We start from the raw sequence: 71585 nt of genomic DNA on the forward strand, positions 1-71585 counted from the left end.
AATTTTGTTTTTATTAACAGACCATCTCTGAAGAAGACCCTAAGTGGTTGAAACGCGTTAGAACTATATTTCTACTGTTATTACTTCATACAGTGTATTTATAGCTAAGTCTGTTCAGTGTATGTCCATTGATAATATTGTATTCTGTATATAAGAGCTTGTTTTTAAGTGTTCAGGTGGAGCTCATGTTTTTATCCAATATTAAACATTTTTTCATATTAATTTGACATGCATCTATCTTTGTTTTTTGCTGCCTAAAAACCCCGCTGGTGGGGGAACTTGTTCCATTTTTCAAGGGTATAAAGGATTTGCTATGATGGTCACCCCTTCAGCTCATTCCATGAAGGATGAGGACCTCCCGCATAGAAGATCCAATTGATTCCATCCATCACGCTACCATTGTGTGCTATTATATACCACCTAGCAAATGGTTGCTGCTGGTCTGATCGGGGGGAGGGGGGGGGGGGCAATAGAGGAAATAATGTGACATTGAAGTGTACATGGGGGATAAGAAAAAGTGTGTGACTCTGAATAATTGTATTCTCATTTACCCTCAAGTCAATCATTTGTAGATCACTTATTGACTTTTTTTTTTTTTTTTTTCTTTCTTGCAGGTTTACTTCCAGTTTGAGCAAGACATGATCACCATACATCTACCTACCGGAAATCCTCTCTCATTTCCAGTCCGCTTTCCCATAGAGGTGATCTCCTACTTGTCTTTGGTGGACCTCCAGCTCAAATCCATCACATTCAAATGAAGAATCCCACAGAGGAACCGCCTGTCCCCCACATGTCCCTATCCAGGATCTGTGATATGTCCATAGTGGCCAAAGATTCTTATCTTGTAACTCTGTTCCTGCTGCTCATGTAGCCATACATTGTGCTTTACCCAGTACTAGAAATGGATTTCATACACCTTTCAAATAAAATCAAACAAGCTCCATTGTGTGTGTTTTTTTTTTTTTTCATTTTTGGGGGGGTGGCGGGGGTAGAAACATTTGTGCAGCTGTCTTTCAAATGCAGTGTGACATAAAATATTGCAACAACCACTTATTTGTTTTGGGGGTTCTATGTAATTTTCGATCTCTTGTCAAGATCCCAACGGTGAAAAAAAAATGTGATAACTCTTGCTGTTTTTAATTGTGCAGCTCTAACAAGATCTATGGCATCTCTTCAGCTTTGAAGCCTGGCTAATAGAACTGGTCAGGATTCCACCCCCTTGGTTTTCAAAGCCCCCAGCTGTCGGCACAAAACATGTCCCAGTTTGAGGACCTGCCATCTTTACAGCTAAAGTGCCAACAGTTGCTCAGCAATGTCTTGCTAACTCAGTGAAGTTGGTCTTTTGACTGCAAAATTAGGCCCTCTCTCATTTGTTCCCAGCGTTTGGGAGTTCCCGTCTTATAACCACAATCTGTCCTCTTGCCCTGGCCAGAGCAGGGTTTTGCATTTTGGCTGTGCCAAAAACCTACCTTAATTAGGGAGGTTGGGACTAGAGGATCTCCTCCAGTATAACCTATAAAGTGGAAGTCTTCCCACCCCCGCAGAGGGCAGCTCAGATTTAGGAGCCATCTACCTGGCGCTGCCAACCTTCTCACTTTGGGCTTGGGAGGCATGACTGAGGGACCTGCCGAAGCGGTTCTCTATATTCTTTCCCCCCCCCCCCCTACCAAATTAACCAGATAAACTCCTTTCATCTGGAGTTGAAAGGCCATAGCAGCCTTTTATTACAAAACAATTAAATACCCAGCACCCCGTTCAAAGACCCAATAGACCCCTGTCTGCTACTATGACAAGAAAATAACAGCCTCAAATTGAATGGCTGTCTAAAACCTAAATCCTGAAAAACCTGCTACATATACCCCCAGCACCTGAAGAAAATAGGAAGCACCCTCAGACCAACACAAACAAGGGAGGGTGGGGGAAACATCTCTGACGAACTCAGAAAAAAAAATCCTCCTCCCTCAAAATACCCCTCAGCTCTGCAACCCACCAATCTGGTAAGCGGAATACTACCTTCAAAATCGCACCACTAAATACCCCACCTCCTCTGCATGCCCCAGTCACGCTGCCCCCTCCTAGTTTCACTCACCTCCAGGCCACATACTGACAATTCATCATAGTTGCATAGGTCAGTGATGGTGAACTTTGGCACCCCAGATGTTTTGGAACTACATTTCCCAAGATGCTCAACTACACTGCAGAGTGCAAGAGCATCATGGGAAATGTAGTTCCAAAACATCTGGGGTGCCAAGGTTCGTCATCATTTGGGAGGGTCTGTTATACACATGACTAGGGCACCACCAATGTCCACAACACCATGGTAATCACTACCTATCCCCAAATTAAACACTTGTACCCAAATAATGAGGCCACGTTGGAGAAAATGTGAATGCATTGGCCATTTATTAACAAATAACCAAAAAATTAACATTCCTTAAAACAAACAATAATATTCATAATCAAATAACAATAAGATAAAGGTTGCTGGCCTTAGGAGTGTAAGGAGTATGAAAACTTTGTTGAACCCCTAACATTGCCATCACATTTTGCATTATTTCTCCCGTGAAATGTGTCCCCCTATCTGATTCTATTGTTTCTGGGAGACCAAACCTAGGTATCAGCTCAGTAATCAGTTTCTTGGCGGTGGCTTTTGCCGTAGCTGATTTCACAGGATAACTTTCGGCCAGCCTGAAAAATAGGCAGATGCACACGAGAACAAATTCAAAGGGGCCGCTCTTAGGCATTTGTATGTAGTCAATCTGCAGTCTCTGAAAGGGATATAGGGAAGCCCGGAAACGCAGGCTAGACGTAGGTGCAGGGCTGGCATGACAAATGCTAGGTAGCCCCTTATAGGGTTAAACTGAAGAATAAAAAGAGGGAGGGGTGGAGCGGCAGGAGAGAGAGAGGAGAGGGCGGAGCGCCATATAAGGAGGGGGAGGAGCTGCAACAGGAAGCGTGGGTCACAAGTGTGGAAGTTGCCTGGCTGGCAGGACGCACAGGTACAGCGCGGGCTACACGGCGGCATTGCGGGCGGGACGGGTGGTATTTTTGGCTGCCAGGGACTTCGGGAGGACATTGCCTACGATGGGGGACATGGAGGAGCTTTTTGAGCGGCTCCGTGCGGCGGCGGGAGCGCGAGGGACGGACTGGCTGCAGGAGCAGGTGGCGGCCATTACACGTGCGGCGGCGGGGGGGCCTGTAGAGGGGGGGGATGCCACACCACGCGCTCGGCGGTCCAGGCCACCGGAGCGCTTCTCTCCTGGCCCCTCCACCAGAGTCCAGCGCCCTACCAGGAGCCCGATAGCGGACCCGCCGGCCCCCCCCGCGAAACGGTCATCTGCGGGGGCTAGGGGGGGGTCCGGGCGGAATCCTTTTCATGGGCGGGGCTCGGGGAGTGGGGGTTTGGAGCCTGCGGTCACCCCCTCCCCACCGGCGCGGTCAGTTGACGGAAGGAGCACGGTTCCCCTTGCGGCCGCGGTGCTGCCGCCGCACGGGGAGACACGGCGGAGGAGTTCCAGAGCCACACCTGCGCGTAAGCTACCAGACGCGGCGGGCAGGTCGGAGAGGAGTGGAAGCGGAGCCCTGAGGGTGGACGGGAACAGGCCTACGGGGCCCGCACGGGTGCGCAGTGCGGGTGCCTTGCTCGGCAGGATGGTTGGTCGGGCCTATTGCAACGACGGAGCGTCTACCAGCAACGCTGCTACACCCCCGGGCTGCCCAGCGGCCGGAGGGTCTGCGACGCCTATGCCATCCGCGGCAGATGTGCGTTCCGAGGGGGAGCTGTCGGGTTCCGAAGAGGAGGTCCTTGGTCGAGTGGAGACGGCTGGAGGTTCCGGAGGGTCGGCTGACGGGAGGGGACCCACGCAGCCAGGTAAGGGGCTTCACTTTCATGCTAATGTTTTGCCTGATGATGTGGGGTGTCTGTCAGGGGGAGTGGTTGGGAGCGGGGCGTGGGGCCGCGCGGGGGTGGTGCCGCGGGAGGCGGGCGGGTTGCCTGCCTCCGGCGGGACCCAGGAATCGTTGCAGGCGTTGTTGGGGGGTTTGAAGGATCTGCTGCAGAGGTTTGCTGACGGGGCTTCTGGGGGCCCCCCGCAGGTGGCGCCTTGGGTGGGTGGTCTGGGGTCTGGGTCCAGTTCGGGTTCACTTCTGGGGGGTGGGGTGCCCCAGGGAGGGGGTGCCTTACTAGGGCCAGGGGATGGGGCATTCGGGTCGCTGGCTTTGGGCTCGCCCTCAGGGTTGCAGGCGCCGGTGGCCGGGATTGTGGAGGTAAGTTCGCAACAGGAAACGCCGGTGGCGGGAGCATCCTCGGTAAGTATGGGGGAGGAGGTGGCAGCGAAAGAGGCCGCGGCTCGGGTTGATTTGGTTCGGCTTGCCGACGCGGCTAAGTGTGAGGTTTATGTCTGTTATGAGGGGCCGTTGGGGGCGCATCTCAAGCAGGAGGTAAGGGACAAGATCAAGAAGGGTGAGTATGTGGAGATCTTTTCGTTGCTTCCCCTGGAGAAGTTCAATTTGGACAGGGTCAAGCCTGATAGCTCTAAGAAGGACGATGAGGAGAAGAGGCGGTATCGGCTGATACCGCGGACCTTCCCTAATTGGCTGCAGGCGTTTGCCATTTTGGCCAGCGTGATTGGCGAGACAGCGCCGGAGCACTGCTCGGCTCTGTTTTGTTACATGGACGCTATCGGGGAAGCGCATAGGGTGTATGGGGGTACGGCTTGGCTGCGGTACGACGAGCAGTTTCGGCAGCGGCGGGCGGTGCGGCCTGATATTCGGTGGGACCACAAGGATATCAGCCTTTGGATGCGGTTGATGGCGTCGGCGCGGACGCCGTCGCAGTTTTTTCAGGGGGGGGCCGGGGGTACCCCCGCCTCTGGACTTCCGGCCGGTAAAAAGATGGGCGTGTGCTGGCAATTTAACGAAGGGGCCTGCAAGTTCGGGGGGTCCTGTCGATTTAAACATGAGTGTTCCGGTTGCGGAGGCACTCACTCCCTCTCCCGTTGCTTTAAGAGGGGCAAGCGTACTGGGGACCCTGCGTTCAAGGGGAGCAACCCCGGTGAGGGTGGAAAGGATGCGTCCTTTTCTAAATAGGTATCCGGACAAGGGGGCTGCGCGGGTGCTGGGGGAGGGGTTTGCGGTGGGTTTTCGGATTCCGTGTTCGCTGGAAGTGGCTCCCCCGGTGGCTAGGAACTTGAGGTCCGCCTTGCGGCATCCGGGGGTGGTCAGCGACAAATTGGCTAAGGAGGTTTCCTTGGGGAGGATGTGTGGACCGTTCGTGGAGCAGCATTTGCCGGTCTTGGTGGTGTCGCCGTTGGGGGTGGTGCCTAAGAAGGAACCCAACAAGTTCCGGCTTATCCATCATCTGTCCTTCCCAAAAGGGGGGTCGGTGAACGATGCTATCGATCCCGAGGCCTGCACGGTTTCTTACACGTCGTTCGATGCGGCGGTAGGCTGGGTGCGGCGGTACGGTAAGGGGGCCCTTATGGCAAAGTCTGACATTGAGGCGGCGTTTCGGCTGTTGCCCGTGCACCCGGAGAGCTTTTGGCTCTTGGGGTGTTATTGGCAGGAACGGTTTTACGTGGACAAGTGCTTGCCCATGGGCTGTTCCGTGTCCTGTGCCTTGTTTGAACTGTTTAGTTCATTCTTGGAATGGGTGGTACGCGATGTGTCGGGCTGGGCGTCGGTGATTCATTACCTCGATGACTTTCTTGTCGTGGGCCCCCCGTCCTCCAATGTGTGTGCGATCCTTTTGGCCACGTTGCAACACATTGCGGATCGCTTTGGGGTGCCGTTGGCGGCCGATAAAACGGAGGGGCCGGCCACGGTCTTGAGTTTTTTGGGCATTGAAATAGACACGGAGGTTATGGAGTGCCGCTTGCCGGACGACAAAGTCGAGGGACTGAGGCAGGAGCTGCGGGAGTTGGTCGGCGTGCGGAAAGTGCAACTGCGGAAATTGCAGTCGGTCCTGGGTAAGTTAAATTTTGCCTGCCGGATCATTCCGATGGGGCGGATATTTTGCCGCCGGCTGTCGGGGGCTACGGCGGGTGTCCTGGTTCCAACCCACTTCATTCGGTTGACACGGGATCTTAGGGAGGACTTGCGGATTTGGCAGACTTTTTTGGAAGACTTCAATGGACGGTCGGTGTGGATGAAAGGGCCGGTGAGTAATTTTGACGTGGAGTTGGTGACGGATGCGGCGGGGTCCGCGGGCTATGGGGCCTTTTTTCGGGGACAGTGGAGCGCAGAGGCGTGGCCCAGGTCGTGGGTGGAGGCGGGGTATGCGAAGAACCTGGTGCTGCTGGAATTGTTTCCGGTGGTGCTGGCGATGGAGCTTTGGGGGGGGTCGTGCAGGGATCTGAAGATCAGGTTGCACTGTGACAACATGGGAGTGGTGCAGGTGATCAATCGGATGTCGGCTTCCTCGCAGCCGGTGATCCGGCTGCTGCGCCACCTGGTGCTGCGGTGTTTGCAGGCTAACATATTTTTGTATGCCGTTCATGTGCCTGGGGTGGACAATAACGTGGCTGATGCCTTATCTCGATTCCAGTGGGAGAGGTTTCGGGCGTTGGCTCCGGAGGCGGCGAGAGATGGGATCCCCTGCCCGGGGTGGCTCTGGGAGGTTGCGTTGGACTCGCCACGGACTGGATCAGGAGGTCGGTGAGCAAGGCGACCTGGGCGGCGTACTGTAAAGTATGGAAGGAATGGCTGGATTTTACACGGCTAGCGGACGCTGAGCTGGGTGGGAGTGGTGAGCAGGGGCTTTTGGTGTTGTGCTTTGTGGCTAGGGTGATGGAACGCGCGGGGTCGGTGTCCTTGATTGAGCGCAAGCTTACGGCACTGGCGTTTTGGTTTAAGTTGCGGGGGGAAGTTGATCACACGAAGGATTTTTGGGTCAAGCAGGCGGTTAAGGGGTACAAAAAGGGCAATCCGCGGAGGGATATGCGGAGGCCGGTGACCTTCCAGGTTCTACAGGTTGTCTGCGGGCGCTTGGGGGAACAGTGCACTTCGGGTTACGAGGTGCGGTTGTTCCGAGCGGCTTTTTCGTTGGCCTTCTTTGGGGCTTTTCGGGTTGGGGAATTGGTCAGTCCTGCTAAGACGGTTGGGGGGGGTTTGTTGGGTCAGGATGTGACCTTGGGGGCTGATAGGGTGCGTTTGCGCCTGCGTAGGTCCAAGACAGATCAGACTGGGATTGGGGTGGATGTATGGTTGTTTGAGCTGCCGGGGTCGGGGTTATGCCCAGTGAGGGTGGTTTCGGAGTTCCTGAGGGTTCGGCCGCAAGGGGCGGGCCCGTTGCTGGTGCATCAAGACGGCACCTTTTTATCCCGTTTTCAATTTGTGGCGGTGTTTCGGAGGTGTCTGCGGGCTGGGGGTTTGGATTGCACTCAGTTCGCCTCCCACTCCTTCCGCATCGGGGCAGCCACTGAGGCGGCCAGGTGCGGGTTGGACGAGGCGGTGGTCAAGAGGATTGGGCGCTGGGAATCTCGGCGTTTTCGGTCGTACGTGCGACCACATCTGACGTAAGGGGTGTTCAGGGTTTGGGTTCATGTTTTGTAGCAGGCGGGGGGGGGTGGATGTTTTGGTGGGGTCGTGGTTGGGATTGGTATAGTTGCTCTAGTGTTTTTGTTTTTCCTTTCAGATGGAGGTCGCGAACGCCTCGTCTGGATATTGGGGCACTCCTATGTTTTTTGGGGTGCCAGGAGAGCAGATGTCAGGCCGGAGGGAAGGCAGCTGGGGATTTCCCGGGGGGAGGCGAGTGTACGTTGGTTGGGGATTCCTGGGCTTAAATGGAACAGGGTGGTGCCGGAATTTCTTCGGTACGCCAGGCTAGATAGCCCCCCGGATGTGTTGGTGCTGCATGTGGGGGGTAACGATTTGGGGGCCCGGTCTACCAGGGACATTGTGTCCGATGTAAAACGGGATTTTCTCATGCTTCGGAGAGATTTTCCGAGCATGGTGGTGATCTGGTCGGACATCGTTGCACGGACCGCGTGGCGTATGGCTCGCTCTGTGGTTCGAATTAATAAGGCTAGAATTAAGGTTAATAAGGCCCTGGGGAGGTTTGTGTCCCGGAATGGGGGGTTGGTGATACGGCACACGGAGTTGGAGGAAAATGTGGGCATGTACCTCAGGGGGGATGGTGTGCATCTCACGGCGGTGGGTACTGACCTGTGGACTCTGGGAGTGCAGGAGGGGATTGAGCGGGCTCTTCGGGTGTGGAGGGGCCCTTAAGGCTAAGGGGTCATCCTTGCGGGCTGTGGCGGTGTCTTTGGTCTTTGACGGGGTAAAACAAATTAGGTGATGGAACGGTGTGGGGGGCTCATAGGTCGTATGTGCCCCTTTTGGTGTATCCCAGCGGAAGGGTAGGCTGGGATACGGGTTTGGTTACACTGCGGGAAGGTGGGGTTGTCTCCGGGCTGTTAAACGACCGGAGGCCTTGTATGGTACAAATTTGGTCCCGCAGTGGGTTTTTGGTTTTGGAAAATAGTAACGTTAAATGGAACCGAGGTACCGTCAAAGACCAAACGACTGGGAGTTGTAATTGCTGTTGCAATATGTATATAAGTATGTTTCTATTATAACATTAAAGTTATTTATTTTATTTTGGTTAAAGTTCTGGTTAAATAAAAGGCTGCTATGGCCAATTTATACTCCAAACTCCGGTGTGGTCTATTTATTGGGAATGGGAAAAGGTAAAAGGGTATTGATACAGGTATGGGTAAGAAAACTTACGGAAGGGGTAATTACCGAATGCATAGGTCAAGGGAAGCCCGGAAACGCAGGCTAGACGTAGGTGCAGGGCTGGCATGACAAATGCTAGGTAGCCCCTTATAGGGTTAAACTGAAGAATAAAAAGAGGGAGGGGTGGAGCGGCAGGAGAGAGAGAGGAGAGGGCGGAGCGCCATATAAGGAGGGGGAGGAGCTGCAACAGGAAGCGTGGGTCACAAGTGTGGAAGTTGCCCACCCACCCGCCCCTTTATTTTGAGTTATTGTACTGTTGTTTTCCGATTGCTGTCGGGTTTCTCATTTTTCTTGCAGGTTCGGTGGTGGAGGTCGTCATAGCAGTGGAAGGCGGTGTCTTTGGTCTTTGACGGGGTAAAACAAATTAGGTGATGGAACGGTGTGGGGGGCTCATAGGTCGTATGTGCCCCTTTTGGTGTATCCCAGCGGAAGGGTAGGCTGGGATACGGGTTTGGTTACACTGCGGGAAGGTGGGGTTGTCTCCGGGCTGTTAAACGACCGGAGGCCTTGTATGGTACAAATTTGGTCCCGCAGTGGGTTTTTGGTTTTGGAAAATAGTAACGTTAAATGGAACCGAGGTACCGTCAAAGACCAAACGACTGGGAGTTGTAATTGCTGTTGCAATATGTATATAAGTATGTTTCTATTATAACATTAAAGTTATTTATTTTATTTTGGTTAAAGTTCTGGTTAAATAAAAGGCTGCTATGGCCAATTTATACTCCAAACTCCGGTGTGGTCTATTTATTGGGAATGGGAAAAGGTAAAAGGGTATTGATACAGGTATGGGTAAGAAAACTTACGGAAGGGGTAATTACCGAATGCATAGGTCATGGGCCCGGACCTGATGTTTACGTGGGGTTTTCACTCTCTGTCCTGGGTTATTAATCAGACAGATTTGGCATGCAGCACAGTAGTTCCTTGCAGTACTACTGAATCCAGGGGCTAGCCACCCTTGGCTTACAATCCTATACATAGAATTGGAGCTGACATGAGTGGGTAAGTGGACAGCCGCTGCCATTGCGGGGTATAGAGAAGCGGGTAGACATATTTTGTCTCCTTCTCTCCATACATTGTCAAGGCCTGGTGCAGCTCCCTCCTTAACCCAACGGTCCTTCTCAATAGCCCCTGCTTGTTCCTGTAGTTCGATTAGCTGCTGCCATGTGGTTTCGGGCATACTCACCTGTACCGTGGCTAAGGTCTCAGGGCTTACTTCCCCTAGAGCTGCCTTCTTTGCAGTTAAATCTGCAAATGCGTTTCCTTTTGCCTCAGTTGTTTTTGCGCTCGTGTGTGCCGCTATCTTCATGATGGCTACTCTTTTAACCTTTTGAAGATTGTTCAGGACTCTTTTGATTCCTTCACCATGTTTAACAGGTGTGCCTGCTGCTGTAAGGTAACCTCTAGCTTTCCATATGTGGCCATAATCATGTGCCACACCGTAGGCGTATGCGGAATCAGTGTAAATGTTCCCTTCTTGTCCCTCCAAGTGTTCTAGGGCTTTCTCTAGAGCGGTTAGTTCCGCTTCTTGTGCCGACATGTGTGCTGGTAGTGACTTTGCCTCAATTACCTGTGTGTCCGTTACCACAGCATAACCTGTGTGATATTTACCTTTGTCATCGGCAAATCTACTACCATCTATGTACAGTGTGTGTTCTGCATTTGCAATGGGTATGTCTGTGACATGTGGGAACCCCGTGGTTTCTTGTTCCATAAGTTGAAAACAATCGTGTTCATCAGATGTTATGTCCTGAAACGAAAGTGTGTCAGAATCCTGAGTATCTTGTGCTGTGTCTACACCATTATCATCATTACTCCCCCCTGTCAAATCTGTCTGTAATGGTAAAAGCTGTGCTAAGTTAAAAGAAGTGCATCGCTGAAAGGTAACATTGGGGGGTAGGAGCAAGGTGCATTGTAGACGCAGCTGCCTTGCCATTGATATGTGTTTTGGCTGGACCTGTGACAAGATGGCGTGTATGTCATGTGTGGTATGTACCACTACAGGATTGTCTAAGACAATTTCTGAGGATTTGTCAATGATAATTGACACTGCTGCAACTGCTCGTACACAGGACGGTGATCCTCTAGAGACAGGATCGAGAGCCGCCGAGAAGTATGCTACCGGCCTTTGTTTGATGTGTTGTTGTGTCAACACCCCTGTTGCGTGTCCTGTGATTTCAGCAATGTACAAATGAAATGTTTTGGTATAATCAGGGATCCCGATCGCAGGTGCCGAAATTAGTAACCTTTTTAAGGTGCTAAAAGATTCATGACCTGCTTCTGTGAGTACATAGGGTACTATTTTCAAGCAATCATATAATGGCTGCATCAGAGAACTGGCATGTGGTATCCATTGTCTACAATATGACACCATTCCCAGAAACATACGAAGTTGCTTAAAGTTGCGTGGGACATTCATTTGTCTTATGGCCTGGACTCGGTCTTCAGTGAGGTGTCGAGTACCCTGGGATATACAGTGGCCCAAAAAGACAACCTTTTTCTGACATACCTGTAACTTAGTTCTATTCACCTTGCACCCTTTTTCAGCCAGGAATTGTAACAATGAGAGAGTGGCTTTTAAACAAGTATCGTTATCCGGACAACATAACAATAGGTCATCTACATATTGCAACAATACACAAGTGTCAGGTGGTTGCCATTCCCCCTATTTTTACTTTTTAAGGTTTAGTCAGTGGGGCATCGGACAAAAGACCGTCATAACCACTTATGGGTATGGTGTCACGGGACGTCATGTGTGGAGGGACTACTGAATCAGACAACAGACTGCGTGACGCTCCTGTGTCAACCAAACAAGGAATATGTTTACCTTCCACCTTCATCAATATGTGGAGCATTTTATTCTCTGATTCAGCTAGGACTGGGGCAAGTCATGCGGTCGGATCGTCCCTATCATTGGTACGCCTCTGTCTGTAGTCCCTCGTGTCTCTGTCCGTGTTTCCTTCCTGTTCGTCTTTTATCCTTTTCCTACAGTCTCTTTTTATATGTCCCACCTTGTTGCAGTAATAACAGGTAAGAGGTTTACGGGAGGAATTCCCTCCTTCATTGACCCGGGCAACAGTGTTAACTCCTGGTGTCCTTCTGGGTTTAGTTTCTGCTAAATCAGCCTCTATGCCTTGTGCTTTCTGCAACAATGTTCCTCTGTCCCGTATGGCTCTCCATTCGGGAGTACATGCCTTCAGTTTGTCACCTATTTGGGGTACTAGTCCTTCCATAAACTGTCGATTGAAAGCCCTAATGGTGACGGGTAAGGCTAAATCTAGACCTTCGTCAGCCATCATGCTTTCCATGTTGAGGTAAAATTCTGTAACAGTCTGACCTGGGGCCTGTTTTATGGGCGCTGTCGAACCCCTTTCCTGCTGTTTCCCTTGGCAAAATTCTCGTAACTGAGCAATAAACAGGGGTCTAGAGTCTATATGACGGGGATGTATTCCTGGTGGATCTGCCGCTGGATCCCCTTGTGGTCTATGTGGAGCAATTTCATTCATAAATTGATTAAACATCGTTAGTGTCATTTTATGTCTACACAAATCTTCCCCATCTTGCCAAGTTGCTTCATGTGTGTCTAGTAATTGTGTCACGAATCTACAGAATGCGGCAGGTTTTGCTACGGGATCAGGAGCATTCTGTATTAATGCCATAAGAGTGTCAGCCGACCAAGGTGTCCATGTCCTCAGAACGACTTGTCGGGTCACTGTAGGTGGCTGTCCTGCTTGACCCGCATTTGGATTATTTACTTGTATTACCCTAGTCCGACTATGGACTGGAGCTACGGGCTCTGGTCTTTGAGCTCCGCAATGCACACATTCCTGTGCCCAGTCTGGGTTCTGGGTACCGCATACTCGGCATACCCATCCTCTTCCTCTTAAGGAAGGATAAAGTTTTGGTCTTTCATTACCTGGTGTGGTGGTGTTATAAGGAGGTGGAGTATCTCCCGTATTTACCCTATCGCCGGGAGCAGAAGGAAGACTTTTGTGTCGGACCTTCATATCCCATCCACCCTTTTCCTGACAATACTCCCATCCCTCCTCTTCAGCCCTGTTGGAAACCTTAATTAAACATTGTATTTGTGATACCCATCTGTTCTGCAGGACCTCCCTGTCTGTCTTTCTTTATTTCTTCCCAACCTTCTACACTTAATCCATTTTCTCCATCCATCCCCAATTTCTTGAGAACCCTATTCGTGCCCTGTGCCTTATCCTTCCCATACAACATTGTAATTATGTCTTTAACAGCATAACATTTCTGAGATTCCTCCTGGGGTTTACCATGTGTCTGGCCCATTTTGACAGTCCTGCCTAGGTGGCGTTTGGATCACTTACTAAGTGTCTCGTTGCCTTCTCCTCCTAGGGTGCCAAAATACTAAAAAACCTCTCCTAGATGAGATTTCTGAAATCGAATTACCTTATATGCTAGCCAACTGACAAATATTATGACCAGACTGACGGCTACAACATATACAAGCATTCCCTTTTGGTGGCCAAACACATATGACTAGGTCTCCGGGACTTTGTGGAGACCTTTATTCCCTTCCCATTACCATGGAATCTCTCAGCATTCGTTTCTTATTCCTGCTTTATTGAGGCAGTCAGGACTTATACTTTCAACCCGTTTTTAGGCTCATGAATCAAAAAGCGTATATCAAACTTAAGTGTCGGACCCCCAAAGTACTCTTACGAGTTAAGGGCGCATTCCGTTACCCATTGGGATGATATATGTTTCAATTCACACCATACAAACAGGGCTTATCTCAGTCACAACAGACAGATGACAAGTAGACAGACAAGAAACAACGGTAACATAAGCCAAAATATTAAGTTCAAGACCCGCTTACTACAGAGGTTGGTGTTTACCTGAAGAACAATTCAGACAGATCAGGTGGGCACAAATCTAAGAAGCACAGAGTTTATAAGAAAATAAAGCTTTTCTTACCTGCGCAGGATTTGTCTGTGGTTCTTGATGTGCCCGACCATTTCGTTCCGTCCTTATGTTCGTTCGCCTCTTGTAGTTTCTTTCTGCAGGTCCCTGTTCGCGGCGCCAGAAATGTTAGGTGTGACCTCAACAAGTCACCTATTTGTCAGGTTATGTTACCGTTTCCCAATTGTTAGTTAGAGTTCTTATCTAAGCAAAGAGACACGGAGGTATTCAGTATTTCTGCTCAGAAGTCCGTGTTTAACTCTGACTCTCTCTGACTCTGAGGCTTCTTTATTACATCTTTTATAGACAGAAAAGGGCAGACATCAGCAATGTAAAAAAAAACAACATTTTGCAAAGAAAAGACAATTCTCCGGGTGTTATCAGCTGATAAGACAATCTTCTGGGCGTAGACTGCTTTTTAGGGCTGATGCGGCCTCTTATGCGTACGTGACTAAAGATGACGAGTCCTTATTTTACAGAGAAGGATAGAGAAAGACAAGTATTTAGTAAGACATATTGTCAACCATTTTGTTTAGACATACCTTAATCCTTACAGGAGTCACAATGAACCAACATCAAGTTTGGATCTAGTGGACTAAAATTCCCAGCCGCACCACACCGGCTCAGTGACCACTCACCCCTCTGCAGATACCTCCAAGTTACAACTTCCCAACTAACACACCATTATCTGAGATACAACACAGGACTCCATACATTAGATGGTCCCTACTAAAAACTATTCAAGGAAATCTGAATGTCTCTAAAGACCTCAATCACCATAACCTTATGACTAACGAGATTAAATGCAGGCTGGGTGTTCTGTTCTAATCTACTCCCTTTTTTTTTTTTTTATTATATCGAGTACAGAACCAAGGATCATTTTGTGCTACTAAATTGTATGGAATTTGATAGACCCCACCACAGCAACAATAGATCCCCCAACACATGACAGACCTCCCCCCAGCAACAATAGACCCCCACAAAAAAAATTGATTCCCAGTGACAATAGATCCCCACAGCAGTCAGCTTCAATATTCATTCAACATTCAGTGCTGGAGGTTCCGGAGCTGCTGAAAAAAAAGCCCTGGTTACCTTCATCAAAACAAAAAAAATATCTCTGCCCTCCTCTACAGCTCCCCTTTTAGAGAAAGCCATCCTCTAGAGATGGGGCATGGGAGCGAGATGCCCCAGAGCTACTAAGACGTAGGGATGAGCTCAGGCGTGTTCGCATGTCCATGTGCAGAGCCCGCCAGGAAGTCGGCGCAGCGCTGCGCTATTCACAGGCAGTGAGACATTGCCCGATCTCTGCAGCCGCTGTTGGGGCGCCTTGAGGATTGGAGTTGAGAAACATTGCTATGGAAGGTGTCCTCATCCCCCTCAGCTGCAGGTCCTGTGATGAGGTGATGCACACTAACGGTGAGGACTTAGTATACATGGAGAAGTGCTTAGAGTTGCCACCTCATCCCTTTAAACCTGAACACATATGAATTACACGGGTTGTGAGGCTGATTTCATGTAGATAAGGCACAGAGAATAATTTGTCCCACACCTCTCATAGCCAGGTGCATAGAAATTCCATGCCATCCATAGCCAGGTGCACAGATGTCAAACACCTCTCATAGCCAGTTGTACAGGCATCATACAACACTCATAGCTATATGCAAAGATGTCCCAAGCCACCCATAGCCAGGTGCACAAATATCCCAAGCCACCCATAGCCAGGTGCACAAATATCCCTAGCCAGGTGCACATACATTGCAAGCCACCCATAGCCTGGTGCACAGACATTGCAAGCCACCCATAGCCTGGTGCACATACATTGCAAGCCACCCATAGCCAGGTGCACAGACATTGCAAGCCACCCATAGCCAGGTGCACAGACATTGCAAGCCACCCATAGCCAGGTGCACAGACATTGCAAGCCACCCGTACCCAAGTGTACAATTGCCCCACCCTGCCCATTCCCAGGTGCAGAGATGTCCCACACCACTCATAGCCAGACATTGAAAGCCACCCATACCCTGGTGCACAGACATTGCAAGCCACCCATAGCCTGGTGCACAGACATTGCAAGCCACCCATAGCCAGGTGCACATACATTGCAAGCCACCCATAGCCTGGTGCACATACATTGCAATCCACCCATAGCCTGGTGCACAGACATTGCAAGCCACCCATAGCCTGGTGCACAGACATTGCAAGCCACCCATAGCCAGGTGCACAGACATTGCAAGCCACCCATAGCCAGGTGCACAGACATTGCAAGCCACCTGTACCCAAGTGTACAATTGCCCCACCATGCCCATTCCCAGGTGCAGAGATGTCCCACACCACTCATAGCCATGTACACAGACATCACATACTGCCCATAGCCTGCGAGGTGGGGGGCAGGAAATGGAAATTGTTACTTTGGGGTCGGTTTATTAAAACTGGAGAGAAGAGAATCCGGTGCAGTTCTGCATAGAAACCAATCAGTTTCAGGATTTTTTTTTTTTGGCAAAGCTTAATTGATGAAGCTGAAGTGAGAAGCTGATTGGCTCCCATGCACAGCTGCACCAGGTTTTGCACTCTCCAGTCTTAGTAAATCTCCCCCCTTTGTGTTGTAGAAATGACTTTGAGGACGGTCATCTTTTGCCCCCTTGTTGTTTGTGGTGAGTGGTGACACCCCAGCAGAGTGACGATGGGCGCCCCATGCTCAGTCACACCCCATCCACATTTCATTCATTCTCTGTAATGAATTCTCAGTCCAGGGAGCGCTGGGCGGGGTGACTCCTCCCTCCTGACTGGCTCCGCCCCCAGCAGACCTCCTATATATGAAGAGGTAGAAGTGCAGCTGATCACAAGTTTGTCTGATAAGAAAGCAGCATGGCAGATAATGTGAGTACCGATGGAAGCTGCAAAAGCTGAGAAAATGGGTTGTGTGGGCTGAAGGCAGTGGTGGGTATAGTGCTGTATGGTGTGGGGAGGGTTGGGTTGGGTTGCTGAGTATGGATGGTATAGGGTTGATGGGTGAGGACATGGGGTGATGTAGGGCTGTTGGTAGGGTTGCCACATTGTCCCTTTAATCCAGTACACACATGAATTACACTCACTTGGTACCTTTATCTGCATTAAATCAGCCTCCGAACCCGTGTAATTCATGTGTCCTGGGTTAAAGGGATGATGTGGCAACCCTAGTTGTTGGGTGTGGGTATGGTGCAGTTGGTGTTTGGGCTGTCATGCAAATAGTGCTGTTGGGGATGGTAAGTGGAAGGAATAGGGTTTGAGAATGAAGGGTGGTAGGTATAGATTGGTATAGGGTTGCTGGGTCTGGGCAATGGTATGGTGCTGCTTCATGTGGTTAGTATGGTGTTGCTGGGTGTATAAATGATGACCTGCCTTTTAATATAAAGGGTGTAGTAAACATCCTCCCCTTTCCCCCCCCCCCCCCTCCAGTATACAGGGTGTAATCCCCCCCTCCAGTATACAGGGTGTAATCCCCCCCCCTCTAGTATACAGGGTGTAATCCCCCCCCCCTCTAGTATACAGGGTGTAATCCCCCCCCCCCTCTAGTATACAGGGTGTAATCCCCCCCCCCCCTCTAGTATACAGGGTGTAATCCCCCCCCTCTAGTATACAGGGTGTAATCCCCCCCCCTCTAGTATACAGGGTGTAATCCCCCCCCCTCTAGTATACAGGGTGTAATCCCCCCCCCTCTAGTATACAGGGTGTAATCCCCCCCCCCCTCTAGTATACAGGGTGTAATCCCCCCCCCCCTCTAGTATACAGGGTGTAATCCCCCCCCCCCTCTAGTATACAGGGTGTAATCCCCCCCCCCCTCTAGTATACAGGGTGTAATCCCCCCCCCCTCTAGTATACAGGGTGTAATCCCCCCCCCCTCTAGTATACAGGGTGTAATCCCCCCCCCCCCTCTAGTATACAGGGTGTAATCCCCCCCCCCCCTCTAGTATACAGGGTGTAATCCCCCCCCCCCCTCTAGTATACAGGGTGTAATCCCCCCCCCCCCTCTAGTATACAGGGTGTAATCCCCCCCCCCCCTCTAGTATACAGGGTGTAATCCCCCCCCCCTCTAGTATATAGGGTGTAATCCCCCCCCCCTCTAGTATATAGGGTGTAATCCCCCCCCCCTAGTATATAGGGTGTAATCCCCCCCCCCCCCTAGTATATAGGGTGTAATCCCCCCCCCCCCTAGTATATAGGGTGTAATCCCCCCCCCTAGTATATAGGGTGTAATAATCCCCCCCCCCTAGTATATAGGGTGTAATAATCCCCCCCCCCTAGTATATAGGGTGTAATAATCCCCCCCCCCCCTAGTATACAGGGTGTAATAATCCCCCCCCCCCCTAGTATACAGGGTGTAATAATCCCCCCCCCCCCTAGTATACAGGGTGTAATAATCCCCCCCCCCTAGTATACAGGGTGTAATAATCCCCCCCCCCTAGTATACAGGGTGTAATAATCCCCCCCCCCCTAGTATACAGGGTGTAATAATCCCCCCCCCCCTAGTATACAGGGTGTAATAATCCCCCCCCCCTAGTATACAGGGTGTAATAATCCCCCCCCCCCCTAGTATACAGGGTGTAATAATCCCCCCCCCCCCTAGTATACAGGGTGTAATAATCCCCCCCCCCCTAGTATACAGGGTGTAATAATCCCCCCCCCCCCTAGTATACAGGGTGTAATAATCCCCCCCCCCCCTAGTATACAGGGTGTAATAATCCCCCCCCCTAGTATACAGGGTGTAATAATCCCCCCCCCTAGTATACAGGGTGTAATAATCCCCCCCCCTAGTATACAGGGTGTAATAATCCCCCCCCCTCCCTCAATCCAGTATACATGATGTAATAATCCTCCCTCCCTCAATCCAGTATACAGGGTGTAATAATCATCCCCCTGTACAGGGCCATCTTCAAGGCATCATGGGCCCATGGGCAGAGTAATTCTCTGGGGCCCCTACAAGCCTGTCCCAATTTTTATTTTATTTTGTGCACTCAAGAATAAAAGTATAAAGCCTCACTGTGCCCAACACTGCAGCCTCGCCATGGCGGAGGAAGAGAGATGGTGGACCAGATCATGACTGGAGGAAGAGGAGATCCAGAGATGAGTGTGAATAGCAGGCTGTTACAGCTTATATGAAATTGCCTCCGTTCTGCTCGCCGTCACACACAGCCCCGCCCCCTCCTGACCCCACGCCTGTGATAGACAGAATGCAGGTCCAATGCTGGGATGTTCTGCCTATCACAGGCATGGGGTCAGGAGGGGGCGTGGCTGTGTGACGCAGAGCAGAGGCAATTTCATGTAAGCTGTAAGAGCCTGCTATTCGCACTCTCATCTCCGGATCTCCTCTTCCTCCCTCTGATCTCTTCCACCGGGGTGATCACCGGGAGACCAGCTCGCAATCAAGCATTTGAGGGCTGCAGTATACAATTCCACCCTGCAGTGCCGATATCGTCACTCTAGATATGACTGGCCCTGATTGGGGAGGGGGCCCCTCCATGTGTATCTGGGGCCCCTGGGCTGATCTCGGTAAGACAGCCCTGCCCCTCTAGTATACGGGTTTTGTAGTAAATTTTCTCCTTTCTCCCATACAGACGGTTGTCTTGTATAACTTCAGCCTCAAACCCGGTCACTCCGTGGAGGTGGGGGGCTTCATTCCAGAGGGATGTAAAAGGTAGGTGAAGATTTTATCCTCGGCTACTTATTGTATAATATTTACGTCTGATCTCTGTAATACTAGAATTTGCCAAATGTACAACTTACAGAAGTAGAAGTGTGCTCTGTGTACAATCCATCCTACTGACCCCTCACTGGGGATTTGGTCCCTCAAATAATACCAGACATCAAATTGATTTGATTGGAGCTAATTTAGCTTCAACATTTGTTGTCAAAATGTCATCCTGGATAAAACTTGTCTGACTTGTCAGCCATCATCTGAAATATAACTGACAATCCTGTGACTCCCATCTACGCTCTGTCTACCAGTCCTCCATCCCTTCACTGGTCTGACTGGCAGACCTCTTCCCTGCCATGGTACATACACCTCATGGGGGTTGGCTGAATTTCCAGGACTAATGGCCCTTCAGAGGATGGTGGCACCTTATGGATAGGGATGAGCTTCGTGTTGAACATACATTTGACTCGAACATCGGCTGTTCGGCAAATACCGAACGTTATGGGCCATTCGCTCCAAATTCGTGTGGTGCTCACGGCCCACAGTGCACTGCACCATCGCAGTGCATTGCTGGCTCATGATTGGCCAAGCATGCACTGTGACCCCGCATGCTTGGCCAATCACAGCGCTGGCAGCGAGGAGAGCCATGATTGGCCACAGGCATCCTGCCTGTGGCCAATCATAGCTCAGGCTGTGTAGTACACGCCCCACACTATATAAGGCTGCCAGCGTGGTGGCCTTGTGTAGTGTGTTGGCGTCTGTAGGAGTTAGTGGGTGTTCTGTGTACCTTCAGCACAGTATACACCATTCGTTATTGGACGATTTTGCGTTCTTGCTCTTCTGTAGTGGTTGTCTGCATGCCCTGACCACAGTATACACCGTTATATCACCTACATAGCTCTTCTCTAATTGAGCCGTGTGTGTGTCACAATATACACTACCCAATTGCTGGTTTTCCCTTCAGGCCACTACCATGTCTGGAAGGCCAGCAAGGAGAGGCAGACAGGCATGAGCCGATAAAAGAGGGCAAACGGGCTCTGTCTAGAGACAACAGTGCTGGTCGTGGACGCGGTGCATCGTCAGCACGTGGCTATGGGACATGCTTGTCCTTTTCGGCAGCTGGACATGTTGAGCCGCAACCTGCCAACGACTTGGTAGAGTGGATGACCAAGCCCTCTTCATCCTCCTCATCCTCTCTCACCCAGGCTCAGGGTATTGGCAAAGCAGCTGCCAACGCATCGTCTTCCCTCCTCTCAATGTCATCATCAGTGACTCCTTCCCTAGACCCACCACATCCTCCTGAGGAGTCTCCTGAACTCATTGAGCACAGTGTTGGGTACATGCTCCAGGAGGATGCCCAGTGTTTTGTAGGCTCTGATGATGATACTCAGCTAGAGGAAGGCAGTAGCTTGAGCGCAGAGAGGTGATGCTCAAGAAGGACAGAAATCTGGCAGTCATGTTCCACAAGCTACAGCATACTGCCAGGTTTACTCCAGCGATGAAGAGGGAGGGGATGATGAGGGCACTGACTCCACGTGGGTGCCTGGTAGGAGAGGAGGAGGAGACGGCACATGTCCAACTAGGCAGGATGCCCTCCGGGGGCCAGCTTAGGGGCAGCACACCAACTAAATCACACCTCAGAGCTCCGCCTGTGCAGGGCGCTGCCTCTGCAAGTTATTCTAAAAGTTCTTTGGTGTGGGCCTTATTTGAGACGAGTGCATCCGATCGCACCGCTGCTATTTGCAACATATGTCTCAAATGTATCTCCCATGGCCAAAACATCAGCCGCTTGGGCACCACATGCTTGACCAGACATATGTTGACCTGCCATGCAGCTCGTTGGCAAGCGTACCTCAAAGACTCACACCAAAGAACAAAGCGGACCTCTCCTTGCTCCTCATCAGCTGGGATCTCCAACCCCACTAGACCTTCAGTCCTCTCTGAAACCTGCTCTGAGAGGAATGAAGGTGTAGAATTAGGTGTCACAGCCAAGTGCTTCAGGGCACTCTGCTATCAGTACACCCACGTCCAATTATAGCAGGCAAATGTCCCTGCCACAGCTGCTAGACCGTTGAAAGAAGTTTACTCCCAGCCATCCACATGCCCAGCGGTTGAATGCTAGCTTGGCTAATTGCTAGCACTTTAACTGCTGCCTTTTCAGTTGGTAGACTCGGCCCCCTTCCGTGAGTTTTTACAATGTGTGGTTCCTCAGTGGCAGGTCCCCAAACGCCACTTTTTCTCACGGAAGGCGATTCCGGCTCTCTACCACTGACTGCCCTGTCCAGCGAGGCAAGGACATAGCCTTCCACATGCCGGTAAAGTGCATATTACTGCTGACTTGTGGTCCAGCAGGCATGGACAGGGACGTTACCTGTGTTTCATGGCCCATTGGGTCACTCTTCTGGCAGCTGGGAAGGATGCAGGACAAGGTGCAGTAGTGTTGGAGGTGGTTCCACCACCACACCTCCAAAATGTTACTATTGGTTGTGACGCACCTCTCCTCCACCACCTCTTCTTCTTCCTCCATGGCCTCTTCCAGTGCTCTGTCCTCAGAACCAGCGGTGCTCTGTAGGCGTTCCAGGGGCTACGCAAGTACGCAGGCAAAACTATGCCATGCCGTGCTTGCGCTGGTTTGTTTGGGGGACAGGAGCCACACTGGGGCAGATATTTTGTCAGCTCTGCAGGGGCAGGCCGAGAGGTGGTTGACACCACGCCAGCTTAAGCCAGGAATGGTGGTTTGCGACAATGGCACCAACCTCCTCTCTGCCCTCTGATAGGGACAACTGACCCATGTGCCACGTGTGGCTCACGTCCTTAACCTGGTGGTGTAGCGGTTCTTGGGTAGGTACCCCGGCTTACAGGATGTCCTGAAGCAGGCCAGGAAAGTCTGTGCATTTCTGCCAATCACTTAATGCCTGTGCTCGGCTGGCTGAGCTCCAAAAGGAGTTGAACCTGCTCAAGCACCGCCTTATATGTGACATGCCCACCAGGTGGAACTCAACGTTGGCCATGCTGCAGCGGCTGCACACGCAGCAGAGGGCCATCAATGAGTACCTGTGCGACTACGGCACCAGGACAGGGTCAGGGGAGCTCGGTTTTTTTCTCACCACACCAGTGGGGCATGATCAGGGATGCATGCACTGTCCTGTCTCAATTTGAGGAGACCACAAGGATGGTGAGCGGTGACGGTGCATGCATCAGTGACACTGTACCTCTTGTCCACCTGTTGGCGCATTTGTTGCGTGGAATAATGGACAGGGCACTTGAGGCAGAACAGGGGCAGGAAGAAGATTTCCTTGCCTCTCAAGGCCCCCTTTATCCAGACGGTGTTCCTGCTGTGCCACCCATCACACAGGAAGAGGATGATGATTGTCAGCATGGAGGTGGAGGCTGGCACTCAGCATCAGCAGCAGCCGTCTTGTAGGGATGGTTTACGGACATGAACGTGGCTGGGAGGAGATAGCTGTGGATCATGTTGTCCTTAGTGACCCAGGCGACTCAGGACCAAATGCCTCAGCTAACCTAAGCTGCAAAGCCTGCAGAAGGATCCTCGTATTTTTCGGATCAAGGAGAGGGACAACTACTGGCTGGCCACTCCTTGATCCACGGTACAAGGGTAAGGTTGCCAACCTTATCTTGCCGTCACAGAGGATGAGGCATCTCCAGGAGGCCTTGCAGAAAGGTCTGTGCAACGTGTTCCCAGAGACTGGGAGGTTACAAACTCCTGGTCCTGGACAACATGTTGCTGAGGCATCGGTCAGAAGGAGCGGTGAAGGTGGCCGTCTGACTGATGCGTTCAGACAATTTTTTTTTTTTTTTTTTTTTTGGTCCGCAGCCCCAAGGTATGCATCTGTATGCAACCATCGCCATCATCTGATTTACATGGTGCAGGAATACCTAGGGGCAAGGTCAGACTTGGACACCTTTCCCACCGAAAATCCTCTGGCTTACTGGGTCTTGAAGATGGATCACTGGCCAGAGCTTGCACAGTATGCAATTTAGCTACTGGCCTGTCCTGCATCCAGCGTTCTTTCGGAACGCACCTTCAGTGCTGCTAGTGTCTTTGTTACCGATCACAGGGTGCGCCTGTCTACCGAATCAGTTGATCGACTGACCTTCATAAAGAAGAATCGGTCTCGGATCACCCACAGCTACCAAGCACCTGAAGCTGATGTAACTGAATAATTTTTTTTTTTTTTTAAATATCACATCCCTTCAAGACTGCCGATGCTGAGTGACTGTCCTTTTTATGTTGATTGTCTATTCTCTTCCTCCTCCACTGATATGTTGGAAGAACATTTTTGCTTCTGGGTGATGCCACCAGCCCAAGTTTAATTCCAATTTTTGATGCTTTTCAGCAGGGCTCATTCCTGCACCACAACTAGAGTATATGGGAGAGGTTGCAGTGTTGTGGCACCAGTGCCTAAGGCCCAATTTTTTCAGCCCCTGTTTAACAGGGGCATGTAATTACAATTCTTGATATAATCGTTCACAGCAGGGTGCTCCAGCGCCCAGCAAGAGTCACTTTGAGGGTTTACAATGTTGTGGCAAAACCAACACCTTGTTCCGCCATTTCTACAGAGCATATAGGGCAGGCCCCTACTTTCAAACATCCAACTTGCAAACATCTCCTACTTGCAAACGGAAGGAGACAACAGCAAGTGAGATGAAAAAAGACGGACGGCAAAACAAATTATACAGGGGTGATAACCCTTCCCTATGTTTTCCAAAGCGCTTAAAAATAGACTGGAGCTACACTTTAAAAATGTACCAGTTGAAAATTACAAACAGATTCTACTTAACACAACAAACCTACACAGTCCCTGTCTTGTTTGCACCGCCTGTATACTGCTGTTCTGAGTATATAGGGCCGGGGGGGCCACACGTATTTCCTTTTTTTTTTTTTTTTTTTTAAATATGGGTACGGGATTCCCCTTAATATCTGTACAAGACTCAAAGGGGCTGGTTTTAAATTAGCACTTTTAATTTCGACCGTTCGAGTCCCATAGACTAAAATGGGGTTCTAAAGTTTGTACGAATTTTCGGTCCGTTCGAAAGTTCTGGTGCGAACAGAGAGGGGTGTTCGGCTCATCCCTACTTATGGAAGTGATGTGAACAAAACAAAAATTAAATAAACTTTTTATATTTATAATTTAGGATTTGGCTTTTAATTTCTGTAGCCATTTTTCTCCCTGGGGACTGTTTGGGCAGATATCTCTTGAGAAAGGGCACAAAGTAGTAGTGGCTCTCCTTTCTCCCTCTCACTATTGGGATGGATGGGAGAAGAGAGCTGAGACTAGTCTTCAATGACTTCACTGTTTTTGACCATCCAGGATGAATTGTTCCATAGTGGCTACAACTCTAAATGTCAGTGAGGGAATATTAGCTGATATAATGTAAATTCATAATGTGGGGGATGGTGAAGTACCCATGGGAGGACCACTGGTGAATGACTTGAGTACGATATCCAACAAGGTCAGCTGAGCAGAATAATTGCTGTTTCCGTCTTTCTAGGCTTTCCATAAACTTGGGAAAAGATGAAAAGAATATAGTGCTGCACTTTAACCCTCGCTTTGATGAGCGCAAGATAATCCTGAACTCTATGGTGGACGATGTCTATGGAGAGGAGCTGAAGGAAAGCGTCTTCCCCTTCCAGGAGGGGTCAGACATCACGGTAGGTCTATGTTGGATGGGGCAAAGTGGTATCCTTGTGAATATTGGGCACATATCTCTGAATGATGGGTTAGGTGAAGGGTATAAAGGATTTGCTATGATGGTCACCCCTTCAGCTCATTCCATGAAGGATGAGGACCTCCCGCATAGAAGATCCAATTGATTCCATCCATCATGCTACCATTGTGTGCTATTATATACCACCTAACATGGTTGCTGCTGGTCTGATTGGGGGGGGGGGGCAATAGAGGAAATGATGTGTGACATTGAAGTGTACATGGGGGGGAATAAGAAGAATGTGTGTGTGTGTTGACTCTGAATAATTGTATTCTCATTTACCCTCAAGTCAGTCATTTGTAGATCACTTATTGACTTTTTTTTTTTTTTTTTCTTTCTTGCAGGTTTACTTCCAGTTTGAGCAAGACATGATCACCATACATCTACCTACCGGAAATCCTCTCTCATTTCCAGTCCGCTTTCCCATAGAGGTGATCTCCTACTTGTCTTTGGTGGACCTCCAGCTCAAATCCATCACATTCAAATGAAGAATCCCACAGATTAACCACCTGTCCCCCACATGTCCCTATCCAGGATCTGTGAAATGTCCATAGTGGCCAAAGATTCTTATCTTGTAACTCTGTTCCTGCTGCTCATATAGCCATACATTGTGCTTTACCCAGTACTAGAAATGGATTTCATACACCTTTCAAATAAAATCAAACAAGCTCCATTGTCTTTTTTTTTTTTTTTTTTTCTTCATTTTTGGGGGGGTGGCGGTGGTAGAAACATTTGTGCAGCTGTCTTTCAAATGCAGTGACATAAAATTTGTTTTGGGGGTTCTATGTAATTTTCGATCTCTTGTCAAGATCCCAACGGTGAAAAAAAAGTGATAACTCTTGCTGTTTTTAATTGTGCAGCTCTAACAAGATCTATGGCATCTCTTCAGCTTTGAAGCCTGGCTAATAGAACTGGTCAGGATTCCACCCCCTTGGTTTTCAAAGCCCCCAGCTGTTGGCACAAAACATGTCCCAGTTTGAGGACCTGCCATCTTTACAGCTAAAGTGCCAACAGTTGCTCAGCAATGTCTTGCTAACCCAGTAAAGTCGGTCTTTTGACTGCAAAAATTAGGCCCTCTCTCATTTGTTCCCAGCGTTTGGGAGTTCACGTTTTATAACCACAATCTGTCCTCTTGCCCTGGCCAGAGCAGGGTTTTGCATCTTGGCTGTGCCAAAAACCTACCTTAATTAGGGAGGTTGGGACTAGAGGATCTCCTCCAGTATAACCTATAAAGGGGAAGTCTTCCCACCCCCACAGAGGGCAGCTCAGATTTAGGAGCCATCTCCCTGGCGCTGCCAACCTTCTCACTTTGGGCTTGGGAAGCATGACTGAGGGACCTGCCGAAGCTGTTCTCTATATTCTCCCCCCCCCCCCCCCCCCTACCAAATTAACCAGATAAACTCCTTTCATCTGGAGTTGAAAGGCCATAGCAGCCTTTTATTACAAAACAATTAAATACCCAGCACCCCGTTCAAAGACCCAATAGACCCCTGTCTGCTACTATGACAAGAAACTAACAGCCTCAAATTGAATGGCTGTCTAAAACCTAAATCCTGAAAAACCTGCTACATATACCCCCAGCACCTGAAGAAAATGGGAAGCACCCTCAGACCAACACAAACAAGGGAGGGTGGGGGAAACATCTCTGACGAACTCAGAAAAAAAATTTCCTCCCCCCCCCCACCCCCCCCACCTCCTCCCTCAAAATACCCCTCAGCTCTGCAACCCACCAATCTGGTAAGCGGAATACTACTTTCAAAATCGCATCACTAAATACCCCACCTCCTCTGCATGCCCCAGTCACACTGCCCCCTCCTAGTTTCACTCACCTTCAGGCACCCCAGATGTTTTGGAACTACATTTCCCATGATGCTTAACTACACTGCAGAGTGCAAGAGCATCATGGGAAATGTAGTTCCAAAACATCTGGGGTGCCAAGGTTCGTCATCATTTGGGAGGGTCTGTTATACACATGACTAGGGCACCACCAATGTCCACAACACCATGGTAATCACTACCTATCCCCAAATTAAACACTTGTACCCAAATAATGAGGCCACGTTTGGAGAAAATGTGAATGCATTGGCTAACACACCGTTATCTGAGATACAACACAGAACTCCATACGTTAGATGGTCCCTACTAAAAACTATTCAAGGAAATCTGAATGTCTCTGAAGACCTCAATCATCATAACCTTATGACTAACGAGATTAAATGCAGGCTGGGTGTTCTGTTCTAATCTACTCCTTTTTTTTTTTTTTTATATCGAGTACAGAACCAAGGATCATTTTGTGCTACTAAATGGTATGGAATTTGATAGACCCCACCACAGCAACAATAGATCCCCCAACACATGACAGACCTCCCCCCAGCAACAATAGACCCCCACAAAAAAAAAAATTGATTCCCAGTGACAATAGATCCCCACAGTAGTCTTCAATAGAATACATTCAGTGCTGGAGGTTCCGGAGATGCGTTCCCCCCCCACATTCCCACTGAAAAAAAGGGCCTGGTTACCTTCATCAAAACAAAAAAATCTCTGCCCTCCTCTACAGCTCCCCTTTTAGAAAAAGCCATCCTCTAGAGATGGGGCATGGGAGCGAGATGCCCCAGAGCTACTAAGACGTAGGGATGAGCTCAGGCGTGTTCGCATGTCCATGTGCAGAGCCCGCCAGGAAGTCGGCGCAGTGCTGCGCTAATCACAGGCAGTGAGACATTGCCCGATCTCTGCAGCCGCACATCGGGGCAGCGTCTCACTGCCTGTGATTAGCGCAGCACTGTGCCGACTTCCTGGCGGGCTCTGCACATGGACCATGCGAACACGCCGGAGCTCATCCCTATTAAGACGTCACCTCCTGACCTGCATTATTCATCTAAAGGGCCCTTTCCAGGGCTGAAGCCCCAGACCAGGTGGTGCAGACCATGGGAGGTCTGGGCAGAGTCCTCTTATGTGAGAAGTGGTGGAAACCAGGGAATGTGTGTGCCATCTGGGAGCATGCCCTACTGGACAGAGGGATATTGGGAAGTGACTGACATACTATAGAACAGAGTTTCTCAACCCACTCCTCAAGGTGCCCCAACAGGTCATGTTTTCAGGATTTCCCTCAGACGGAACAGCTGTGGTAATTACTAAGGCAGTGAAACTGATTAAATCACCTGTGCAAAATAATGGAGAGCCTGAAAACATGACCTGTTGAGGCGCCCTGAGGATTGGAGTTGAGAAACATACATTGCAAGCCACCCATAGCCTGGTGCACAGACATTGCAAGCCACCCATAGCCTGGTGCACAGACATTGCAAGCCACCCATAGCCTGGTGCACAGACATTGCAAGCCACCCATAGCCTGGTGCACAGACATTGCAAGCCACCCATAGCCTGGTGCACATACATTGCAAGCCACCCATAGCCTGGTGCACAGACATTGCAAGCCACCCATAACCAGGTGCACATACATTGCAAGCCACCCATAGCCTGGTGCACAGACATTGCAAGCCACCCATAACCAGGTGCACATACATTGCAAGCCACCCATAGCCTGGTGCACAGACATTGCAAGCCACCCATAGCCAGGTGCACAGACATTGCATGCCACCCATAGCCAGATGCACAGACATTGCAAGCCACCCGTACCCAAGAGTACAATTGCCCCACCCTGCCCATTCCCAGGTGCAGAGATGTCCCACACCACTCATAGCCATGTACACAGACATCACATACTGCCCATAGCCTGCGAGGTGGGGGGCAGGGAATGGAAATTGTTACTTTGGGGTTGGTTTACTAAAACTGGAGAGTAGAGAATCCGGTGCAGCTCTGCATAGCAACCAATCGGCTTCCAGGATTTTTTTTGGCAAAGCTTAATTGATGAAGCTGAAGTGAGAAGCTGATTGGCTCCCATGCACAGCTGCACCAGGTTTTGCACTCTCCAGTCTTAGTAAATCTCCCCCTTTGTGTTGTAGAAATGACTTTGAGGACGGTCATCTTTTGCCCCCTTGCTGTTTGTGGTGAGTGGTGACACCCCAGCAGAGTGACGATGGGCGCCCCATGCTCAGTCACACCCCATCCACATTTCATTCATTCTCTGTAATTAATTCTCAGTCCAGGGAGAGCTGGGCGGGGTGACTCCTCCCTCCTGACTGGCTCCGCCCCCAGCAGACCTCCTATATATGAAGAGGTAGAAGTGCAGCTCATCACAAGTTTGTCGGATAAGGAAGCAGCATGGCAGATAATGTGAGTATGAGTACCGATGGAAGCTGCAAAAGCTGAGAAAATGGGTGGTGTGGTGTGGTGTGGGGAGGGTTGGGTTGGGTTGCTGAGTATGGATGGTGGTGGGTATAGGGTTGATGGGTTAGGACAATGGATGATGTAGGGCTGTTGGTAGGGTTGCCACATCATCCCTTTAATCCAGAACACACATTAAGTACACTCACTTGGTACCTTTTTATCTGCATTAAATCAGCCTCAGAACCTGTGTAATTCATATGTGTCCTGTGTTAAAGGGATGATGTGGCAACCCTAGTTGTTGGGTGTGGGTATGGTGCTGTTGGTGTTTTGGGCTGTCATGCAAATAGTGCTGTTGGGGATGGTAAGTGGAAGGAATAGGGTTTGAGAATGAAGGGTGGTAGGTATAGATTTGTATAGGGTTGCTGGGTCTGGGCAATGGTGGTATGGTGCTGCTTCATGTGGTTGTTATGGTGTTGCTGGGTGTATAAATGATGACCTGTCTTTAATCTAAACGGTGTTATAAACACCCCCCCCCCCCCCAGTATACTGGGTGTAATAATCATCCGCCCTCCCCTCGCCCCCTCTAGTATACAGGGTGTAATAATCATCCGCCCTCCCCTCGCCCCCTCTAGTATACAGGGTGTAATAATCATCCGCCCTCCCCTCGCCCCCTCTAGTATACAGGGTGTAATAATCATCTGCCCTCCCCTCGCCCCCTCTAGTATACAGGGTGTAATAATCATCCTCCCTCCCCCCCCTCTAGTATACAGGGTGTAATAATCATCCTCCCCCCCCTCTAGTATACAGGGTGTAATAATCATCCTCTTCTCCCCCCCTCTAGTATACAGGGTGTAATAATCATCCTCTTCTCCCCCCCCCTCTAGTATACAGGGTGTAATAATCATCCTCTTCTCCCCCCCCCTCTAGTATACAGGGTGTAATAATCATCCTCTTCTCCCCCCCCCTCTAGTATACAGGGTGTAATAATCATCCTCTTCTCCCCCCCCCCTCTAGTATACAGGGTGTAATAATCATCCTCTTCCCCCCCCCCCCTCTAGTATACAGGGTGTAATAATCATCCTCTTCTCCCCCCCCCTCTAGTATACAGGGTGTAATAATCATCCTCTTCTCCCCCTCCCCCCTCTAGTATACAGGGTGTAATAATCATCCTCTTCTCCCCCTCCCCCCTCTAGTATACAGGGTGTAATAATCATCCTCTTTCCTCCCCCCCCCTAGTATACAGGGTGTAATAATCATCCCCCCCTCTAGTATACAGGGTGTAATAAGCATCCCCCTGTATAGGGCCATCTTCACAGCATCATGGGCCCCTAGGCAGAGTAATTCTCTGGGGCCCCTCCAAGCTTGTCCCAATTTTTTATTTTAATTTTTTCACTCGAGAATAAAAGTATAAAGCCTCACTGTGCCCATCACTGCAGCCTCGCCATGGCGGAGGAAGAGAGATGGTGGACCGGATCATGACTGGAGGAAGAGGAGATCCAGAGATGAGTGTGAATAGCAGGCTCTTACAGCTTATATGAAATTGCCTCGGCTCTGCTCGCCGTCACACACAGCCCCGCCCCTCCTGACCCCGTGCCTGTGATAGACAGAATGCAGGTCCAATAATGGGATGTTCTGTCTATCACAGGCGTGGGGTCAGGAGGGGGCGGGGCTGTGTGATGCAGAGCAGAGGCAATTTCATGTAAGCTGTAACAGCCTGCTATTCGCACTCTCATCTCTGGATCTCCTCTTCCTCCATCTGATCTCTTCCACCGGGGTGATCACCAGGAGACCGGCTCTCAATTAACCATTTGAAGGCTGCAGTATACAATTGCACCCTGCAGTGTCGATATTGTCGTTCTAGATACGACTGGCCCTGTTTGGGGGGGTGCCCATGTGCATCTGGGGCCCCTGGGCTGATCTCAGTAAGACGGCCCTGCCCCTCTAGTATACGGGTTTTGTAGTAAATTTTCTCCTTTCTCCCATACAGACGGTTGTCTTGTATAACTTCAGCCTCAAACCCGGTCACTCCGTGGAGGTGGGGGGCTTCATTCCGGAGGGATGTAAAAGGTAGGTGAAGCTTTTATCCTTGGCTACTTATTGTATAATATATACGTCTGATCTCTGTATAATACTAGAATTTGCCAAATGTACAACTTACAGAAGTAGAAGTGTGCTCTGTGTACAGTCCATCCTACTGACCCCTCACTGGGAATTTGGTCCCTTAAATAATACCAGACATCAAATTGATTTGATTGGAGCAAATTTAGCTTCAACATTTGTGACAAAATGTCATCCTGGATAAAACTTGTCCAACTTGTCAGCCATCATCTGAAATATGACAACTAACAATCCTGTGACTCCCATCTACACTCTGTCTACCAGTCCTCCATCCCTCCACTGGTCTGATTTGGCAGACCTCTTCCCTGCCATGGTACATACACCCCATGGGGGTTGGCTGAATTTCCGCGACTTCTGGTCCTTCAGAGGATGGTGACACCTTATGGAAGTGATGTGAACAAAAAAATAAAACTATATTTATAATTTAGGATTTGGCTTTTAATTTCTGTAGCCCTTTTTCTCCCTGGGGATATCAAAGCACTTTATCTACTGTTGGGGCAGATATCTCTTGAGAAAGGGCACAAAGTAGTAGTGACACTCTGCTCTCCTTTCTCCCTCTCACTATTGGGATGGATGGGAGAAGAGAGCCGAGACTAGTCTTTAATGACTTCACTGTTTTTGACCATCCAGGATGAATTGTTCCATAGTGGCTACAACTCTAAAGGTCAGTGAGGGAATATTAGCTGATATCATGTAAATTCATAATGTGGGGGATGGTGAAGTATCCATGGGAGGACCACTGGTGAATGACTTGAGTACGATATCCAACAAGGTCAGCTGAGCAGAATAATTGCTGTTTCCGTCGTTCTAGGTTTTCCATAAACTTGGGAAAAGATGAAAAGAATATAGTGCTGCACTTTAACCCTCGCTTTGATGAGCGCAAGATAATCCTGAACTCTATGGTGGACGATGTCTATGGAGAGGAGCTGAAGGAAAGCGTCTTCCCCTTCCAGGAGGGGTCAGACATCACAGTAGGTCTATGTTGGATGGGGCAAAGTGGTATCCTTGTGCATATTGGGCACATATCTCTGAATGATGGGTTAGGTGAAGGGTATAAAGGATGATAATCAGGAAGAACACAGTGCTACAAAGAGCTCGGAGGGTGCTGCTCACCCCTATCAAATCGTAAAATGGAACAAGTTCTCCAAAGGAAATAAAGTTGTAAGTTATAATACTTAGTGGTGGAGTTCCCCCATAGGGTAATGTTTCAGTTTCCTTCACATATCTGGGATGTTACCCGGTCCGTATGTTCCGCCAAGATGCCAAGAAGAGGGAGTGGAGTCGGAAAACCAGAGGCGTGGCTCGCGGGAAGTCACACGGATACCGTACCCCCCATAAATATAGGAAGTAGGTGCTTGTATAGGCGGCCGGCCAGTGTGGTAAGCTACATCTGTGATAGAAATCTCAACATGAATAGAATCAAAATTCCTTTGGAAGCACACCATTGGGTAAATCATATTAACAAAAATTAGATAATCCCAATACAAAGAACACTTGATAGATTCATGAGTGTAATTTTGTTTTTATTAACAGACCATCTCTGAAGAAGACCCTAAGTGGTTGAAACGCGTTAGAACTATATTTCTACTGTTATTACTTCATACAGTGTATTTATAGCTAAGTCTGTTCAGTGTATGTCCATTGATAATATTGTATTCTGTATATAAGAGCTTGTTTTTAAGTGTTCAGGTGGAGCTCATGTTTTTATCCAATATTAAACATTTTTTCATATTAATTTGACATGCATCTATCTTTGTTTTTTGCTGCCTAAAAACCCCGCTGGTGGGGGAACTTGTTCCATTTTTCAAGGGTATAAAGGATTTGCTATGATGGTCACCCCTTCAGCTCATTCCATGAAGGATGAGGACCTCCCGCATAGAAGATCCAATTGATTCCATCCATCACGCTACCATTGTGTGCTATTATATACCACCTAGCAAATGGTTGCTGCTGGTCTGATCGGGGGGAGGGGGGGGGGGGGGCAATAGAGGAAATAATGTGACATTGAAGTGTACATGGGGGATAAGAAAAAGTGTGTGACTCTGAATAATTGTATTCTCATTTACCCTCAAGTCAGTCATTTGTAGATCACTTATTGACTTTTTTTTTTTTTTTTGCAGGTTTACTTCCAGTTTGAGCAAGACATGATCACCATACATCTACCTACCGGAAATCCTCTCTCATTTTCAGTCCGCTTTCCCATAGAGGTGATCTCCTACTTGTCTTTGGTGGACCTCCAGCTCAAATCCATCACATTCAAATGAAGAATCCCACAGAGGAACCGCCTGTCCCCCACATGTCCCTATCCAGGATCTGTGATATGTCCATAGTGGCCAAAGATTCTTATCTTGTAACTCTGTTCCTGCTGCTCATGTAGCCATACATTGTGCTTTACCCAGTACTAGAAATGGATTTCATACACCTTTCAAATAAAATCAAACAAGCTCCATTGTGTGTGTTTTTTTTTTTTTTCATTTTGGGGGGGGGGGTGGCGGGGGTAGAAACATTTGTGCAGCTGTCTTTCAAATGCAGTGTGACATAAAATATTGCAACAACGGGGGCGTGGCTAGCCGGCGGAGCGGATGGACGCTCAGTGAAGAGCTCCGTTAAGCTACGGGCCAAAAGGGGGTATTCCTACAGCTTACAAGCCTCGTTTTTCGGCGCAATCTGTACCAAGAGGTGCGGGCAAACCATAGGATGCCTCACCGAAAAAGGAAAAGCGGGGGCAAACCGAACAGGCTTCCTGACTATTTCTTCAATCAGCGACAGTCCCCTGGGCAAGATGGCGGCGGCACACGTGGCGGAGGAGAAGAGGGAGGACGTGAGAAGTCTGGCAAGCAACAACCTGTCTCCCACTCCACCGCACCTCCACACCGCTCTATGTGGAAGACTTCCAGCACTCCTCCACCTTCGGTAGAGAACAGCCCTGCAAAAAGCAAGCCCAGGCTGGACAGCACGGACAAAGAGGAGGCTGAGGTAAGCCTAGATTCCTCACTGGAGGACACCAGAGAGCTACAGGACTCCCTCTCAGAGTTTCCCACTACTAATACCCCTATCCTGGATACTACTTTAAAAGACATGCTAGTGTCCCTAAGATCCACAATTCACTCTGATATCCAGGCGCTCACCAGAAACTACAAGTCAGAAATAGCTTCAGTTTCAAATAGAGTGACACATGTGGAGACCAAAATGGGGGAGTTTTCTATGACTTTCAATGATTTAGTGGATGCCCATAATGACAGGGAGGAAGAGATGATGCTTATGAAGCTTAAACTGGCAAATTTGGAAGACAGATCTAGGAGGAATAACGTCAAAATCAGGGGTATCCCGGAGTCAGTTAAACCTCCTGATCTGAAGCAGCATTTCATGCATATTATGCAAACAGCCCTGCCTGACGCTCCGCTGGAAGATCTTGTAATAGACCGCATCCACAGGCTTCCCAAACCCAAACATGTGGCTGCTCATCTCCCCAGGGACACTATTGTTCGCATCCATTTCTACCACATTAAAGATCAATTCATGGCAGCAACTAGGCGCAGAGAATCCTTACCAGATGAGCTTCAGGACCTGTCATTCTTTGCTGATCTCTCGGCGTTCACAATGCAACAACGCAGGCAGCTATCCACAATTACCAAAGTGCTACATAACCACCGCATTACGTATCGGTGGATATACCCTGCGAGACTGCAAATAGTTAGAGAAGATGCCACACATCTCATCTCCACTTTGAAGGATGGTTTGCGACTTCTGCAAGATTGGAAAATTTTGAACCCAGAGCATGAAGATGATTCAGATCAAGGATGACTTCAAGCCACCCCATAGGTGACAACAATGAACACGAGCAAGTTTAACACAAGGGGATCACACCCCTGTTACCCCCCCCCCCCTTGAGTGCCCGGCCGCTATGTAGCCGTTTACAGTTTTGACAACGTTCATAGACTTCCACGGTCTTTTTTTTTCTCCCCCCCCGAGTAGAGCGCACAGGTCGTAAGGCGATTCGTTGGTTGCGATAACGAATTGTCTCTACTGACCGATTTGAGCCGATCGTTCATTACGGTTCTGTTATAATCAATCTTACGTTCGCATTTGACTCTTATAAGTGGTTCTGTGGTTTATCAGTTTGTACGTCCTTCTTTACTGTTGATTTCAGGTTAAAGTATCGAGCACACCTCTCTTTTTAGGGATAACGGTCGGATTATACACGTCTGTTTCTTCCACCGAGCTAATTTTTAAGTGCCCAGTGTTAATAGTGTATTCCTTTTATACCCATATTTCAGTAGTAATCGGTACTGCCTTTCTTATCTGACGTGAATAACAGAAGTTCCCTTCTATCATGCCTTTCCGTATATCCTCTCTGAATGTAAAGGGTCTTAATAGCCCTTTCAAGCGGCAACTTGCTTGGAAGGAAGCCAAACGCCTCCGAAGTGACATAATATGTTTCCAAGAAACTCACTTTACAGCCCAGAAAACTCCAGTGTTCCAAAACAAGCTATTCCCCCATGTGTTTTTGGCTAGTTTTGTATCTAAAAAGAGAGGTGTGGCTATAGCCATTAAGAATACGGTGCAATTTAAGTGCATAGAAACAATTTCAGATGTTCAGGGTCGCTATATTATTCTGATAGGTGATATTAATAATGTAAGATTTACCCTGATTAATGTGTATGCTCCCAACACCAAACAACTATCTTTTCTCAACAAGTTGAGGAAAAAAGTGTCTAAAGTGCAACAAGGTCGAGTATTGTGGTGTGGTGATTTTAATGCAATTGCGGGGGGGGGCACTGGATGTCTCTAGGCACGGTAGGCCACAGTCCAGCAGGGTGTCTTTGGGGAGGTTCCTTGCCCAATCTGAATTGTTTGATGTGTGGCGCTGCCAACACGCTTCAGAAGCAGATTTTACATTCTATTCAAACGTGCACCAGAGCTACTCTTGCATAGATCTGTTCTTAGCGGATAAGTTTACTCTACAGCAAGTCTCCAGGTCGGAGATCCACTGCATATCATGGTCAGACCATGCCCCAATTTCGATTGATGTAGTGGATCGTCGCCTGGAGACGAGAGCTAACAGATGGCGGAATGATATTTACACTATATCGCAGCCCTGCCACAAACAATTTATAGAAACTGAGCTTGCAGATTATTTTACCCGAAATGCCCCCTCTGTGTCAGATCCATTTATCTTGTGGAATTCCCACAAAGCCTTTATTAGGGGCTTACTTATACAGCGGAGCAGCAAACTCAAGAAACAAAGGACAGAGAGATTGAATGACTTGTTAGATAAGATACAGCTTGGAAACTGAGAATAAGAGGCAGCCTTCTCGGTTACTAATAGAAACCTTGTTCACGACTAGGCAGGAATTACGACTGTTATTACTAGCTCAACACGACAAACAATACAGAGCTCTGAAGGCTCGAACATATAGGTACGGCAATAAGGCGGGTAAACTATTGGCGGATCAGGTCAGAGACAGAACTATCCAGCAAAAATTGCCCTTTCTCATAGACCCTAGAACTAAAAAGAAACATACTAACCCCAAGGAAATTGCAGACATTTTCAGTGATTTTTATGAGTCACTGTATAACCTACACGCAGATGCTTCCACGCCTCAGCCCACAGAGTCCTCTATTAACAAATTTTTAGCCTCAATTGACCTACCCGAGGTTTCTACCGAGGATCTCACCTTATTGAATGCGCCCTTTACTGCACAAGAAATTTCCAAGGCTGTCTCCTCCCTCCCGCGAAATAAAGCTCCAGGCCCTGATGGCTTTTCGTCAGAATACTATCAACTGTTTGATAAGATTTTAGCTCCGCACTTATCGCAAGTGTTTGATGCGGCGACCAAGGCAGCATCATTCCCTCCAGAAATGTTTATAGCAACGATTATTACCCTACCTAAGCCAGGGAAGGAGCCCAATGCCCCGCAAAATTTTCGGCCCATTTCACTTCTCAATGTGGACGTGAAACTCCATGCCAAATTAATAGCAAACAGATTGAAAACAATTCTCCCTAAACTGATTAATTATGACCAGGTAGGGTTTGTTCTGGGTCGACACACAACAGACGCTACCAGGCGATTGATCAATTTGCTATCCCTGGCCGAACACAAAAAGGAGCCTTCTCTGCTTCTTTCGTTAGATGCAGAGAAGGCTTTTGATCGGATTCATTGGGGTTATCTAAAGGGGGTACTTACTAAATTCGGAATTAGTGGAGCGACTCGTGATGCAATTCTAGCCCTATACTCACACCCGTCAGCGCATGTGTATACGGAGGGCCTGTATTCGAAACCCTTTAATATCACAAATGGGACTAGGCAGGGGTGCCCTCTTTCCCCTATTATTTTTGCCCTGGTAATGGAACCGCTAGCGGAAACATTGAGGAAGGATCGCCTTATTGAAGGCATCCAAGCAGGTGATGAGCAGTACAAAATTTCATTATTCGCAGATGACGTTATATTGTCCCTCTCTAATCCTACAATCTCGTTACCAGCAGCTCATTCAGTGTTAACAGAGTTTAGTAACGTTTCATATTATAAAATTAATACGTCCAAGTCACTCATTCTAGGTATGAACATCAAACCATCTGTAGAACTATATCTTAAGCAAGCATTCCCTTATCCCTGGACCGATGTCTCCATAAAATATCTGGGGGTGAATCTCACGTTTCCTACAAACTTACTTTATAAAGAGAATTACGCACCTCTACTAAACATATTCCAACAAGATATTAATAGACTACAAAAATTTTACATTTCCTGGTCAGGCCGTATAGCGGCATACAAGATGTTTGTACTTCCTAAACTGACTTATTATTTTCGAGCATTACCCATCCCTTTACCGAAATTATTTTTCGTTCGACTACAAAAACAGTTGTCGAATTTTGTTTGGGAGGGGAAAAAATCTAGATGTTCCCGGCATATGCAACACAGACATAAATCCACAGGGGGTATGGGAATCCCGGTCTTAAAAGACTACTACACTGCATTTGTATTAGATCAACTGAGGAGCTGGTTCGCAGAGGGGGAGGTTAAGCCATGGTGTAAGCTGGAGCGGCTTTGGCTGCGCGACACGTCTCCATACGCCCTTTTCATTGCAGCATGCATTGATAAACGTACAGAGATCCCTAACCATCCTACCATCCAGGCTTCAGTGGAGGCCTGGAAAGAAATAGCTACTAAAGGCAATGAATTCTACCCATCAAAATCTATTCCTATTCCCCTAGAAGATACGAAATGGATAATACCACATATTAGATTAACAAACTGGCTCTCCCGTAAACTGGTGAATTGGTCGGACATAACCTCACAGGGCAAACTTATCCCCTTCCATGTTTTACAACAGACTTGCAATCTCCCCGACTCCGAATTTTTGACGTACACACAACTAGCTTCATACTTTCATACGCTTAAAGTACTGAGTACTCCAGTTCTGGAAAAGTTTTGGCTCCGCCTACATTCAACCTTTCCAAGACCAAGGGATATCTCGGTACTTTATAACGCCTTAGACGCCAAGGATGCTTTTACGAAATCTTCATATTCCATTAACTGGGAAAAGGAACTAGGCAAAGTCTTCACAGATCTTCAATGGAAAACGGCCATAAAACACACCCATATGTACTCCAAATGTTCGAATTACGACGAATTAATGCAGAAAATTATGGTGCGGTGGTACTACACTCCGTATATTGTGGCTAAATTTTCTAAAAACTCCTCTAATCTATGTTGGCGGGGATGTGGGATAGTTGGGAGTTTAGTACATATGTTGTGGGCATGCCCACATATACAACCCTTCTGGTTAGAGGTATTTTCATTGCTATCGAAAATCTTGGGTAGACAGGTAATTCCTAAGACAGAATTGGCCCTCCTACATATAGACCTGAATGCATTCCCACCCCAACTTAGATCCGTAACCATGCATATTCTACTAGCGGCCAAATCCCTGATACTGAACAACTGGAAAACACCAGATCCTCCATCCAGTACACATCTAGTGGCAAGAGTGAACACAGTGAGGGAATATGAAAAGATTCTGGCATATAAAGATGGGAATGCTGAGAAATTTAATGTCTCCTGGTCCCCGTGGACTGCGTTTACAGGGATGGTATAGTACAGCTGCAAGCTTTTATTCGGTTTTATAAATGGTACAGTAAAGCAATAAGACACTTTACTTGTAGGTCCTAGTTGTTAATATGATTTATAACTGGATTATACTTATTCACATGACCGATGGTCAAAATCAATGGAAGATGTAGTTACACTTGAGTATAGAAGGATTGACTGTTTAGTTTATGGATAATTGAGTGATGGAATATTCTGATTCTGAGATCGTGATCATTAATATACAAATTCTGTATGTAATATGTGACGAACCGTGAACTAGGTGGTAAATTGGTTTATTTTCTTATGTTAATCTCATTTCAAGATGATGTAAATTATCTGTTTGGAGTGATGGATAACTTTATTTTTCAAAATCAATAAAAACGAGTTAAACAAAATATTGCAACAACCACTTATTTGTTTTGGGGGTTCTATGTAATTTTCGATCCCAACGGTGAAAAAAAAAATGTGATAACTCTTGCTGTTTTTAATTGTGCAGCTCTAACAAGATCTATGGCATCTCTTCAGCTTTGAAGCCTGGCTAATAGAACTGGTCAGGATTCCACCCCCTTGGTTTTCAAAGCCCCCAGCTGTCGGCACAAAACATGTCCCAGTTTGAGGACCTGCCATCTTTACAGCTAAAGTGCCAACAGTTGCTCAGCAATGTCTTGCTAACTCAGTAAAGTCGGTCTTTTGACTGCAAAATTAGGCCCTCTCTCATTTGTTCCCAGCGTTTGGGAGTTCCCGTCTTATAACCACAATCTGTCCTCTTGCCCTGGCCAGAGCAGGGTTTTGCATCTTGGCTGTGCCAAAAACCTACCTTAATTAGGGAGGTTGGGACTAGAGGATCTCCTTCAGTATAACCTATAAAGTGGAAGTCTTCCCACCCCCGCAGAGGGCAGCTCAGATTTAGGAGCCATCTCCCTGGCGCTGCCAACCTTCTCACTTTGGGCTTGGGAAGCATGACTGAGGGACCTGCCGAAGCTGTTCTCTATATTCTCCCCCCCCCCCACCAAATTAACCAGATAAACTCCTTTCATCTGGAGTTGAAAGGCCATAGCAGCCTTGTATTACAAAACAATTAAATACCCAGCACCCCGTTCAAAGACCCAATAGACCCCTGTCTGCTACTATGACAAGAAAATAACAGCCTCAAATTGAATGGCCGTCTAAAACCTAAATCTTGAAAAACCTGCTACATATACCCCCAGCACCTGAAGAAAATAGGAAGCACCCTCAGACCAACACAAACAAGGGAGGGTGGGGGAAACATCTCTGACGAACTCAGAAAAAAAAAACCTCCTCCCTCAAAATACCCCTCAGCTCTGCAACCCACCAATCTGGTAAGCGGAATACTACCTTCAAAATCGCACCACTAAATACCCCACCTCCTCTGCATGCTCCAGTCACGCTGCCCCCTCCTAGTTTCACTCACCTTCAGGCACCCCAGATGTTTTGGAACTACATTTCCCATGATGCTCAACTACACTGCAGAGTGCAAGAGCATCATGGGAAATGTAGTTCCAAAACATCTGGGGTGCCAAGGTTCGTCATCATTTGGGAGGGTCTGTTATACACATGACTAGGGCACCACCAATGTCCACAACACCATGGTAATCACTACCTATCCCCAAATTAAACACTTGTACCCAAATAATGAGGCCACGTTTGGAGAAAATGTGAATGCATTGGCTAACACACCGTTATCTGAGATACAACACAGAACTCCATACATTAGATGGTCCCTACTAAAAACTATTCAAGGAAATCTGAATGTCTCTGAAGACCTCAATCATCATAACCTTATGACTAACGAGATTAAATGCAGGCTGGGTGTTCTGTTCTAATCTACTTTTTTTTTTTTTTATATATATATACATCGAGTACAGAACCAAGGATCATTTTGTGCTACTAAATGGTATGGAATTTGATAGACCTCCCCCCAGCAACAATAGACCCCCAAAAAAAAAAAAAATACATTCCCAGTGACAATAGATCCCCACAGCAGTCAGCTTCAATAGAATACATTCAGTGCTGGAGGTTCCAGAGCTGCGTTCCCCCCCACATTCCCACTGAAAAAAAAGGCCTGGTTACCTTCATCAAAAAAAAAAAATCTCTGCCCTCCTCTACAGCTCCCCTTTTAGAAAAAGCCATCCTCTAGAGATGGGGCATGGGAGCGAGATGCCCCAGAGCTACTAAGACGTAGGGATGAGCTCAGGCGTGTTCGCATGTCCATGTGCAGAGCCCGCCAGGAAGTTGGCGCAGTGCTGCGCTAATCACAGGCAGTGAGACATTGCCCGATCTCTGCAGCCATCGGGGCAGCGTCTCACTGCCTTTGATTAGCGCAGTACCGTGCCGACTTCCTGGCGGGCTCTGCACATGGACCATGCGAACACGCCGGAGCTCATCCCTATTAAGACGTCACCTCCTGACCTGCATTATTCATCTAAAGGGCCCTTTCCAGGGCTGAAGCCCCAGACCAGGTGGTGCAGACCATGGGAGGTCTGGGCAGAGTCCTCTTATGTGAGAAGTGGTGGAAACCAGGGAATGTGTGTGCCATCTGGGAGCATGCCCTACTGGACAGAGGGATATTGGGAAGTGACTGACATACTATAGAACAGAGTTTCTCAACCCCACTCCTCAAGGTGCCCCAACAGGTCACGTTTTCAGGATTTCCCTCAGACGGAACAGCTGTGGTAATTACTAAGGCTGCTTTCACACTGCAGCGGGAGCGGCGTCAGCGGTAAAGTGCCGCTATTTTTAGCGGCGCTTTACCGTCGTTTTAGCGGCGGTGTGCGGGCGCTAGCGGGGTGGTTTTAACCCCCGCTAGCGGCGAAAAGGGGTTAAACCCGCCCGCAAAGCGCCACTGTAGCAGCGCTTTGCCGGCGGTATTGCCGCGGTGTCCCATTGATTTCAATGGGTAGGAGCGGTGAATACACCGCTCCTTCACCGCTGCAAAGATGCTGCTAGCAGGACTTTTTTCACCGTCCTGCCAGCGCATCGCTCCAGTGTGAAAGCCCTCTGGCTTTCACACTGGAGTTAAAGGGGCCGGTTTTTTTCAGGCGTTACACAGGCGCTATTTTTAGCGCTGTAACGCCTGAATACCGCCCCAGTGTGAAAGCAGCCTAAGGCAGTGAAACTGATCAGATCACCTGTGCAAAATAATGGAGAGCCTGAAAACATGACCTGTTGAGGCGCCCTGAGGATTGGAGTTGAGAAACATTGCTATGGAAGGTGTCTTCATCCCCCTCAGCTGCAGGTCCTGTGATGAGGTGATGGACACTAATGGTGAGGACTAGGGATGAGCCGAACACCCCCCTGTTCGGTTTGCACCAGAACCTGCGAACAGACCTAAACTTCGTGTGAACTTTAGAACCCTATTAAAGTCTATGGGACTCGAACATTCACAATCTAAAGTGCTCATTTTAAAAGGGAAATATGCAGGTTACTGTCCTAAAAAGTGTTTGGGGACCTGGGTCCTGCCCCAGGGCACATGGATCAATGCAAAAAAAAGTTTTAAAAACTGCAGTTTTTTCAGGAGCAGTGATTTTAATAATGATTAAAGTGAAACAATAAAAGTGTAATATTCCTTTAAATTTCGCAGCTGGGGGGGTATCTATAGTATGGCTGTGAAGGGGCGCATGTTTCTGGTGCTTAGAACTGTCCCTGCACAAAGTGTCATTTGTGCAGGAAAAAAAGTCTTTTAAAATCACTTGCGGCTATTGTCGGGTCCCGTAATACAGAGAACACTCAATGAGTGTTCTCTGCATTAGCCGACAATTCATTCATTCATTGATAAATAAATAAAAAATAAAAAGCGTGGGGGTTCCCCTAAATTCAATTACCAGGCCCTTCAGGTCTGACATGGATATTAAGGGGAACCCCGTGTCAAATTTTAAAAAAAATTGACGTGGGGGCCCCCCTAAATATCCATAACCAGACCCTTCAGGTCTGATATGGATATTAAGGGGAACCCCGCATCATATTTAAAAAAAAAATTGACGTGGGGTCCCCCTAAAAATCCATATCAGACCCTTTATCCGAGCACGCAACCTGGCAGGCCGCAGGGAAAGAGGGGGGGACGGGAGAGCAGCCCCCCCTCCCTCCTGAACCGTACCAGGCCACATACCCTCAACATTGGGAGGATGCTTTGGGGGTCTGTGACCTCTCAAAGCACCTTGTCCCCATGTTGATGAGGACAAGGGCCTCATCCTCACAACCCTGGCCGTTGGTTGTGAGGGTCTGCGGGCGGGGGGCTTATCAGAATCTGGAAGCCCCCTTTAACAAGGGGACCCCCAGATCCCGCCCCCCCTGTTTGAAATGGTAAGGGGGTACAAAAGTACCCCTACCATTTCACAAAGAAAGTGTCAAAATGGTTAATTAAGACAAACACACTTTTGAAAAATTCCTTTATTAAAAATAAAAAAATTAAAAAAAGATTCCAGCGGTGCTAATCCACTCTTGCTATCCAGCGACGGGTCTCCGGGGTCCAGCGATGGATGATCATATCCAGCGACGTGGGATCTCTCAGTCCAGCGCTGTCCATAAATCCTACTTCTGTCTCCACTCCAGAGACACTGCAGAGATCCCAGCGCTGACGTTTCTTATATTAGGAGGGCGGGGCCACCCGTCACCTGACCCCGCCCCTCTGACGCTGGAGAGGGAAGCCAGGGGTTCCCCAGTGACGTGCGGGTGACCCCGCCCCCTCTGATGTAACGGAAACCTGCGTTACATCAGAGGGGGCGGGGTCACCCACACGTCACTGGGGAACCCCTGGCTTCCCTCTCCAGCGTCAGAGGGGCGGGGTCAGGTGACGGGTGGCCCCGCCCCTCTAATATAATAAACGTCAGCGCTGGGATCTCTGCAGTGTCTCCGGAGTGGAGACAGAAGAAGGATGCATGGACAGCGCTGGACTGAGAGATCCCCCGTCGCTGGATATGATCATCCATCGCTGGACCCCGGAGACCCGTCGCTGGATAGCAAGAGTGGATTAGCACCGCTGGAATCTTTTTTTATTTTTTTTTATTTTTAATAAAGGAATTTTTCGAAAGTGTGTTTGTCTTATTTAACCATTTTGACACTTTCTTTGTGAAATGGTAGGGGTACTTTTGTACCCCCTTACCATTTCAAACAGGGGGGGGCCGGGATCTGGGGGTCCCCTTGTTAAAGGGGGCTTCCAGATTCTAATAAGCCCCCCGCCCGCAGACCCTCACAACCAACGGCCAGGGTTGTGAGGATGAGGCCCTTGTCCTCATCAACATGGGGACAAGGTGCTTTGAGGGGTCACAGACCCCCAAAGCATCCTCCCAATGTTGAGGGTATGTGGCCTGGTACGGTTCAGGAGGGAGGGGGGGGCGCTCTCTCGTCCCCCCCTCTTTTCCTGTGGCCTGCCAGGTTGCGTGCTCGGATAAAGGGTCTGATATGGATTTTTAGGGGGACCCCCACGTCAATTTTTTTTCAAATTTGATGCAGGGTTCCCCTTAATATCCATATCAGACCTGAAGGGTCTGGTTATGGATATTTAGGGGGACCCCCACGTCAATTTTTTTTTTTAATTTGACACGGGGTTCCCCTTAATATCCATGTCAGACCTGAAGGGCCTGGTAATTGAATTTAGGGGAACCCCCACGCTTTTTTTTTTTTTATCAATGAATGAATGAATTGTTGGCTAATGCAGAGAACACTCATTGAGTGTTCTCTGTATTACGGGACCCGACAATAGCCGCAAGTGATTTTAAAAGACTTTTTTTCCTTCACAAATGACACTTTGTGCAGGGACAGTTCTAAGCACCAGAAACATGCGCCCCTTCACAGGCATACTATAGATACCCCCAGCTACGAAATTTAAAGGAATATTACACTTTTATTGTTTCACTTTAATCATGATTAAAATCACTGCTCCTGAAAAAACTGCAGTTTTTAAAACTTTTTTTTGCATTGATCCATGTCCCCTGGGGCAGGACCCGGGTCCCCAAACACTTTTTAGGACAGTAACCTGCATATTACCCTTTAAAATTAGCACTTTAGATTTCTCCCATAGACTTGTATAGGGTGTTCCGGCTTTTCGAATTTGCTGCGAACAGCCCAAATTGTTCACTGTTCGCTGAACAGGCGAACAGGCAATGTTCGAGTAGAACATGAGTTCGACTCGAACTCGAAGCTCATCCCTAGTGAGGACTTAGTATACATGGAGAAGTGCTTAGAGTTGCCACCTCATCCCTTTAAACCCAAACACATATGAATTACACGGGTTCTGAGGCTGATTTCATGTAGATAAGGCACAGAGAATAATTTGTCCCACACCTCTCATAGCCAGGTGCATAGACATTCCATGCCATCCATAGCCAGGTGCATAGATGTCAAACACCTCTCATAGCCAGTTGTACAGGCATCATACAACACTCATAGCTAGATGCAAAGATGTCCCAAGCCACCCATAGCCAGGTGCACAAATATCCCAAGCCACCCATAGCCAGGTGCACATACATTGCAAGCCACCCATAGCCTGGTGCACAGACATTGCAAGCCACCCATAGCAAGGTGCACATACATTGCAAGCCACCCATAGCCTGGTGCACAGACATTGCAAGCCACCCATAGCCTGGTGCACAGACATTGCAAGCCACCCATAGCCTGGTGCACATACATTGCAAGCCACCCATAGCCAGGTGCACAGACATTGCAAGCCACCCATAGCCAAGTGCACAGACATTGCAAGCCACCCATAACCAGGTGCACATACATTGCAAGCCACCCATAGCCTGGTGCACAGACATTGCAAGCCACCCATAGCCAGGTGCACAGACATTGCATGCCACCCATAGCCAGATGCACAGACATTGCAAGCCACCCGTACCCAAGAGTACAATTGCCCCACCCTGCCCATTCCCAGGTGCAGAGATGTCCCACACCACTCATAGCCATGTACACAGACATCACATGCTGCCCATAGCCTGCGAGGTGGGGGGCAGGGAATGGAAATTGTTACTTTGGGGTCGGTTTACTAAAACTGGAGAGTAGAGAATCCGGTGCAGCTCTGCATAGCAACCAATCGGCTTCCAGGATTTTTTTTGGCAAAGCTTAATTGATGAAGCTGAAGTGAGAAGCTGATTGGCTCCCATGCACAGCTGCACCAGGTTTTGCACTCTCCAGTCTTAGTAAATCTCCCCCTTTGTGTTGTAGAAATGACTTTGAGGACGGTCATCTTTTGCCCCCTTGCTGTTTGTGGTGAGTGGTGACACCCCAGCAGAGTGACGATGGGCGCCCCGTGCTCAGTCACACCCCATCCACATTTCATTCATTCTCTGTAATGAATTCTCAGTCCAGGGAGAGCTGGGCGGGGTGACTCCTCCCTCCTGACTGGCTCCGCCCCCAGCAGACCTCCTATATATGAAGAGGTAGAAGTGCAGCTCATCACAAGTTTGTCGGATAAGGAAGCAGCATGGCAGATAATGTGAGTATGAGTACCGATGGAAGCTGCAAAAGCTGAGAAAATGGGTTGTGTGGGTGTGGTGTGGGTGTGGGTGTGGGTGTGGGTGTGGTGTGGTGTGGGGAGGGTTGGGTTGCTGAGTATGGATGGTGGTGGGTATAGGGTTTCTTGTATAACTTCAGCCTCAACTTCAGCCTCAAACCCGGTCACTCCGTGGAGGTGGGGGGCTTCATTCCACAGTTTTCTCCTTGGCCGATTCGGCCAGGGGAATTTGCCAATACCCTTTGGTGAGATCAAGAGTTGTCATATATCGGGCTGTTCCCAGCCGGTCAATCAACTCATCTATACGCGGCATGGGGTAGGTGTCAAATTTTGTAACTTTATTCAATTGTCGAAAATCGTTACAAAACCGCCAGCTCCCATCAGGTTTGGGCACTAGTACGATAGGACTGGACCAGTCACTCTGGGACTCCTCTATCACACCCAATTCCAACATCCTTTGAACCTCCCCACGTATTGCCTCCCATCGGGCCTCTGGTATTCTATAAGGTTTTAGTTTTACCCTTTCTCCTGGCGGGGTGATAATGTCATGCTCTACGCCAGATGTTTGTCCCGGCAGCTCAGAGAAAATCTCTTTGTTACGAAGTACAAACTCTTTAACCTCCTGTTGTTGGGCTTTCGATAAGGTGTCTGCTATTCCAACCTCAGGAACTAAGCAATCAGGCTGTGTTTGTGACAAAGTCTCTGCGACTAGGGATTCTCTATCCCTCCAGGCTTTCAGCAGATTGACGTGATAGATCTGCTCCGGCTTTCGCCTTCCTGGCTGTCTAACCCTGTAGTTCACCTCACTAATTTTTTCAATTACTTCATATGGACCTTGCCATCTGGCCAGAAATTTTCTTTCAACCGTAGGGACTAGCACCAAGACCCTATCCCCCGGGGAAAAAGTAAGTGTCTTGGCCCCACGGTTGTACACTCTTTGCTGTGCTAACTGCGCTTGGGTTAAATGTTCCTTTACAATTGGCATTACCTGTGCAATTCTATCTTGCATCAGGGCGACATGCTCAATCACACTCCTGTGAGGAGAACTCTCCTTTTCCCAAGTTTCCTTGGCGATATCCAGCAACCCTCTTGGGTGTCTCCCATAGAGCAACTCGAAGGGTGAGAAACCCGTAGAGGATTGGGGTACCTCCCTAATGGCAAACATCAGATAGGGTATTAGACAGTTCCAATTCTTTCCATCTCTATCCACCACCTTCTTTAACATTTGTTTTAGGGTTTTGTTGAATCTTTCAACCAACCCATCTGTTTGGGGGTGATACACAGATGTACGCAATTGTGTCACTTTGTACAACTTGCATAGTTCCTTCATAACCCTGGACATAAAGGGTGTACCTTGGTCCGTAAGCAGTTCCTTACAAATACCCACGCGGCTAAAAACCAGAGATAGCTCTTTGGCTATGGTTTTGGCCGAGGTATTTCGGAGAGGAATTGCTTCCGGATAACGGGTGGCATAGTCCAATATAACCAAAATGTACTGATGCCCCCTAGCGGACTTCATTATCGGACCTACCAAATCCATTGCGATCCTTTCAAAGGGGACCTCAATGATAGGAAGAGGTACCAGCGGGTTACGGAAATGTGGCATAGGTGCCGACTTCTGACACACAGGGCAGGAGGAACAATAATTTTCTATTTCCTTCATGACCCCAGGCCAATAGAATCTCTGCAGTACCCTCTCTCTGGTTTTCTCGGCCCCCAGATGACCTCCCAGAATGTGCCCATGGGCCAATTCTAACACCAACTTCCTGTAAGGTTTGGGCACCACAAGTTGCTCAATGGTTTCTTCTGCCCTTTGAGTCACTCGATACAGCAGGTCCCTTTCCACAGTGAAGTACGGGTAAGTGCAAGTCTTATCTGGGTTCACTAACTCGCCATCTATTTTCACCACATTTTCCCGTGCCTTTATTAGGGTGGGGTCTTTTAACTGTTCTGTGGCAAAATTTTCCCTGTGAACCTCAAGATCCGAAAACTCCACAGACGGCATGTTTTCAACTGAGGATGTTGGCTCCTCCCCAGTTTCTCGAGTTTCCCCCGCCAATATCGACAAGGGAAATTCAGGAGAGTCCTCACCACCCCCAGAGGAATTCTGGTCATCTTCCTGGTTTATAGGGGCACCAGTGGGGGGCTCAGGACAATCCCAGAGGTCCCAGAATTTTGGAAAATCCCTTCCCACAATAGCATCATGTGGTAAGTGAGACACTAACCCCACCTGATGAGAGAGGTTACCTTTGGGGGTCTCAAAAAACACTGAAGTTACAGGATACTCTCGGGTGTCCCCATGCACACAAATAACAGCCACCCTGTTCTTCCCAGAGACCTCTGTAGTAACTAATTCAGCTTTTATCAATGTTACCAGGCTACCTGAATCTAGCAACACATCAACATGTCTACCATTAATACACATTTTACATAAATGTTTCTCAGGTCCCCGAATGGCAGTGCATGCAACTGTCGCAAACAGCGACTGACGTCTCTCCCTTATAAAGTCACATTGCATAGGCTCATCCACAACGGGGCAATTGGCTGCAATATGTCCCTCTTGCCGGCAGCGGTAGCAAATAATCTTTTTCGCTGCCTCTTGCAGCATGGGCTTCCTGGGCTGCTCCCGCCAGACCTTAGGTAGAACTCCCACCCTCTCACTCTCTCCACCCTCACCCCTTGGAGTCATCTTACCCGCCACTGGGGATGATCTGGTCTTGGGGGGGAAAGTCCGTGAGTCCCTGGAAGAGGTGGTCAGGTTCTCTGTAGCCAAGTACCTCTCAACCAGATCCACAAGTTTATCTGCATTTTCTGGGTCTCCATGGCTTACCCATTTTTGGATGGCAGTAGGAAGAGCTCTCAGGAAACGATCCATAACAACACGTTCCACAATGTTTGGTGCAGTCAAAGTCTCTGGCTGCAGCCACTTCCTGCTCAGGTGAATGAGATCATACATTTGAGACCTGGGAGGTTTTCCAACCTGAAAAGTCCAGTTATGCACACGCTGAGCCCGGACGGCCAGGGTGACACCCAGCCGTGCCAATATTTCTGCTTTTAGCACCACATAGTCTTTTGCTTGGTCAGGCTCTAGGTCATAATAAGCTTTCTGCGATTCCCCAGTTAACAGAGGGGCCACCAGTCCAGCCCATTGCTCCTTAGGCCACTTTTCCCTTTCAGCAGTCCTTTCAAATGTGGTCAAAAACACCTCCGGATCATCCTCTCCAGTCATTTTTGTCAGTAAACGGCTCACACCAAAGGATGCGGTATTATTGTAACCACTTGCTTCATTGGTCTGCGGACGTTGCTGTATTAATGTCTCTATTTTCTGTTGAAAATTCTGCTCTTGCTTCTGCAACAGGTCTATGAAGCGGGCTTCAGATCGCTGCTGGGCTTGTTGCTGAGCTTCCAAACTCTGCTGGTGAGCCTTCTGCTGATTTTCCAAACTCTGCTGCAAAGTTGCATTTATCTGCTGCTGGGCTGTAAGGCTCTGTTGTTGAGCTGCAAGGCTCTTTTGTAAACCTGCATTTGTTTGCTGCTGGTTTGCATTTGCTAGAGCCAGCTGTCTCAGTATCTCCTCCATGCTGGCCTTAACAACAAAAAAAAAAAACTGCCAAAATTCTCCACCAACTGTGAGGGGTTTGCTCGGCAGCGGGTGTGTGTGACCCCCTGGATGGGTTCACAACACAAAATCAGGCACAGCAGACAGCGTTGTAGGAGCAAAAAAACAAAAGATGCGGTTTATTCATGCTACATGCAGTGAAACATATAACAGCCAAACAAAAATAAAACAAGAAAATAAATCCTGGTCAGCTTGACCTCTAACTACACACTTAGATTTCCCTGTCTAACAACTGGGTGCAGCCTTGTGCTGCCCCAGTCCCTGCCTCTGTTGTAAAGGTTTGCCACACAGGCGTTAACTCACCGCACAGTACAGATATCACACTCCCCAGTCTCTACAACACAAAACTGGTTCCAGGATGGAGCATCTCCCTAAGCATGCTGGGGTTTTTTGTAGAGGTCTTAATGAGCCCACTTACTTCAGCTGGGCTCATTAACTCTTCCCCTCTAGTTGTACAAGTCTGCATAAAGCCTGAATCTAGGGCACACATATTTCCCATCCTGGATACAACCAGGTGACTTTACCTGCGTGCTGCCACAATGTATACCCGATCGAATAGGTTTCGGCTCGGTGCATGGCCTTCATTTCGCCCTTTTAGCCAAACTAGACGTAGCAATATGGGTAGTCTACTCCTGCTAGGGACTTTAATCTCCTGAAGTAGGCTCTCAGGCGTAAGTAAGGACATAAATTGGGCATGCCTTAAACCCAGGGTTCAAGCTTCTGTTAATCTATTTCCCTTAAGTAGGCGCTTCCCTTTAATCTTTTGCTGATAAAAAGGAACAAAAAAAAAAAATGTCTGTCGGGGCCCCCCCCCCTTTTTTGCAGTTTTTATTTCCCTCAACAGGGTAGTGTTAAGACAGGCCCTCTTATTGATTAATGTAGTGTCCTTGTCTTACACAGGTCTCTTCTTTACCTTTTTAGTGGTTCTAAGTAGCACCTACAGGCACAATAGGCCATGGTTGTTAGATGTGTGAGATAGGCAACATTGCTAACCTACAAGTTTAACATTTTTTCTGATTCCATTTTTAAGAGCCCATTTCACCTATATACTGCATCCGAAGCGGAAAAGGCAGGAACATCTGTGGAGCAGACCTGAAGATCAGCCGCATGATCCAGCTAAGATGCCTTCATCAAGCATATGAGCGTATGGAGTGGAGGTAAAGCTCACTGCAGAACCAAGGTTCGCCAAGAGGGTCTTGCAGTGGCCCCACCCTAAGGTAGGCCTGAGGTACTTGTTTATCCTCTCAGGTGTGCCGTCCTGGAAGATGACTTGAGAAAGGTACCAGTTACTTACCGGTAACTGTCTTTCTGGGAAATCTTCCAGGACGTCAGGCCTACTTCCCGCCCATTGGAGGAGGGAAAATTCTAGAACACTAGAAGGTGAGTACCTATGAGGAATGATTTCCCTTGTGAACCTGGTTCAGGAGTTACTTCTCTACAAACTGAGGATCAAGAGGAAGGGTGGGGACTTAAAACAGCTGTCGATTGATTGTGTTTGCTGTAGGGAGGAGCCTCTCATCTCTCAGGTGTGCCATCCTGGAAGATTTCCCAGAAAGACAGTTACCGGTAAGTAACTGGTACCTTTTTCTCCCTGGGGACCTTAAAGCACTTTATCTACTGTTGGGGCAGATATCTCTTGAGAGAGGGCACAAAGTAGTAGTGACTCTCTACTCTCCTTTCTCCCTCACTATTGGGATGGATGGGAGAAGAGAGCTGAGACTAGTCTTCAATGACTTCACTGGCTTTGAACACCCAGGATGAATTGTTCCACAGTGGCTACAACTCTATATCAGCTAATATTCCCTCACTGACATTTAATGTAAATTCATAATGTGGGGGATGAAGTATCCATGGGAGGACCACTGGTGAATGACTTGAGTACGATATCCAACAAGGTCAGCTGAGCAGAATAATTGCTGTTTCCGTCTTTCTAGGTTTTCCATAAACTTGGGGAAAAGATGAAAAGAATATAGTGCTGCACTTTAACCCTCGCTTTGATGAGCGCAAGATAATCCTGAACTCTATGGTGGACGATGTCTATGGAGAGGAGCTGAAGGAAAGTGTCTTCCCCTTCCAGGAGGGGTCAGATATCATGGTACGTCTATGTTGGATGGGGCAGGGCAAATGTTGGAGGGGGCAAAGTGGTATCCTTGTGCATATTGGGCACATAATATGGTGTGTGCCTGGGGGGGTCGATTGAAGTATACAGGGGGATAAAAGTGTGTGTGTGTGTGTGTGTGTGTGTGTGTGTGCTGAATAATTGTATTCTCATTTACCTCCAAGTCAGTCATTTGTAGATCACTTATTGACCTTTTTATAGTCCAGCAAGCTGACTTTATTTTTTTTATTTTTCATTTTTTCTTGCAGGTTTGCTTCCAGTTTGAGCAAGACAAGATCACCATACAATTACCTACCGGAAATCCTCTCTCATTTCCAGTCCGCTTTCCCATAGAGGTGATCTGCTACTTGTCTTTGGTGGACCTCCAGCTCAAATCCATTACATTCAAATGAAGAATCCCACAGAGGAACCGCCTGTCCCCCACATGTCCCTATCCAGTATCTGTGATATGTGTGACATGCTTTAATATGATTTGAGGTTTAATTGGTTTGGGCCCCAAAAAAGCTGAAAATGCAATTCTACAGCAGTTATCTGGCATGTAGGACAAGATCTAGAGCTGCATGATTCTGGCCAAAATTTGATTTTTTTTTCCCAAGTCCGTCTTTCAGGACAGCCACCTAAGAGACCCTGGCTCCTCCCCCCTATTAGGAAACACTGCCTTCAATTTCACAATTTAAGTCTCATCCTCCCTCCGGTGGGGAGACACCGCTAAGGAACCTTAGCTAAACAGTCTGCGAGACTGGGGCTACGTTATCTGAAGTGGAGGAGACAGGGGTCTCTCTGGCTCCGCTCGGCAGTCCGATCATCTGGGGACCTGGACTTTCGTACTGACCATCTTCCATGCACTCTAAACTTCGCTTGGGGAAAGCAGGAAGTTTGGGGAGGTCCATTCGTTCGTTCGCCCAGTGGGGCGCTGCAACAGGATGTCCTAGGTCCCCCTGTGTTTGCAGTTGGCTTGGAGTTGGAGGCCAGACCGGATGACGGGCGACCTCAGTTCCGGTGGGGGCGGACATCTTTGTTGGATCCGCGTCTTCTGGTTCCGGACATGGTTCGTGAAAGGGGGAACAAGCGTTCGGCTGGTGCAGCCTCTATTTCTAAGTTGTATAGGTAACTGTCGGAGGCACATTCGTACCACTCTTCCTCAACAGGAGCATGTCTGAAGCAGAGGCTTCAAGAGCTCCTGGGGATAACAGCACCAGCCACTCAAAGGTAAGGGGAACCCTGGGGAGGTGTTCCCTTACTTGGTAACCAGTAGCTCCACTGGTGTGTTTTTTTTTTCTTCCCCCCTTGGTGGTCGGGGGAAGGGCAGTGCGTCTGGGATCCTGGTGGTGGTTGATCCTAGGGGGGCACTCCCAGTGGTCCTCTAAGTAGCGCTGGTGTGTGGGGTGTCCTTTTTTTTTTTTTTTATAAATCTTATGCTGCTCTTTTTATTTCTGTTTTTCAGAAGTCCCCCATCCCCCCCCATGGTTCTAGGAAGAAGTGTCCTTCATGTAAAGCCTCTATGGGGGATTCCTGGTCCAAGGCACTGTGTATTGAGGGGTTGGTTAAGGAGCAGGCAGCAGAACAGGGTGCAGATCTGGCGGCTTCTGTGAAGCAACTCTCTAGTACTTTCCAGTCCTTCAAAATGCTCTTCTCTAGTTTCCAGTGGCCTCAGCCCCAGAGCACTCCTCCACCAGCGCAGCAGAGTGTACCACCTAGCCCAGTGGATGTTCCTCCCACGGGTGGGGAGAATCCAGGGGGTTCGAGAGAGGAAGTTGGCAGTGCCGTCTCAGACTCCCAAGGGGAATCTGATGGTGAGGGATTGGATGGGGAATCCAAAAGAACCTCATGGTATAAACTTTCCCTGGAAGAAGTGGATGAGCTCTTGGGAGCTATTCATACCACTTTAGGCATACAAGAGGAAAAGAAGGCATTGTCACTCCACGATCAGATGTACAAGGGCCTGGGGGAACAGAAAAAGCGGGTGTTCCCAGTACATGAAATCTTGATCGATGCCATCAGGAAGGAATGGCAGGATCCCGACAGAAAACCTTCTTTTCTGGTGCATTAAAACGAAGGTTTCCTTTTGCAGAAGAGGAGGCTCTTGTCTGGAATAAATATCCCAGGTTAGATGCTGCCTTTTCTCAGGTGTCCAGACATGCTGATCTGGCCTTTGAGGACATGGGGGTACTTTCAGACCCTATGGATTGAAGGATGGATTCACTTCTGAAGAAAGCCTGGGATTCATCACAGGGAAATCTTAAGCCTGCCATGGCAGCCACAGTGGTGGCTCGTAATATGGAGTATTGGCTTACCCAGATTAATGCGCACATTGAAGCAGGGACGGCAAAGGAGACTATTCTATCCTCCTTTTCCATGCTGCTTAAGGGGATAGCATACATTGCGGATGCTTCGGCTGAATTTGTGCGAATGTCTGCAAGGTCTTCGGCTCTGACCAATTCAGCCAGAAGGGCCTTATGGCTGAAGACATGGCAGGGGGACAATGCGTCCAAAGCAAAGCTCTGTGGGATCCCTTTTACAGGGGACTTGCTGTTTGAGCCAGGTCTCGAAGCAGTGCTAGATCGCACGGCTGATAAGAAAAAGGCTTTTCCCCGTTAAGAGGAAATATAGGGAGCAGAAAAAATTTGAAGCCCCTAGAACTGATCGGCAGAAGAAAAGTTGGGGGCTGAAGGGCAAAGGGCGTGGGGGGAGCGATTTTTATTTATTTATTTTTTCTCCCTCCTGAACAGCCCAAAAAGTCTCAATGATGGGGTCACAGTGGGAGGAAGGTTGGGGGGCTTCCTCCCACAGTGGGAGATGATTACCTCCAATCAGTTTGTGTTGGGGATCATCAGAAGAGGTTACCGTTTGGAGTTTTCAGAGCTCCCCCCTCTGAGACTCCTTGTCACTGAGCTGCCAAAGTGTGCAGAAAAATCGTCTGCCCTTCTTTCCTCTCTTCAGGAGTTAGAGGAACAAGAAGTGGTAGTACGGGTCCCAGCAGGAGAGACAGGCAAAGGTTTCTATTCTCACATTTTTGTGGTTTGCAAGCCTTCGGGAAAGTTCAGGCTCATCCTGAACCTGAAGCCTCTGAATGTCTGTCACCTACAGAAGGTTTCGGATGGATTCAGTTTACTCTGTGAAGGCACTGCTTCCACCAAACTGTTTCATGGCATCAAAAGATTTAAAAGATGCATATCTGCATATTCCCATCGCAGAGAGCCACCAGCATTTCCTCAGGCTGGCAGTGAGAACCTCAGTAGGGGTGCTACACCTTCAGTTCAAAGCACTTCCCTTTGGGCTATCCTCTCCATCCCCCCCCCCCGTGACTCCTCTCCCCTTATGTGATTACACTCACCCGCTGTATATGCCTCACACTTTCGTGTTTGGCTGGATGTGCTTTTTCCCTTTACAGGGTTTAAATGGGGTATCCAGGTTTCCACTCCAGAATGCAGGGCTAGTACCATGGCTGTTCTCATAGACGCCACGGATGTTTCCATAGGTGTCACGGCTGTTCCCATAGATACTCTCATGCAACAAAGAAAAGATTTGCTTCCATAGCGTGATACAGTATAAAACTTTTTAATCACACATAAAAATCTCTCACATTGCACTCACATCAAAGGATGAATAAACACGCCAAATGTAAAAATTCACAGCACTCTTGAGTAACCCATACTGAAGCATAGGTGGTCACGGCGGACCCAGGATATGCGGGAATAATGGATAGTCTCTCACCGCTCCTTAACTGTACCGCTGCTTTACAGGGATCAATGTAAGATGTTCAGCATCCTATATGTATCTCTCTCATTCGCCTAGTAGCCAAAATCTGACATGTTTCGTCATAAAATTGACTTAATCATGGACCTCATCTTGAAGGTTTGGGACCACAGCCAAGGGTCTCTGGACTCTCTGGTTTTGGTTCCAACTCGGGTAAAGAGGTCCCTTTGGTGGTGGAGAAAGGGAGCAAATTTGTCACAAGGTCTAGAGTGGATTTTACCAATATCCAGGGTGGTTACAACCGATGCGAGCGGCTCAGGTTGGGGTGCGCACCTAGACTCCCGTTTGGTACAGGGTACCTGGAAGAGGAGGGAGCCAAAGAGATCCTCGAATTGAAAGGAGCTGAGAGCAGTAGATCTGGCTCTCAGGACCTTTCAGAGAGAACTCTGGGGACATCATGTAAGAGTCAGTTTGGACAATTCCTCGGTAGTGGCTTACGTCAACAGGCAGGGGGGCACCAGGAGCGGATCCTTATGGGCCCTAGCAAAAGCCATCCTCAGGTGGGCCGAAGCAAATGTCCTGTCCCTTTCAGCGATCCATTTGAAAGAAGAGCAAAATCAGGTAGCAGATTTCCTCAGCAGGAGAACACTGAGAGAAGGCAACTGGGTTCTCAAGCAGGAAGTTTTCGAAATGATCACCCAAAGGTGGGGGATTCCTTCGATAGACCTCTTTGCCTCGAGGGAAAACGCAAAGGTAGCCATCTTCTTTTCCATAAACAGGGAAGACGGGGCGTTGGGGGTGGACGCACTAGCACAGAGTTGGGGATTCTCCAGGTGCTATGCTTTCCCCCCTCCCGTTCTGATTCCTGCAGTCTTAAGGAAGTTTCAGGCAGAGAACACTACTCTTATTCTAATCGCGCCACACTGGCCCAGGAGGCCGTGGTTCTCCATTCTGAAGGGCCTGTCTGTGGAACCCCCCTGGATTCTCCCAGTCCAGGAGGATCTCCTTTCTCAGGGTCCAATCTGCTGTCCTCAGGTGGAGCAGTGGAACCTTGCAGCTTGGCTACTGAGGAGGAATTGCTGAAGGGCAAAGGGTTCTCAGATCGTTTAGTAGCCACTCTCCTAAGTTGCAGGAAAAAGGAAACTCAGACCATTTACTTGAAGGTATGGAGGCGGTTCAATAGCTGGTGCTCAGAGAACTCCTTCAATGTGCGCAGCTCGGTAGCCGTTCTAGAGTTCCTGCAGGCAGCGGCAGATAAAGGTTTAGCCCTTGGAACATTGAAGGGTCAGGTATCCGCTTTAAGCATATTTCTGGAAAGGCATCTAGCATCAGACCCTTGGATAGTGAGGTTCTTTAGAGCCTTTAGTAGGCAGAGACCCGTTACAAATTCCCCCTTCCCAGTTTGGGATCTTTCATTAGTTTTGCAGGTTCTCACAGGAGAACCTTTTGAGCCATTGGAATGTTGCTCATTAAGATTGATCACTCTCAAAACTGTGTTTTTGGTGGCGATCACTACGGCAAAGAGAGTGAGTGAACTTGAAGCCCTTTCTGTTAGGGCACCTTTTTTTCAGGTTTTTCCAGACCGTTTGGTTTTTAAGACGGATCCAGCCTTTTTACCTAAGGTAGCCTCTAGTCTTCATAGAGTCCAGGAGATTGTGCTGCCTACTTTCTGTTCAAATTCGGTGAGAGAACAGGAACACATTTTTCATAGATTGGATGTTAGAAGATGTGTCCTTCATTATTTAGATTGCACAAGTCAGTTCAGGAAGTCTGATTCACTTTTTGTGTTATTTTCAGGGGCTAGGAAGGGTTCCAGAGCCTCTAAACATACGATAGCCAGATGGTTAAGGTCAGCCATTGGGCAGACTTGCGTGGCAGGGGGGTTAGAACCCCCAGTGGGGATTAGAGCACACTCAACCAGGGCAGTGGCAACTTCTTAGGCAGAGTGGGCTGGTGCTTCTCCTGAACAGATCTGTAGAGCTGCAATGTGGTCCAGTTTTTCTATGTTCGTGAAGCACTATAGACTGAATCTTCTGTCAGCCAGAGACCAAGCCTTTGGTCGTAAAGTGCTGCAAGCAGTGGTCCCACACTAAGGTAAGGTGCTCGCTTATCCTCTCTAAGGTGGCTGTCCTGAAAGACTGACTTGGGAAAAACTGAGTTACTTACCGGTAACATCCTTTTCCGGGAGTCTTTCAGGACAGCACTGGTTCCCACCCAGGTTTTTCGGGGGGGGGGGGACATTTGTGCAGCTGTCTTTCAAATGCAATGTGACATAAAATATTGCAACAACCACTTATTTTTTGGGGTCTCTACTAAAAAAAGTGTTTGGGGTTCTATGTAATCTTCTCCGCAACACCATGGCAAAAAGAACCACTACCTATCCCCAAATTAAACACTTGTACCCAAATAATGAGGCCACGTTGGAGAAATCGTGGCTGCAGTGGCCATTTATTAACAAATAACCAAAAAATTAACATTCCTTAAAACAGAAACAATAATATTCATAATCAAATAACAATAAGATAAAGGTTGCTGGTCTTAGGAGTCACAATGAACCAACATCAGGTTTGGATCTAGTGGACTAAAATTCCCAGCCACACCACATCAGCTCGGTGACCACTCACCCCTCTGCAGATACCTCCGAGTTACATCTTCCCAACTAACACACCGTTATCTGAGATACAACACAGGACTCCCTACATTAGATGATCCCTACTAAAAACTATTCACGAAAATCTGAACTTCTCTGAAGACCTCAATCTCCATGACTAACACTAAAAGAGATTAAACACAGGGCGGGTGTTCTGTTCTAATCTACTCTCTTTTTTTTTAACACATTTTTCTATTATATTCTTTTATTTTCTATTATCATCTTTTCTTTCCTATTCTATTTTTTATTTTTTTTGTTATCCTATCTTTTTTTTCTATTCTGTTTATTTTCCATTCTATTTTAACTTTTCTATTCTCGTTTTTTTATTCTAGTCTAAACTATTCTATTAAAGTTCAAATTTATTCTGTACAAAATTAGAATTTCGGAAGATTGTTATATTATTTCTAATTTATTCTATTGTTTTTCTATTCTATCCTTTTCTATTAAATTTTTTCCTATTCTTTCTACATAAAATCTGAATTTCAGAAGATGGTTGTATTCTTTAAATTTTATTTGATTCTACTTTTTTTCATTCTATTCCTTTATCTCTTTATTTTCTTTTCGATTCTACTATATTCTATTAAAATTTATTTTATTTGAAATTCAAATTTCAGAAGATGGTTATATTCTTTCTATTCTATTATTGTTTTTTCTATTCTGTTCTTAATTCTATTCTTATTTTCTATTGCATTCTAATCTGTTCTATTCTCTTTTATTAGAAAAGAATATAACCATATTCCAAAATTCAATTTCACTCTATTCCTTTCTTATCTCTTATTTATTTTCTATTCTACTATATTCTATTCAAATTGATCCTATTTGAAATTCAAATTTCAGAAGATGGTTATATTCTTTATATTCTAATTAAACTCATTCTATACGAATTTCAGAAGATGGTTATATTGTTTCTATTCTATTGTTTTTTTTTTCCTATTCTGTTTTTTATTTTATTCTATTCTCCTTTTTTCAATTTTATTCTAATCTATTCAAATTCTAATTTATTATTAGAATTTTGGAATATGGTTATATTCTTTTCTATGTCACTCTATTCTTTTCGAAATTTGAATTTCAGAATACGATTATATTCTTTTTCTATTTTATTCTATTGTTTTTCTATTCTTTTGTTCCATTAAATTTTTACTCCCCGTGCTCAGGCAACTTAAATCAAAACAAATAATTCCAACAGCAGCAAAACCTCCCCGGAGAAGATAAATGACTTGCCTGCTATACTAACTTTACAAAACAATAAAAATTGTGATCTGCACTATGATGAGGTGGATGGTTACAGGACACGATCCCCTCTTCACTTCCTGCTGAGATCTTCTCATCTCCTCCCCATTGCGGGGCTCAGGAACTCCGAGATCTATTAAGCAGACAAGCTGACTGCTTTACACTCTCTGTCACCTCCAGGGCTTTTCTTCTCAGGGAATAGGTGGAGGAACTCCCCCCTTATGAGTCACCCTTTGTCTCCGCCCCCTACCCACCTCCGAGTACTGTCTCTTGGCTCCACCCCCTACCCACCTCCGAGCACTGTCTCTTGGCTCCACCCCTTACCCACCCCCCCAGTACCACTTCTTTTAGAGAGTACAGAACCAAGGATCATTTTGTGCTACTGAATTGTATGGAATTTGATAGACCCCACCCAAGCAGCAACAGACCCCACCACAGCAACAAAAGATCCCCCGATACATAACGACAGACCTCCCCCCAACAACAAAATAACACCCCAGCAACAATAGACCCCCACAAAAAAAATAGATCCCCAGTGACAATCCAAAGAATATAATCGTGAACTGAAATTCAAATTTCAAATAGAATAGAATAGAAAAGAATAGAGTGACATAGAAAAGAACACAACCATATTCCAAAATTCTAATAATAAATTAGAATTTGAATAGAATAGATTAGAATAAATTAGAAAAAAGGAGAATAGAATAAAATTAAAAAAAAGAATAGAAAGAATATAACCATCTTCTGAAATTTGAATTTGAATAGAATATAGTTGAGTAAGTGAGTGCTGGAAGTTCCGGAGCTGCGTTCCCCCCACGTTCCTGCTGAAAAAAAGCCCTGGTTACCTTCATCAAAACTAAAAAATATCTCTGCCCTCCTCTGCAGCTCCCCTTTTAGAGAAAGCCATCCTCTAGAGATGGGGCATGGGAGCGAGACGCCCCAGAGCTACTAAGACGTAGGCATGAGCTCAGGCGTGTTCGTATGGAACACGTGCAGAGCCTGCCAGGAAGTCAACGCAGTGCTGCGCTAATCACAGGCAGTGAGACATTGCCCGATCTCTGCAGCCGCACATCGGGGCAATGTCTCACTGCCTGTGATTAGCGCAGCGCTGCGCCGACTTCCTGGCGGGCTCTGCATGTGGACCATGCGAACACGCTGGAGCTCATCCCTACTAAGACGTCATCTCCTGACCTGCATTATTCATCTAAAGGGCCCTTTCCAGGGCTGAAGCCCCAGACAAGGTGGTGCAGACCATGGGAGGTCTGGGCAGAGTCCTCTTATGTGAGAAGTGGTGGAAACCAGGGAATGTGTGTGCCATCTGAGAGCATGCCCTACTGGGCAGAGGGATATTGGGAACTGACTGACATACTATAGACCAGAGTTTCTCAACCCCACTCCTCAAGGTGCCCCAAACAGGTCACGTTTTCAGAATTTCCCTCAGACGGAACAGCTGTGGTAATTACCAAGGCAGTGAAACTGATCAAATCACCTGTGCAAAATAATGGAAAGCCTGAAAACATGACCTGTTGGGGCGCCTTGAGGACTGGAGTTGAGAAACATTGCTATGGAAGGTGTCTTCATCCCCCTCAGCTGCAGGTCCTGTGAGGAGGTGATGGACAATAATGGGGAGGACTTAGTATACATGGGGAAGTGCTTAGGGTTGCCACCTCATCCCTTTAAACCCGAACACATATGAATTATACGGGTTCTGAGGCTGATTTAATGTAGATAAGCCACAGAAAATAATTTGTCCCACACCTCTCATAGCCAGGTGCATAGAAATTCCATGCCATCCATAGCCAGGTGCACAGATGTCACACACCTCTCATAGCCAGTTGTACAGGCATCATACAACGCTCATAGCTAGATGCAAAGATGTCCCAAGCCACCCATAGCCAGGTGCACAGATATCCCAAGTTCCCCATAGCCAGGTGCACAGACATTGCAAGCCACCCGTACCCAAATGTACAATTGTCCCACCCTGCCCATTCTCAGGTGCAGAGATGTCCCACACCACTCATAGCCATCTACACAGACATAACATACTGCCCATAGCCTGTGAGGTGGGGGGCAGGCAGGCCCGGACTGGGACAAAAATAGGCCTGGGCATTTTGCATTGAGCAGCCCATGACATGTTAAGCGGCCCCTTCCCCACTGCCCTCCCTGACAGATCTCCTGAGAGGGAGAGCATGTGGGGAGATGGAGAGCACAGGGAGGGCGACGGAGAGCATGGGGGGTGGCGGAGAGCACGGGGGGGTGGCAGAGAGCACGGGGGGTGGGCGGAGAGCACAGGTAGGGTGGGCGGAGAGCGCGGGGGAGGTGGCGGAGAGTATGGGGGAGGTGGCACAGAATATGGGGGAGGCGGCGGAGAGCATGGGGGCAGCAGAGAGCATGGGGGGTGACAGAGAGCATAGGGGGGTGGAGAGCATGGGGGGGTGGCGGAGAGCATGGGGGGGTGGCGGAGAGCATGGGGGGAGGCGGAGAGCATGGGGGTGGCAGAGAGCATGGGGGTGGCAGAGAGCATGGGGGAGGCAGAGAGCATGGGGGGTGGAGAATATGGGGGGATGGCAGAGAGTATGGGTGCCGTGGAGAGCATGGGGGGGAGGCGGAGAGCATGGGGAGGTGGCGGAGAGCATGGGGAGGTGGCAGAGAGCATGAGGGGAGGTGGAGAGCATGGGGGGGAGGTGGAGAGTATGGGGGGTGGAGAATATGGGGGGATGACCGAGAGTATGGGTGGCGTGGAGAGCATGGGGGGAGGCGGAGAGCATGGGGGGGTGGCGGAGAGCATGGGGGGAGGTGGAGAGCATGGAGGGTGGCGGAGAGCATGGGGGGTGGCAAAAAGCATGGGGGTGGCAGAGAGTATGGGGGTGGAGAGTATGGGGGGGTGGCAGAGAGCATGGGGGGAGGCGGAGAGCATGGGGGGTGGCAGAGAGCATGGGGGGTGGCAGAAAGCATGGGGAGAGGTGGAGAGCATGGAGGGTGGCGGAGAGCATGGGGGGTAGCGGAGAGCATGGGGGTGGCAGAGAGCATGGGGGGGTGGAGAGTATGGGGGGGTGGCAGAGAGCATGGGGGGTGATGGAGAGCATGGGGGGTGATGGAGAGCATGGGGGGAGGTGGAGAGCATGGGGGGGTGGCAGAGAGCATGGGGAGAGGTGGAGAGGATGGAGGGTGGCGGAGAGCATGGGGGGAGGTGGAGAGGATGGAGGGTGGCGGAGAGCATGGGGGGAGGTGGAGAGTATGGGGGGTGGCGGAGAGCATGGGAGGGTGGCAGAGAGCATGGGAGGGTGGCAGAGAGCATGGGGGGAGGCAGAGAGCATGGGGGTGGCAGAGAGCATGGAGGGGTGGCAGAGAGCATGGGTTGGTGGCAGAGATCAGGGGGAGTGGAGAGTAGGGGGGGAGGTGGAGAGTATGGGGGTAGCAGAGAGTATGGGTGCCGTGGAGAACATGGGGGGAGGTGGAGAGCATGGGGGGTGGCAGAGAGTATGGGGGATGGCAGAGAGTATGGGTGCGGTGGAGAGCCCAGGGGGGAGCAGCAGAGAGAAGCAGGATAGGAGGAGCGGTGGGGCGGCTGCGTGTAGAAGAATAATTCTCTCCATCCTCCTCCTGCAGTCTCTGAATGCTTCTCCTCTCCCTCTCGCAGACATTCCGCTACTGCAGGAGAAAGATGGAGAGAATTATTCTTCTATATGCAGCCGCCCCCACCCCTCCTCCTATGCAGTTTACGGGTGGGGCTGAACTCACATTTTCACCGACTCCTCCTCCCGGCACCGACGGCTGACCTATACAGGCGGCCACGCAGAGGCCGAAGGAGTCTAATCTAGCTCCTCCCCCTGGAGCCGATGGCTAAGCAGCCGGGCGGCCGAGGAGAGGCTGGATGAACAATGCCAGCTCAAGCCCCGCAAGGACTTGCAGCCTGCAAATGCCCGGTTTGCCCTATGGCTAATCCGGGCCTGGAGGTATGATATGGGGCTTATAGAAAAGAGTTGGCAGCTACTAGATCACTTTTTCAGTCTTTGTTGTGTCAATGGGAGGTCTTGAAGTTTGCATCAAGGCCACAGGATTTATACCTCTAGAAAGGATCAGTTGATGCAGAAAGACTGGTGAGTTAGCGTACACAGAGTGGGTAGATGGAAATTAGGGTTAAAAGTTAATTTTCTGCACTGCTGCCCCTCCCTTACCAGACAACCACTTTCCACAGAACTGCTCCCTATTAGTGCACAGACTATACTGACAGCTCTCCTGTTACCTTTCTATTTCCCATTGTGAAGATCAGTGACTGTGTCACTGCCAGATGCCACTTTGTTTTTATATGGGGTACCATCAAAATTGGTCTGTAGATCCTTGAGATCTGTAGTTCCACTCAACAACCAGCTCAAACTGCATCAATTTTGTTCAAAGGTCAAGGCTAAGATGTAAAGACCATTTGTGGCAATTCTGTTCCTTTGGTCAAGCCCTAATGTTTGCAAAACCTATCTTGAGCTCCTGTTTCAAAATCCAGAACTCCCAGCCTCCTTACAAAAGGCAACCGGTAAAAACAAACCAATAACATTATTTATTGAACTAGGTGGACTTGACTTCTTTTATCAGCTTGGCTAACTAATCATTTATGTAACTATGTAACTTGGTCAATCAAATAAAAGACTTTTACCTACAGTATTATCACCTAGACAAATTTCTTCATGTGTGTTAAGGTAAATAAAGGTGTATTGGTGGGAATTTATTTATTAATTTTATCAAAATGTTTTGAGGCTTTGATTACCTGTCAACAACACATACTGCCTAAAGCACACATTTGGGCAAATAAAAGCAACTTATTATGCATTAGACTGTAATCATATTTGGTCTTAAGTAAGGGTATGTCTTTTGATACAAATAATAGGTGAGAATAATAAACCACTGGTGTATTTTTAAAACCAACCTGTGCTATGAAATATAGGGTCTGTTGCTGACCTATTTCTGAAAGTGTTGGTGGACTGGATGCCTAAAACAAGCAAATTAACTAGTATTTTCCTTAGGAAAGTTCAACTTACACAATTATCTAATGACTATTGTATAACAGATATGCTTTCATGCTACCAACCTATACTCCAACCTTACCCCACTTATTAACCACTTGCTTACTGGGCACTTAAACCCCCCTCAGTCCCAGACCAATTTTCAGCTTTCAGTGCTCTCACATTTTGAATGACAATTACTCAGTCATGCAACACTGTAACCAAATGATTTTTTTGTCCTTTTCTTCATACCAATAGAGCTTTCTTTTGGTGGTATTTGATCACCTCTCGTTTTTTTATTTTCTGCGCTATAAATGAAAAAAGACTTTTTCTTCGTTTCTGTGACAAAATTTAGCAAATTAGCAATTTTTCTTCATAAATTTTGGCCACAATTTATACTACTACATATCTTTGGTAAAAATAACCCAAATTTTTGCATATTATATGATCTGTGTGAAATTTATAGAGTCTACAAGCTATGGTGCAAATCATAAAGATTTGCAAAAAAAGATCACATCTGATGTACTAAGGCCTATCTCCATTCTTGAGACCCTAACAAGCCAGGAAAGTACAAATGCCCCCCAAATGACCCCTTTTTGGAAAGTAGACATTCCAATGTATTTAGTAAGAGTCATGGTTAGTTATTTTAAGTTGTCATTTTTTTTTTCACAAAATTTTCATTGTAATAGCTTATTTCTCCCACACGGAATGTGCATACCACAAATAACACCCCAAAATACATTCTGCTACTCCTCCTGAGTATAACGATACTGTTAGGTTGCTCGTCTTCTGTAAGTAACCCCTGGTAGCCTAGGCTAGGATTGAAGAGCGGAGGTCCCTTTCACCGGTGGACAAAACATTACACATACACACTATTGTACGTGAATAATGAATGTGCCTATTGAAGCACACACAACAATTTTATTTAGTTTGAACAGAAGGACAGCCCTGTGGTTTAACCAATCAGGTAATTCATACATACATCGACATTTTTCTTAAACTCATGACATTATCTAAGTCAAAGGTGAAATACAGTCTTCTGATAGTTATTTCGTCATTTCAACATCTGCTGACTGACCATATTCTTGCGTAACCAGTCCTATCTTAGCTTTGTACCTCTTACCGCAGACAGATGCATCCTAATATGTCAACATCTTGCACCTTAATTCTGAACTTAGTGAAATGCACGCCTAAGCATATTATCTTAGACCTTTAACCTAGTACCGTATATCTTTTGGCAACCTTAATAAGTATTCCCTTATAATCCTTCCTTTGATCATTCTGTGATTTACATAATGATCATTCCTTTTCTAATTTAATAGCACAGGCTTCATACTCCGAACCCTTGTGCTCTTGGTTTCTATACCATACCGTTGGATCCTTAACAATGGAAGTGAGTTTCAGATCCTTCGGAGCGACCGTGTTTCCCTTTTTACATAAACATTTGATTATCTTATAACAGGCATATAAAAATAGAATGAAGAGAATCACAGTGACAATTGTCATGGCAGCATTTCGGAGCCAAGATATTAATCCCCCAAAACTAAAACTGCTCGAGAAGGGATCCCAGTTTTTTCCTATGTTCCTTGCCTCTTTCTGTAGTTTATTTACCTCTTCCCTGTGTTGGGCAATAACGTCATAGTAGTCTGGGACTTCGATGCTGGTATTATGAATCCAGGTACAGCACTCATAATCCTCAGTAGTCTCACAGAGGCCAGTAAGGGCTGCACTCATACTTTCTATAGCCAACTCATGTAGTTCTAGTTGCTTCCTAATTGCCCTAGTTTCTAGATTTAGTTTGGTTATGTCATCAGAATTTTCCTCCAGAATCTCATCAATTATGCCAGTGTATTTATTTAATCTTTTCATTAGGTCAATTCCCCACCCTGTCCAGGAAGGGAACCATGCCCAGGCCATATCTTTTCCTAAAAACAATTCTCGTTTATTACGGTGTCTAAGGGGATATCTAGGATGCATGCTGGCTTCAAGGAGGTGACTTCCCTTGTTATCCCCTAATACCCCCATAATAGGAACCAGGGCTGCAAGGTAACACCACCCCTGGGGTTTGGTTGGGATCCAGGGGTGACAGAGTTTGCCGCAGCATATATATATGGTATTTCCTAGAGCTAGGGGTCGTTTATGGAACACGTTCCTAAGAGTATCAGAAAGGCCAGAGAGCACCAGAATTGACATTAATTGGTGTATTGTAGTCTTGGTACTGGAGCTAAGAAAGTCTAAAAAGGTGGCATTTAGGGTGGGATCTGAAGTATGGAAGAAAGAAGGACTGTTAAATGATGTCATTGAAATGTTAAGTTTTGCTTGTTTGCAAACCTCGGCTCCATCTGTGGTGTTTCCCAGTCGGAAACACCAGTCTGGGAAGTGGCTTCTACCTATAATTTGGAAAGTGAGGGTTTTATTTGGACGGGTCCTAGTAACATTCGTTAGGACGATAGGGGGTGTTCCATTAAGGAGGGGGGTAAAATTCAAGGGGACTGCCATGAGAGGGATTCTAGCTGTACTGGGATGTAGCTTGCTGCAAATCCAGCATTTCTCAAAACCAGATTTTTGAGCATAGCTATATTTGAATTTTAGTAGTAACATCTTGTCAGTCAGTCCCTTAGGTGACTCATTAACGGGTACAATACTTCTACTATGTCTTTGGCCGGGGGTATTATTCATCTTAGGTGGTCCACATATCCCTTTTAATAAACCTAAATCTTCTGGATGATATATACAGTTGGCTATAAACCATGTGGGCAGGAATACAAATAGTACCAGACTACCCCAAAGGCATACAGCCTTCCCTGACACTGATGGAGAAAGCATCTTTTTTTAAAGTTCTGATTATTTGTTATCTAAGAGTTCTGTTCTTCTTCTTCGTTTCTCATCCCGGCAGTTGTTGGCTCTGTTTTGTCCTTTTGAGGGGGTGTGGGATCTTCCAGGGAAATTTGTTCTATGCCTCTCTGAACTTCTTGTAGATCTTGTTCTTGGGAGTTGCTGCTCTCTGTCACTGCCAGGGGCTCTGGAGTCGAGGGAAGCTGGGGACACTTTTTAAGACGGCTGGCGTGGATCCAGGTGTTTCCTAGGTCTGTTAACACTGCGGTCCTGGATACCTTTTCCACCTTCCATGGTCCTGAGAAAGCCGGTCCGATACTCTTTCTTTGTGCTAATTGTTTGATCAGCACTTTATCCCCAGGGATGAAGGGATGCGTTGGTTCTGTGGGAAGAGGGAAAAAGGTGACAGAAACTTGTTCGTTCATTTCATGAAGCATACTTACCAGGTTTTTCACGTACATTTCCTGTTGGGAATAAATGTCAATATCAGTGTCTTGGTCTAATGGGGGTAATTCTATGTTTGCGGGGATTCCCATGAGGACCTCAAAGGGTGATAGTTTTGTTCTTGCATGTGGATCTTCCCCTCTTTTGACCACAGACCCTCTGGGTCTTTGGTCAAGCCAGCCTTCACCCAATACAAGACATCTTCCTCAGTGGCTAATGATTGCATTTGTGCCACTACAGATTTAAAGTTAGGACAGGTGAAATGATCCTTAAAGTACATGGACGTGGGGGTGGGCTCCTGGGTGGAGGACTGGGCTGCCTTTTTCGCTTCTCGGTCAGCTAAAGCATTTCCCTTGGAAAGTTTGCTATTATCTGAAGAATGTGCTTTTACTTTAATTATTGCCACCTCTTTTGGGAGCAAAATAGCCCGAAGAAGTGCCTCAATCTGGGTAGCATTGGAAATAGGTTTATTATCCGCTGTTTTAAAACCTCTTTTAGCCCATATTACTCCGAAGTCATGCACCACCCCAAATGCATATCTACTGTCAGTGTAAATGTTCACCTTCTTATCTGTAAATAAAATGCAGGCCCTGGTGAGGGCTTCCAGTTCAGCCACCTGAGCCGAAGAGGGGGGCAGTGGTTTGGCTTCTAATACCTTGTTTGGCAACTGGACTATTGCATATCCTGTTTGGAAGGTGGAATCAGAGGGACGGGAGCAACTACCGTCCACAAAAACATCGTCTGCATTGGTAATCGGTACGTCGGTGAGGTCTGGTCTTGGTGATGTGATAGACTCCACTCGTGTTATACAGTCATGAAACTGGTCTGGGTCTTGTGGTAGGCGTAACATGGAGTGCAAGAGACGGACGGCAGGGTTGTTGGCGGGAACATATTTGAGAGACAGATTGTCTGTGTTCATGAGGGAAATCTCATATCCGCTGAGTCTTTGTGAGGTCATGTGTTGGGTGTTCATGTTCTGTATGAGGTGGGTGACAGAATGTGTGGTGTAAAGTGTCATCGGGTGTCCCAAGACCATCTTGTTGGCATCTTGTACGGCCATAGCACAGGCGGCTAAATTCTGAAGGCATGATGGCATGCCTTGAACCTGAAGGGGGAGTTTTTTAGATAGGTAGGAGACAGGGCGGTAGCCTGTTCCATGCTGTTGTGTTAGCACGGCGGCAAAAGAGCTTCCTGAAACTACACAGTACAGCTGAAAAGCTTTACCATAGTCTACCAATCCCAGGGCGGGAGCATTTGACAGACTGTTTAATAGAGCTTGAAAAGCTTGTAGTCTGTCTTCAGTCCAATCTATTAATTTAGGGGCTGTCGAGCCAGTAGCCTCTCTTAGGATACTATCATAATGAGAACAGTCAGGGATCCATTGGCGGCAATATACAATTGCACCCAAAAATGAGAGTAGGGCGGCCTTGTCTTTTGGCGGACTGAGAGCTTGTAGGGCTGCGGCACGTTTAGGTGACACCAGCCTTGTTCCTTCTCTAAGGATACAACCTAAGTATTCAACCTGGGACTGGCACCATTGCACCTTCTTCCTGGAGGCGAGGTGTCCAGCTCGGGCTAAGTGTCCCAACAGTGATGTTGAATCGACCGCACAGTCTTCAGCAGTTCGACTGCACAGGAGCAAGTCGTCCACATACTGTATCAGTACCGACCCTCGCTCAGATGTCCAAGACTTGACAGTCTCGTTGAGTACCATAGAGAAGGCGGCTGGACTGTCTACATACCCTTGCACTAAACGCGTCCAGGTTAGTTGGCCCCCGGCCCAGGAGAAAGCAAACATAGGTTGGGCTTCCTCTGCAATGGGAATGCTAAAGAAAGCATTCGCTAAATCAATTACTGTGTAGCATAGAGAGTCTGCCGGTATGCATGAAAAAATAAGTGATGTCTGAGACTAGGGGTGGGAGGGGAATCACTTGTTTGTTTACTGCTCTGAGGTCTTGTACAAGTCTCCACTCGCCACTGGCCTTCTTTACAGGGTAAATGGGTGTGTTCCAGGGACTGATGATTGGTCTCAGGATACCTTTTGATATGTAATCATTAATTTGAGGGGAGATGCCTTTGACTTTCTCTGGGGGTAGGGGATACTGTTTTTGATATTGTATCCCTGCATCTGACCGCATTTGGGGTGCATATGGTGTGCAATTAATAAAGCCCACACTACCTTTGTTTTCTGCCCAAATTGTGTGATGGTCAAGGGAGGAAGGTATCATTAGAAAGAAATTCCTGTGTGCATGTCTTTTTGGGAACCCTCTGTGTGCATGTCGCTTAGGGCCATGTAAGTCACATAATGGTGAACTAGCGGTAAGGGAACCTTCTTTATTAAACTTAATGGTAATACACAGTTGTGCCAAGAGGTCCCGTCCCATAAGGGGCACAGGGCATGAGGACAAGACGGCAAAAGTTTGGGTACATAATTTCTGTCCTTCTGGAGTGGCTACAGTCAGTGGTGGAGTGATGGGATGGGTGACAGGTGTCCCATTAATACCAACAGAGTTTCCCTCGGTGCATTATTTGTGGCTGTGTAGGATATTGGGGTAGTGGTTGACGAGGGTTCTGGTATGGCAGATAACGGGGATACTGTGGGCGGGTCTGGGGGTCAAATCCCCTGCCTCTGCCTCTTGCTCTAATCTGTCCAGTCCTATAAGGGCACTGGGATTTCCAATGTCCTTGCTGTCCACAATTGCCTATATTTTCCAAGGCATTTGTTCCATGCACAGAAACAATCCTTCATGTATTGTGGGTCAGCCCCTTTGCAGGGAGGATAAGAATGCTTATGTACCTGACAAATTTTACTGACTTCTTGCCAGTCTTCCTCTGAACAAGGACCTTGGGGTCCTGGGTCATGGATTCCCAATTGGTGACACCTTTCCCGGACTTGTGTCCAAAATGGTTCTACCTGGGGGCCAGGGATCATATTACTGACAAATTCATAGGGTGATGGGGTGGCCATGGCTTGGGTTGCTGCAGAATTCCCCATCTAGTAGTCTGGGCAGTGTGTGTCTAGTGGC

At 47.9% G+C, this 71585-nt stretch overlaps 3 protein-coding genes across 3 annotated transcripts in view; all 3 read left to right on the plus strand.

Moving 5' to 3' along the window:
* Positions 1–943, plus strand: part of LOC143973650 (galectin-1-like) — a 4693-nt gene extending 3750 nt beyond the window's left edge. The window contains exon 4 of the mRNA XM_077474508.1: positions 615–943. Within this exon, the coding sequence (XP_077330634.1) occupies positions 615–758 (144 nt within the window). The 3' untranslated portion in view covers positions 759–943. The remainder of the gene's footprint in view (positions 1–614) is intronic.
* A 15540-nt stretch (positions 944–16483) lies between these two features.
* On the plus strand, positions 16484–25742 carry LOC143973651 (galectin-1-like). Its single transcript, XM_077474509.1, has 4 exons — positions 16484–16545; positions 19260–19339; positions 24854–25013; positions 25414–25742. The coding sequence occupies exons 1-4, from the start codon at positions 16534–16536 to the stop codon at positions 25555–25557; spliced, it is 396 nt and encodes a 131-aa protein (XP_077330635.1). The 5' UTR covers positions 16484–16533; the 3' UTR covers positions 25558–25742.
* Positions 25743–29239: 3497 nt separating this feature from the next.
* LOC143973631 (galectin-1-like) lies at positions 29240–33860 on the plus strand. The gene is made up of 4 exons (XM_077474492.1): positions 29240–29299; positions 31281–31360; positions 32223–32382; positions 33532–33860. Exons 1-4 carry the CDS (start codon positions 29288–29290, stop codon positions 33673–33675), a joined length of 396 nt encoding a protein of 131 aa, XP_077330618.1. The 5' UTR covers positions 29240–29287; the 3' UTR covers positions 33676–33860.
* Positions 33861–71585: the final 37725 nt, after the last annotated feature.

Source organism: Lithobates pipiens, unplaced genomic scaffold (genome assembly GCF_037356315.1).
Source record: "Lithobates pipiens isolate NorthernLeopardFrog02 unplaced genomic scaffold, aLitPip1_a1.2 Scaffold_88, whole genome shotgun sequence".
Taxonomy (NCBI): Eukaryota; Metazoa; Chordata; class Amphibia; order Anura; family Ranidae; genus Lithobates; species Lithobates pipiens.

Excerpts from the sequence above, each read along its gene's own strand:
- LOC143973651 (XM_077474509.1), top strand. Across the intron at positions 19,340-24,853 it reads ATTCCAGAGGGATGTAAAAG|GCTTTCCATAAACTTGGGAA; the intron begins GTAGGTGAAGAT and ends CCGTCTTTCTAG. Across the intron at positions 25,014-25,413 it reads AGGAGGGGTCAGACATCACG|GTTTACTTCCAGTTTGAGCA; the intron begins GTAGGTCTATGT and ends TCTTTCTTGCAG.
- LOC143973631 (XM_077474492.1), top strand. Across the intron at positions 31,361-32,222 it reads ATTCCGGAGGGATGTAAAAG|GTTTTCCATAAACTTGGGAA; the intron begins GTAGGTGAAGCT and ends CCGTCGTTCTAG. Across the intron at positions 32,383-33,531 it reads AGGAGGGGTCAGACATCACA|GTTTACTTCCAGTTTGAGCA; the intron begins GTAGGTCTATGT and ends TTTTTTTTGCAG.